At 39.9% G+C, this 72089-nt stretch overlaps 1 long non-coding RNA gene across 1 annotated transcript; it reads right to left on the bottom strand.

Moving 5' to 3' along the window:
- Nucleotides 1–18306: 18306 nt before the first annotated feature.
- Nucleotides 18307–51743, bottom strand: LOC139158449 (uncharacterized). Its single transcript, XR_011557694.1, has 4 exons — nt 51651–51743; nt 41643–41735; nt 40834–41142; nt 18307–20108 (listed from the first exon to the last, which is right to left on the bottom strand). It is a non-coding gene; the product is annotated as an uncharacterized lncRNA (long non-coding RNA).
- Nucleotides 51744–72089: the final 20346 nt, after the last annotated feature.

Below are 72089 nucleotides of genomic sequence, written 5' to 3'. Positions count from 1 at the left end.
TTAGTAGAAATTTAGATTTGTTGTAAATTGTTTTTCACTTTGTTGTGAGCCGCCCCGAGTCTGCGGAGAGGGGCGGCATACAAATCTAAATAAATAAATAATAAACACCATGGTCTTTTGTCATAGTCTTAGGCGACCCCTGTGAAGTGGTTGTTCAATCCCCCAAAGGGGTCCTGATCCCTAGGTTGAGAACTACTGCCTTAGATGATAATTACTTCGGTTCAGGAAATAAATGGGCAGATCCTCAGAGATGGTGCTAACATTGGCTATTTTGTGGTAAATTGATACAATGAGAGGATAGGCCTGGCCACAATGTCTAGCAAATGCATGCCTCGTATACAAAGGCAATGGAAAACTTTCAAAAGCATACTGGGCTACGATATACATTTGTTTCTCTTGTTGGTTAGCCACCCCGAGTCCTCGGAGAGGGGCGGCATACAAATCTAATAAATTATTATTATTATTATTCCTACAGTTGCAGAATGAGGACGAAGGATCCTGTTAGTTTTTCCTGCTCATATTACTGGTAGGGGTGTAAGGGGTGTTCAGGTAGGAGTAGCACCTCTGGTGTAGGAGCCTGTCATGTCCTTTTACAGCAGTTCATTTTAAGACAGCTTTTAGGGTACCTCACTCACCTTTGGTCCCCACCTGTCACTCAGCTCTCACTTGTGGCTCCCAGTGACTGTAGCATGTACAGTGGCCACACCCTGGGCAACAGCTCCAACAGGCTGGCCAAACCAGGTTGAGAGTAGCCATTGGATCATCGACCTTTGGTGAGATAGGGACCTATCCTGAACATGTGAGCAGATCCCAATGGACTAAGTGGATGAAATCTGCTAGATTAGGACAACGGTCATGAAGGAGTGATGTGGTACGCTAAGAGCACGGCAAGACATGAAAGACGCCCTGGTCAACCACCTGCGCCCAGCCCATCTGCAACCGTCTAGACTCTTGTCCTGCTATTGGAGCAAGATGGAATCTGGGAAGAGAGGGTGAGGCTGATTATGCGCACCTCTTCCTCACTTTAATCCAATCCACGCACAAGTCTTGATATCCCCCTCAAGATGTCAAAGTCCTCTTCGAAAACGCTGGACAAACATCATTATGGATATACATACTTTTAGAACAGGCATCTATTTCTTCCTGAAAAATGGGCCATCATGCCCATTTGTTTTGAGTTAGAGACTTTGGCCTGCCACAAGTAGAATAGTACTGTGGGAATTGGGGACGGTTGGTTGCATGAGAGGAAAAAATTTATTTATTTATTTATTTATTATTTGGATTTGTATGCCGCCCCTCTCCGAAGACTCGGATACTAGCCGCAACAAATTATTTCCAGAGATTCAAGGTCATCCTTTGTTCAGCACCAGCCAGATACAGGGGAGGATCGTGGACATTGAGAGAACCGGAGTGGTCCACGTGATGAACTTATGAGTGTGGGGACAATGGATGAACCTTAACATGGGTGGAGAACTGTAGAAAAAGTTAGTATCAAATTAACTACAGTTTGTAATCAACATGGCTCTGTTAATAAATTTGAACTTGGAAGGAAGTCAAGGTTTGGATTCTCATTTATTTCTCGGATGCTAGTTGGAGCGCTTACATGGGCTATAACACATTGTATTCAATTTCATTTTACCTTATTCATCATCCGAGTCTACGGAGAGGGGCGGCATACAAATAGATAGATAGATAGATAGATAGATAGATAGATAGATAGATAGATAGATAGATAGATAGATAGATAGATATGTGAATTATTATTTTTTTGACAGTGGATTCTAACTTTTTTAAATTGTGTAATTGTCTCTCCTGACCACTATTTGCCATATCCAAACAGATCTTTCAGGTATATCCTAATAACTTTTAAGACTTGGCTCCAGTCTTAACAGTGTTAAGTTTTGACTCATTTGTGATTGACTAGTATATCAGTGCATTATTTCTAAGATCAAGATGGGAAAGCTGTAGATATTTCTGAATCATAACTCTGAGTGGCTCCATTAGTAAAACCAATAAAGAACAATGGTGGAAGTTGTAAATTAGCAACAACTAGCAGTTTCCAGTCCTATATCAGAAATCAGCACAGTTGGAAGGATCCACATGTGGTTTTATTCCTTGTTCAAAAGTACTTTCACAGACAATTTTCACAATTCTCAAATATGTATTGCAATTTACTATAGTAATTGCTGCTGTCCAGCCATTCTGTTCTATTTATCTCCTATTCCACCTATTTTTTAAACTGTAGTCAATTAACATTCCATAGTAGTCTTTATTATTCTTGGGGGGAAGGGTATCCACATCAGAGATTCTTTATTTCTGTACTTCTCCAAATGTTGGACTTTACCTAAATCAACTGGAACATATCTGTCAAGTATGGGGGTGGCTTCTTAAACAATGTCATTAAGAGATTGAAAATTAGTTTGATGTGGCATGTTCGATTCTATTGAAAACGGTGATCATATGCGCATGACATGAACATCTTGTTTTGTCAATACTGTTCTGTACTGTCTTTTATATTTGTACATATTCAATAAATATTATTTTTTTTAAAAAGAGAGATTGAAAATTAGAATAGAACTAATGTTGACCAGTGTTAGATGAGTAAGATTTTTTTTTACACATTTTCCTCATACAACTAAGCATTAAAGGTGAAAATAATGCAACGTGGAATTTTTTTTTGTTCAGTTCATCATTGTTTATACTGTATTTCTAAATTTTCAATCAGAAGCAAGTTTGAAGATAGGAGATATTTAAGGATAGAAATAATCTTTCTGGATCTCCCATTCAGCCTCCTAATGTGACAGAATGTGACTTTGATAGGAATCAAGGTAGTGCTCTACTGAAAATGCTAATGAAGCTTGACTAAGCACACAACCAGTGGAAAACACTTGCAACACGCTCTGCCTGTACTACCAGTATCATCACCTAAGTTTTGTAATAGCTGGTCCATATAGGTACCTTCACTAGGAAGAGAAATATAGTGGTCTGCACTAACATTACTTCTAGTTTTTTCTCATCATTCCTATCACCCATTTCCTCCCACTTATGACTGTATGAGTGTAACTTGTTGCTTGTATCCTTAAGATTTTTATTAATATTGATTGTTTCCTCATTGCATATTTGACAAATGTGTATTTTCTTTTATGTAAACTGAAAGCATATGCACCAAGACAAATTCCTTGTGTGCCCAATCACACTTGGCTAATAAATAATTCTATTCCATTCCATTCTATTCTGAAGTAAAGCTGTGCTGGTTGAAGATTGAGCCCCATAAAGCAGTTGGCACTAAAAGTAAATGATCAGTTGTTTTGCTTTACCTTGATTTTAATTTTTAAAAAGCATTGAATGAATCACAGGCCACTCTATTGAAGACAGCAAAGTTCATATTCTGGACAGAAAAGACCACTGGTTTGAAAGAGGGTTTAACCATATGTGTTAAAACTCATGAGCCCTCTTTCAACACACACACACACAGAGAGAGAGAGAGAGATACAACACCACTTATCTCCAGTCTACAACAGAAGTCCCAAGAAAGTTCCACACCTATTTGCACTTTGATTCAGTTGATTCTGAGAATACAAATAACCCCTCAAGAGGTCCCAATAACTCTCAGAGAGCTAAGAATCATTTTGTAAAGTATTCATGACCAGATAACTGAAAAGAATATGAATCCTCCCATTCTCCACCATTCAGTCTTCAGTCATCACTGAAGAAGCTTCTTGGGTGAAGATAGAAATGCTTTCAAGGAAAAATCAAGATACTCCAGTTGCTTTTTGGAAAAGTACCTTTGAGACATTAATATCAATTAAAGGTGGTCTCAAAGGGAGCTTGTGCATTTTTCTAAAGCTTTCGGTTCAGCTTGGCAGAGAACCTGGAGTGGCTCACCCTGATTCAAATTCCCATAGAGCACCACAGTTTACCAAGGAGCTGTGAGAAGAGAAACAACACACTTCCTTCTTGTTAATGACTACTTCACCTTCAACCTCAACAATACAGGATAGATTCAAACTAAATGTAAACCACTCTAAACTCAACTACCTGACTCTGTTGTTTCTTCCTCGAACCCCTAAAAGGTCTGTAAGGGGTGTGCTTAAGCGCATCACTGTGTCTACCGTCCCTGTCCTACTGTCCTATTGCCCTCTTTTAGCGTTAGTTTTTACTTATGGTATGTTTATACAAACTACTATCCTATACATGTTTGACAACAAACAAACAAATAAATAAATGGAAAATTTGAAGAAGCTTTGCAATTCCTTTTCTTTGTCAAACAAATAGCAGAGATTTGCAAAATGAGCAGCATAGACTTTTGTATGTGTACTTTTCAATCAGCAAACATTACACCTTTGCCAGTTTGGAGAACCAGTTTGGTGTAGTGGTTAAAGCTAAATACAGGAAGATCACAAGTTCCAGTCCTACACCTTGGGCAAAAAGCCAGGTGGATGAGCTTGGGCCAGTCATTCACCCTCCGCTCTAGGAAAATGGCAATGGGAAAGCACTTCTGAAATCTTGCCAAGATTGGTTAGCGGTTTGTTTCCAGGTTCAGTTTGAGATGCTGATAATAACCTATAAGGCCCTATGTGGCATGGCACAAGGTTATCTGAGGGCAATGATTCCCTCATTAAAGGTATTCTCTCTATGGGGAGAATGACTTTTAAGATCATTCTGTAGTTCCTTGTTTTCATTCTTTGTTCTTTTTAAACTCTGTCTTGTACTATAAGTGGAAGTGCAAGATTTACTGAAGGAGTGTTTTATGGCACAGCTTTGCATAATATGTGCACACAGGACTCCAGGGTAGATTATAAATGCTTCTGTTTGTCTTTACACATAAATTACAGAGCCATTGTAATTATTCCCAGGAAGCTAAGTAAGGGCTGAGGAAATATAGAAACAAGGGTGCTAGCAGTTAATTGTAAGTGCTGTCATGGACCTGTAGGAAATCTCCAGTGGCCTTCATGAAACTCATCAAAATGTATACTTTTAGACCAACACTTTTTGATTACTTTTAGAGCCTGTGCATCAATCACTGTTGTTAGTTTTCAAAGTATTATATAACAGAACAAATTCTATGTTGTTTTATTTTTGCTATAATAGAGGAAGTTGGGGGAGCGAGACTTGTGAGGAAGTTTACTTGTGAGGTCATTTACTTGAATCCCCCCTTTTAAGCAATGTATAAAGTGGGTCGAATAGATTAAAATAGATTTTACGATTGATACTCATTGGTTCAAATAAATGCAAAATTTAAAAATACATTTATCTATATTTTATTATATACTGTAAATTGTTTATGTACTTTCCAATTTCATTGTATGGTTATTTTTATTAATATACGAGGTTCTTTGTATGGCCATGTCATAAGATAAGAGTGCAGTTAGCATAATAAGACTAAAACAGGGCTGAATACTTTGTGGCTCAGTATCTTGTGGGAATCATTTTATCAACTTGTATGACTAACAAGGAGTCTAAATAACTTCTTCCAGTTCTATAATATGGTTTATATATTTGTTTGCGTAAAGCATGACACGCAATGATAGTATCTGGATTATCTCTGAGTGTTGACCAGTCTTCCAATAGAAGAAACTTTCTTTCCAACTCATGGAGGGTTAATGGAGAAAAAAGAAGCAGACATAGAAAGCACTCTTGTTCTCACGATTCAGCTTCTGTGGAAGATGTGACAAATTGCCCAAGGAGGGTTTAAGACCCAACCAGTTAAAATGTAAAGCAAAAACAAAACAAAACAATAGAATCAAAGCATGTGAAGGAACAGGAATTCTTAGTAGACTCTTCATTCCTTACTATTGATCGGACAAGGAAGGAGATTATCAGGTCCATCCAGGCAATTGGCATGCTGAACTGCGGGAATGACTTGCAAGTTAATGTTCAGAAAAGTTTAGTGGGGTTAATTATAAAACAGCACTGCTAGCAATGAGATTTAGCTGAAAACAATTAACTCACAAACTAATAAATTCTAGATAATTTTGCATTCTTTTGACCTATTTTGCAGAGACTCTGTCCTAGGATGGATCAGTCTCTAAGGGTTTCTGGCTAGCAGGAGAGATTTAATGGTTGGATTGAAACATCACATTAAACCATAACTTGATTTAATCCTGATTTATTAAATAACCTACAGTGACTAAGTTCATGCAGGGTATTGAATGGAAAGCAATGCAAGAGGCTACCCCAATGCAGATCCTATAATCAAGCATACAGTATTGCTTCCAACCAAGTGTCTTATTCACCTTGAATTTCTCAGGAATCAAAATTGATATGAGACGCCTATTATATCTCGGGCACAAAAATCTAGATGTTGACTTGGTGGAAGAAAACACCGTCTCTTGTGGGAACAGGGTTTCATATTGATAAGGTTACACTCTTAATGTTAAAGTGTAGAGTCAGGAAAGATGTTCCTTCCTCGAAGTTTCAAAGGTCTTTAGATAGATAGATAGATAGATAGATAGATAGATAGATAGATAGATAGATAGATAGATAGATAGATAGATAAAGAATGTGAAATATAATCCTAGATACACATTTCACATCAAGACTATTAAAATTCTCATTGGCATTCTTGTGTTATTAAAGTATTTATTATGTATTGATGTAGGGAGCACAGATTTGCATAGCCGCTGCTGATTGGCTAATCTAGCAGTGGGAGAAATAAACTACTGTCAACAGTACCGGCAGGCTGTCACAGAAGCAGTTTCCATGCAGCTTGCCAGCAGTTCGTATTGCTTTCAGCTTTGGAGAAATAAAGGTGCTGAAGTGCTTCTGGATATCATTCCTTCATTCTCACAGTATTTTTTAGTACAGTAGTCCCTCACCTATCGCTGGTGTTACATTCCAGACCTGGCCGCGATAGGTGAAATCCGCGATGGGGAATTTATCGACTGATAGTTCTTTAGGGGGGACGCTCCCTGCTCCTTTCTCCTCCTTCCCACCAGCTCCGGATGCCTGGAGGCTAGCAACGGCTGGCTAACCTTTCCCCCCACTACTACTTACTCTGCGCCTGAGGAAAAGAAGGGGAGGGAGCAAAAGAATCGCCGCCCCTGAGCATTCCCGACCCACTGCTATTCTTTGCAGCAGTTTGGCCAAACATTGTCTTTTTTGCCATGCCCCGACAGGAAAGTCCCTGGTGAGCTGCCCCGGCTGGTTCTTTTTCTCCCTCTCTCTCTTTTCTTTTCTTTTTTTCCCCTCCACCCACCCAGCACTTCCTCTCCCGCCCTCGAGCCCAGTCTGGAAATCCCCACCACGTCGCGTTCCTTTCTTTGCTCGCGCTCGCTCGTCCGCACGCTGCCGGGAGCTCTTTCTACAACCCCAAGCACGCTGCCGCCACCGCCGCCAACCACTAAGCGTGCCTCCAAAGACTGCCTTCTTGGCACTGGCGAGGTGGGTTGAATGAGGGGACGGGCCTCCGCCAGAGCTCAGTCCCTGCCCCGCTCATCATTTGCCCAGCCGCAGGCTGGTTGGCTTGTCCTGCCCTTCCAAACTTCTAAGCGCCGTATCTGTGCCAACGCTGACTTCAAAACCCGCGATGAAGTGAAGCCGTGGTGGGTGAAGCGCAATATAGCAAGGGACTACTGTATTTTATAAATAGTGAAATATTTAGTATTTTCTAAATAGTATTTTCTAAATACTATTTCTAAATATTATTTTGCAGTATTCTCTATCTATTTTTTAAAAGAAAACTTACCAATATAAGCAGAAAGAGATGTTTTGGTTGGACTGATTATTTTTAGACCCGATAACACCCTGAGAAGGCTAATATCCCTACCTATTTCTGTAGCCCAGAAATGAGAAGAAGCTCAGTTGCTTCTGAAGAACACCCATTAGTACAAAATAGGAAACTTAAACATGGCAAGAGCTCATGATAGTGAAGGCAATTAGAAAGACTTCCTGCTGACATGAAATGGTTAAGCCTGCACTGCATCTTTTCCAGTGTTCATTTTTCATAATAAATATGAATGATGTGGCTCAGATGTATCTGAAAGAGAATTCCTGCTGCCTTCCAATTTCACCAGAAGGTAAACCACCCCAGGTAAAAGGGACAAATTTGCTGAGATAGGTAAATTTACTTGAACTTTAGACCTCACCATAAATGCTATACTTATCTGTAAAACTGTAATCCATTTCTATCTAACATAGAAGACAGTAGAATTATTTCTGTGACAACATGTGTAGTATTCTGCTCCAAGGACTCTTTATGTAATCAGTTTTCATTCATATGATTCATCTAGGCTTCCAAACTAGGAATTTATAATGACACACAGCCATCGATGCAGCAAAATAAAACCTGTCTGCCTTGTAAATTTCTCACCACAGTGAGGGCTAAGTTGGTGATGCTATAAATGACTAAGAATCCTGTGGGATCTTATATAAACAAACAAGGATGAACTGGCTTTATGTACTTTGTGATCTGCAGAGAATATTATCCTACTAAGGATGAGAATGATTTCAACTCCTATAGTTGGGCATTTATTTATTTGTTTAATTGACCCAGTGCCCATCTCTGGGTAGCTCACACAATTAAAAACAAAAACTGTTTTGAATAAACAACAGTTAAAATTAAAAAAAATACAATTAGAAAAATCAGTTAAAATAGTTGAAAATGTAATTTCTAGAACAGTACAGTCAATAGAACTGACAACCTCCATACCGCCAATGGATCACCAGACCCATCGATAAAACTATGTGTTAAGAAATGCTTAAAAGGCCAACAGGGGGTTGGTCAGTCCAACCTCAGGAGAATGATGTTCCGAAGGGCAGGTGCTTTCACAGAGAAAAAGGGTTACCCTCCTGGGTCACATTAGAAGGTATTTCTTGGTAGACATGACTCATAATAGGCTACCTGGCCAGACCTGATAATGGAATGGATAGATTTATAGAAGACAGCATAGATCTTGCTTCAGAAATCTTTTTACCTGTGTGCAAATTTGTGTAAATATAGTTGATTATTAAGTCAACCAACTACAACTCATAGGATTAATTTTTAAAAAACTCATAGGATTTTTTTTTTTTAAAAAAATCACATTGCAGCCAGGCTAGGATTAGATGCTGAGGCAATGGGCCAAATATATGTCACCTACCCTGTGAAATAATGAACTAAAAGCATCCAGTCCACAGAGACTTTTACTATGCTCATCTGGGACAAAGTGCCAAATTTATGTACTCTTCTACAAAAATATGCAGGGCAACCAAATGCTGAATGTCAGAATCTGTATTCTAACTTCAACAAAACTAATACCATATCAATAGCTTCAATAAGCCAATGATCTATGTATACTACCAATACGTACTTGGCAAGATAGTTTGATTGATTGATTGATTGATTGATTGATTGAAAAAGAAAGAAAGAAGGAAGGAAAGAAAGAAAGAAAGAAAGAAAGAAAGAAAGAAACTGAGATCACTGTTTGGCTTTGAGTCAACAGTCTGGTGGCAAACCAGATTCACCACTCCATCCTTTCCCTAAATCCATGTGTGTTTAGAACAAGATTTTTTTTCAAAGTGTAAAATTCAGACAGTTATAAAAGTACATTCTGTAATTTTCAAACAAATAAACAAACCTTCTGACATAAGAAAACACAACCATTTCTTTAAAAATATTTTGATGGGATGTATATTTGGGGAAGTGCTTGCCCTTTTCAAAGCATCCAGAAACCAAACTGGGATCTTTGCTTCCTGGTGATCATTGATCCATTAAATGATGATGAAGAGAATATGTCACTCATCCTTCTAAAAGGGCTCAGAATGACATACAAAGTAAAAACAAGTGCAAAAACAAAAACAGTAAAACTAACCACTGCATGAAACAACTGCACAGCTTTCTATTTCTATTTTTAGTATTAAATTACTAAAAATTACTACCGGTATAACAGTTATTAAAAATGGAACTTTTCCAAAGAGTCTTTAGTAACATCTCCTGCATCTCTTATTGTTCTTATAATTTTTTTCTCCTACATTGGTTTGGTTATGACAGTTTGGAGTACATGTTCTTTCATTTTTAGTTATCATTATTTTTTATTGTGATACTAACAGCAAAGGGACGTGAGAGTGTGGCAGGATAAAAATCAAATAGATAACGGTCTCTGAAGTAACAAAAATTGATCTATAATAGATCAAAGCCCTGAGACTTTGGGCTAAATATGCACAGCTTGAACTGTTTTATATACTGTTTCCATGTTTGCCTTGCCTTTCTACCTGTATCTCTCATTATTATTTTGCTAGCCTCTCTGAGCTCAAAAGCTAAGCAGGGTCAAGAGTTTTGAGAACTTAGCTGAAAAACCTCCGGTAATATCCAGGCTGCAGGCTGGGCTAAGAAATTAAAGAATAGAACAAGGTATTGGTATTGTTGACAAACCAGTACAGAGACATGTCCAGGAAGTCTTGGATTGTTTTGTTCAAACTGAAAGGTTCATTTTTTTAAATGCATGGTGTATTAGAACACCATAAAAATAAAAAGTTTATTTTATTTATTACACATGTTTGCCGCCTATCTCACCAAGAGGAAATTCTGGGCAGCTTACAAGCATTAAAAGCCACTAAAAGATTGAAGCAATAAATAATCATAATAGTGATTTACAATTTACAATTAAAAGATAGGGAGTAGGGGGAGATGGGGTCTTTTCTTAATCTGTCAGCCACCTCCAGCACGAGGCTTTCCTGTTGGGGCCACAAGCCAATTGGCAGAAGCATATTTTTAAGGCCCTTATATAACGTCAGAAGGGTGGGTGCATATCTCACCACGAAGGGCACAATGTTCCATAATCCAGCAACAACAATTGCTTACTATTATTAATTTAACTGACTAGCATATTTGCTTTTCCCATATCTGACATAGGAGCCAAAGAAGAGAATTTAGAGCATCCGCCTAGGTTCAGCTCCCTAAAGCGTTCTTGTGTCCAAAAAACCAGATTTCTCACAGTTGAGGACAGAAGAGGTTCCCGTCAGAGCTGCAGGCATCTGTGACCAGCTGCTCCCTCATGGCAGCTTATCAATGAGGCAACACTCAAGTTCTAGGCTGACTCCACCCACATGGCCGACTCCACCATTATCTTGGCCAGGAGAAAATCTTATAACTTTCTCTGCATACAGTTGGTATGCAGATGGGCTCAGATTTACTCTCTGTGGGAGGTGGAGAGTGAGGAATTATGTTTAACATTCTGGACAGTTTCTGACAATCAGGGCCCACAAAAGGAGATGAAGGCAAGTCAGCAAAAGGGAATTTTCTACATAGGACAACTTATTCATGACAGCTTCCGGTACAGGGCAATTTATTGCTTATCTTAATTGCTGCCTGATGTTGGAGTCACAATGATGTAATAGAAAATTGCCCACCTGCTTTTTAAAAAGATCTAATTTTCATTTATATGGAGACTGTTGAAAGAAATGTCCATCTGGATTCAGTTCCAAGTGGGGAGAAAGACACTGAAAATATGGAGGCTTCTTGGAAGGATAGCTTAATGGTGAAGCAGAACCACAAAGCATGTGTGATTCTGGATAGCTGACCACATGGAGTGGAGAGTGAGGGATATTTATACCCTTTCTTGGGCTTTGAACCTGAGCTTCCTGTTTCTACGGCAAGGACTTGTATGGGCATGTATCCTATTGGCTGTTGTCAGACTCCAATGGGACCCTGTGGGACCATATTTGTCTGAGTCAAATTTGGTGTAAATGTGCTGGGTAATGCAATGAAGGCACTTTGGGCAATTCCTGTTGTGGTTGAGGGCTACTCCTACTTTTCTTGGATCTTGTGTGAGGGTATTTGCTAATGAAAGACCTAATCATCTCTTTATCTCTTAAGTGCTGACATCTGCTGTGGGCTATTGAGGAGGGTGGGGACCAGTCATAGGCTCCTCCCACAACTTGGAGGACGTGGTCCAGCCAGTGAAAATGGCCCGGGAATGGCACACCGATTGATTTCGGCCTGGGAATGGCACAGCGGACAGATTCCCAGGCAGAAATTCACCATTTTTTTGCTTCTGTGCATGCGTGGAAGCAAAAATATAGGCGAAAATAGCCAAAATCTCGTGAGATTTGGCTTGCTGTGTTTACGCATAAGCCAAATCTCACACCGGGTACACGGTAAATGGCTGCCCAACACTGGTGGGGACTGTTAAAAGAGAGTCTGCTTCCTGCCTCAGCCCCTCCCTCCCATGTTTCTCCATTTCTCATCCAGGAAATATAATATTCTGCCTTTTTAATATTTCCTAAAATATTTCATTCTTCTAGGACAGGGGTGGGTGCTAACTTTCTACAAGACTCTGAACCTGCAGAAGTCTCCATAGCAAAATATAGCCTCTGTAACCCAGAGAAGGAATATGGCCTTCCTTTCTTGCTTTAAAGCAGCTTCCCTGAGTACTTTGGACTACAAGTGACATCCCTCTTTCAGCTGCCTCAGGGCCAAGCTATTCCCTCTTGGAGACTGTGGCAGTGTTCTTCCAAAACATCTGGAGAGCACCAGGCTGGAGAAGGCTGCTTTACAATGTAAATGATTATTCATCTTTCATAAAGTTTATTAATATGCCACTGCTTTAGCACAACATGTGCTTGTAGGATTTATTAAGCACTTAACAGCATGAAAGAAAAATATTTGCTTGTTTTTTGCTGCCAGTCCTAATGGAGATATGTGACTCACTGGGTTCCCAAATGCACAAATATTTCCCAGGAAACAAATAACTGTTTCAAGCTGCAGTTTGCTAAGGAGATAGAAGTAGGCTAATAACATGGATGCATTTGTTTGTTTGTTTTCAAAAAGGAAAAAAAGTACACAAAATTAATGAGTACACTGTGACAAACATAATTATTGATACCCTCCATAGGTAAGTGAAGCAGGAAAATGGTGTTTTGACGTTTAGAAACTATTTTTTTTGTAGAAGATAACATTATGCTTTGGATTGCTATAACTACAAAATATTATATCGTTGTACCTCCAATCCTTATGGTCTTTATTCAGTGTAGTGTGTTGCTCTTGTCTAGTCTAGTTTCCATGGTATGAATTTACAAATTACATTCAGGTCTATTTTACTGAACATTTATTACATGCATACCTCATCCTTTCTCTATATAGCTTAAGTGATACACTTTTTTTTTTCCAGAGCAGTACATATTTAAGGAAATGTTTATATAGGTTTACCTAAAGTAACAAATGAGCTGAAATGTTTCCTACTAATCAGATATAGCCATAGACGAGTATTACATAATATAAAACTATGTTTTTAATTAAAGGATAGGCTGTGTTTTTCATAAAGAATAAACAGCCTTGGCTGTGGCTGCTCTTCTTACCCAGATAATCATAGCAACAAAATTTTGGGAACAAGTCGAATCTTTCTTTTAGATTCAACATGGCACCATGTTCCAGTTCCAAAAGCCACAACCACCAGGGCATTCTAAATTTGACACTCCTACCACAAATTGACCACCCGCAGAGGTGATCTTTTCTAAAAATGTTTCCTCATTTGGGATCTTCCAAAAACATTCTTCCTATACGCAATCATGTTTTTAAACAACATTCCAGACTGCACTGGAATTGAAATGATTTGTAAAACCATTTCCTCAAAAATCAAAGCTGACTACTCTTTGCATTCTAATTCTGTCCAAAAAAACAATTCAATCAGGCCAGATAGAGATAACAGGGTTTTTTGCAACAACAACAAAAATCTATAAGTTACATCTTTATTTTAAATACTTTTTTCTTAGACCTGAGGCATATATATTGCCCAGTTATATCCAACATGGGACAATACATACAATATGAGAAAGTATAAACTTAAGATACGCAGTTCCAAAAATGTGTCCTTAGTTCTTCATATTTTAAAAATTGCACTAAGACAAAGTAACATTGCAAGCTAGTCAAAGAATAGCATCGCTTAACTGGTAACGCCAAAAGTTTATTTTATTTATTTATTTAATTGGATTTGTATGCCACCCCTCTCCAAGGATTCGGGGCGAAACTCTTGGTAGCAAAACTCTTGGTAGAAGAATGCCTATCTTATCCCTAGGTATCCTAGACATTAAATTGGGTTTCTCAACCTTTAAGATACGTAGACTTGAACTTTCAGAATTCCAGTCAGCTAAGTCCATGACTTAAAATTGCCAAGATTAGGAATTAAATAGAATAGGATGATAGGTGATCCTGAATTATAATATTACATATGGCAGGTGGGAGATTACATTTTTGGGATGATAGATGTAGGACTGTAGGTAGCTTTGAAGAAAGGCAGGTTTAAATTATAAGAGATTCTTGCACAATGCATTTCTTATCAGTAACTTGAGATCTCACTGGTTGTGGCCATTAGACATGGTACACTGTAGATAATGACTAAGGCAAACCGTACTCAAGTTACTTTTCTAACCAGAAGTTGGTAAAAATGGAATTGATATTGTGAAAATTCAGAGGACAAAATAGATACTTATTCCTTGAATACAATGTAACATTCATGACAAAATAAAGAAATGTTTAATTATAAACTTTATAATTAGAAGTTATCTGAAAATCTTCACAAACCAACCATCCAACCAATGCCAAATGTTATATATAGAGTCATTTTGGGTAGAGAGACATAGCCTGTTGTTTCAAATACATGTGAGCAGGATATGCTTTTTGAGTCAAAGTGGAAAACTGTATGCCGAAAAGCTAATCCTTGCTTTCCATATTAGGAAGTCAAGCATGTAAGATACATCTGAATGCTCTAGAAAGACCCTTCATGGCTATAACCTTAAAGAGGATGGTGAATTTGTGCTGTCATTTTAAATGTCACCTGGCAGCTGTTGTGAAGAAAAGCAGCTGTGTTGAAAGATGAGAGGTGTTTCTAATAACATTTCATGGTCTTATTTTACTTTTACTGCTTTCCTTGCAATGTGAAAGGAATGTGCTTCCTTATACCCTTCTAAATTTATGTGTGTGTGTGTGTGTGTGTGTGTAAATATATGTAAGTGTGTGTCTGTCTCTGTGTGTGTGTGTGTGTGTGAAGAATTGTCCTAAAAATGCCAGTTCCAGTGTATTTATAAATGAATAGGCAACAGCCATTGCGATAACGGAACGTTTAAAATTTATTAAAAACTACTAAAATTAACTAAGCTTTTGTTAGTCCTCTATTAATGTCATCAGTGTTGTTGTGGTTAGCTCTGGCCCAGCTCCTGCCCCAAGGACTGTGGATGTGGGGGAGACATCCACATGCTGCAGGCCTGTTTTGCCCCCCCCCCCCGGTGGAATCTGCTGATGAAGGCTCCTCTGACCAAGAAGACATGAGTGACAGGGAGGAGGACAGTGTGGCAGACAGCTCAGAAGGAGATCAATTATCTAGCTCCTCCTTGGATTCAGAACAAGAGTTAATTATACAGCCACGCATGTGGAGAGCGATGCATAGGCAACAACAACTGAGAGATTATTATCAAAGAAAATGAGGCCACCTGTGGTTGGGTGGGGCTGTGGTAATTAGTGAGGCTGCTATAAATAGCAGCCTGTGGGTTTGGCCATTGTGGAGGATTATCTGATCGTTGTGTTTCGTGACTGCTTTACTGACTTTGACCTTTGTGTGCTGATTTTCCCCCGCTTTGAAACTAAACCAAAGCAAAGTGTGTGTCACTTTGTGAAAGAAGAAGGACTGTGAATTGCCTCACAGCTGCAAGCTAAGTATCACAAGACTGATAAGGGACTTGTATAAATTTCCAGTTTGTTTGGAGACAAGTGCTCTTTGCTATACAAAAAGAGTGCTTAGTTTAAGTGAATTTTCATTATAAAGAACATTGTTTTGAATTTTCAAACGTGTGTGTGTGTGTGTCTGAAATTTGTACCTGTGAATTTTTGGGAGGAGTATACCAGAGAGCCCGACAAAACAAGTGTTAAAATCCCCATTGAAGACAGTTGATTTTATATGATGCTGCTCGCTTTGCTCATTGCCCACGTCACAGGCCCACACCCTTCCCTCCCTTCTGTAACCAGCTTAGTTGTTGCTAGCTTAGTCATGTAAACAGGTGGAGTTGCTGTTCCTTCTTTATCTTTTGCATATTGCCTCTTTCTCTCCCCAGGGGGTAGAGTAGGGTTATGAGGCAATACTTGAGGTGTGCTAATCACCACTTTCTCCCCCTTGTTGTTATTACTCCCTTCCTTAGGTACCCACACTGTCTCCTCTAGCACCTTTTAGTCCAACCCCCTGCACAAGCAGGAGACCCTATATCAGTCTCTACCTGGGATCAAACTCACAACCTCCTGATTGTGAGGCAAGAGCTCCACCTCTAGGCAGACTTCGAGACATTATGCACAATTTTTGAAACTTCTGTATCTGGATGCTTAGCCAGGTGAGTTTTAAAAAACCATGATCTAATAGAAGCAAGAGGTGTCTTCAAAAGATACTGCCAGGTAAGATCAAGGTGGAAGCTGTAACACACATAATTGCAACAATCCTCTTACCTTTTTTATAATCATACCTTGAGGATCCCCCTATATCAGTGTTTCCCAACCTTGACAACTTGAAGATATTTGGACTTCAACTCCCAGAATTCCCCAGCCAGCGAATGCTGGCTGGGGAATTCTGGGAGTTGAAGTCCAAATACCTTCAAGTTGCCAAGGTTGGGAAACACTGCCCTATATGATGTCTAAATTAAATTTAACTAAATTAAAAGAAAATTATCTTTAAAGTACCTGTGAATTTTCAGCCTAGTTCTGTAAAATAGTGAGATGTCATTGTTAAGATAGCAGACTGAGTAATTCCATTTCAACCACAGAGTTCAGTGGGAGGTTGGGGATCAGTTCCCCTTTCCCAAACCAATCTGCTTCACAGCATGGTTATTATCCTGCCAGTGAAACATGGATAGCTTAAAAGTACACTATGTATACCACCTAGGCTGCCAAAGGAAAAACGAGTTACAAATGAAATATATCCATAACACTGATAAACAGATGAATAAAATATTCTATAACATGTCTCTTTCAATACAGAAAGCCCAAAATAACAATTCCTGGTTTTGCTTCTTACCTTTCTTTCTGGAAGGATATACTATTGCTTAATCATTCCTACAATCCAGATCTCTTCCATGTTCAACAAGCAGCTTTAGACTCCTTGTCTGGCCAAATAAGCAACTTAGACACAGAATGTTTTAGTGGCAATTGCAAAAAAAGGTGCTAAGCAGGTACAGTAATAATAATGTCTTTTAGATTCTCTTGAAAAGTCCACATTGTTTTCTAGCAACGTTTTTTGGAAGTGGTTCATTATGGTGGGTGTGGGTGTGTAAATATGTGTGTGTGTGACCAGCCTAAATTCATCTAGCCAGCTTTCATCTAAATTCATCTAGCCAGCCTAAGAACACACCATCTTCTGGTTTTTAAGCCAGCACCTTAATCACTAAACCAAAATGGCTTTTATGTGTAAAGTCAACGCAGAAAAGCAGATGGAGCTTTGATTGTGTTGTGGTGATTACCATCTTACCTATTTTAACTCACTTCCCATGGATGCCAATGGCACGATGGGTTGGAGGTTGAGTTCTGTGATGTTAAAAATATATCCCTAAACAGGATGTTTCAAGAAAGAAAGATTTCAATACATACATATTTTCCATTTCATTCCAAGTCAACTCCAGGACTGAGTCAAAAATCAACTGGATACCAGTCAACTCTCAAACCCTGCCAAAACCTGACAGTCCCTCTTCTTTTATTGGATTTCAAGGTTCAGGTGATTTCCTTCGGGCACTGAAGTCTGACTTGTAATTTAAAGGGCCAGTTGCTCCCCATGCACCAAGTCAGAAGCCCTAAGTCAAAGCAGGACAAAAAATCTTTTTACAATTGTAAAATGCAATTTATTCATGATCAAACCTTTCTCCATATATATATATGACACATATAAGTCACCTTATTCCATTGTTGAACCAGCTTAACCAATTTCCATAGAACCATTTATCTACTGTATAAATTATAGTTACTGAAGCAAATTATAGGATTTTCCTCACTTTAATATCTATATTTCCTTTCTCTCCTCTCCTCAGCGATGGGTTGCTCCTGGTTTGGCCCCAAGGGGTAGAGTAGGGTTATGAGGCAATACTTGAGGTGTGCTAATCACCACTTTCTCCCCCTAGAACTGGTAGTGCTGCCAGTGGGAGAATCTGCCCATCCACCCTGGAATGCTTCTGCGCATGCACAGAAGCATCACCTTCAAGCGCACACATGAACCAGTAGTAAATGGTTTTAGAACCCACTACTGCTTCTCCTCCTTCTATTTTAATAGAAATAAGTCCTTTTCTAAGAAGACAGAACAAGTTAATATAACTGTTACAATCTGTAGCTAATAATTAGATTCAGAAAATAAATAATCAGAAAACAAATACTGTAAACACTTAATATTTATTTATTAGATTTGTATGACCCCCCCTCTCCGGGGACGCAGAGCAGCTCATAACAGCAACAAAATACAATATGATACAAATCCAATATTAAAACTAATTTAAAAACCATAATTAGTAAAAAAAACCATTCAATTCTTCACAAACACACCATTCTCAAATGCTAGAGTCAGAAAGATGGGGGGGAGGGTTAGTCCCCCCCATGCCTGGCAACATAGATGGGTCTTTAACATCTTGTGGAAGGCAAGGAGGGTGGGGGCAATTCGAATCTCCGGGGGGAGTTGACTAATCATAACTAGTGATAGGTGAACCTAACCCGCACAATTCGGGTCCATACCGAATTTTGTGGTGTTCGGTATGCCGAACACGAACTCAATTTTTTTTCAAACTTCAGGCAAAGTTCGGGGTTGTGTTTGGCGTTTGGAGCTTTTACGTCACAGGCAGGTTGCTAAGGACACCAAGGTGATCACTTCCTGGATTCCATGGAATCCAGGAAATGATCACTTTGGCGTCCTTAGCAACCTGCCGGTGACATCAAAGCTTCGCCCCCGGAATCTCTTTGTGGGAGGGATTCCCCAGCTCCTTCAAAGGGAGGTCTTCACATAAAAATAAACATTGTTATTCTTATGAAAAAAAGACACTGCAGCGGCGCTGCAAGCAAAGGGTGGTCCTTTCACGTAAAAATAACAATGGAATCCAGGAAGTGATCACCTTGGCGTCCTTAGCAACCTGCCGGTGACATCAAAGCTCCACCCCCGGAATCTCTTCATGGGAGGGATTCCCCGTTCAGGTTCGAGTTCGGTTCGGGTTCGGTCGAATTTTACGTAAAGTTCGTCCAAACTTGCCAAACCCGAACACCGTTGGGTTCGCCCATCACTAATCATAACAATATCTGATTACTATTTTGTAATGAACTACTGGAATTAATTGGAATTAATTGCAACTTGTGCATCGTTGTGCATTATTATGGAACATATCGTATTGCCTTAATGTAGCTGAATCAAACCAAGAGAAATCTATGGCCTTATTTCCAATCATAAAACCCATGAATAGGGCATCCAAGCAATGTGAATCTTCACAGGGATGCTTTGTTTTGAATGAGATTTAAGCAAAGCACGTGTCAGGTTTCTTCCAAGCATGGCAGTAAATAATGGCCTTCAAGGCATTAATTCCTTTCTTGAACAGGCTTACCTTGCAGCAGTCTCACAAGCATGACTCAAGTTGATTTCTTTATTGCAGACAAGGTCAAGGCCATATCCATATCAAAGATTTGCATGCTGCAATACACAGAGGTACAATTCTACCTCTGCCTCTGTCCAGCTTTTAAATTCTTAAGCCTTTTCCTCCTGCCTTTTCCAATCAATGAATAGTTGAGCATTTTCATTATAGCCTTGAGATTGGGGAGCCCTTATTCCATGTTGACATAATGATTCTGTTGGTTTTGGAAATGGCTGGTTCCTGCCTTGCCAATTTTATCCCTGTGCCAAACCTCCACAAAGCAGCACCTTGCTTTTAATGGGCACAGCTGTGTTTCTGCAAGGCAACATGTGTTTGCAGTATTGCAAGGCTGAAAGACCAACTAACCTTGGACTCTCTTTGACAAAAATTCAAAGCAGATTGCAGATTTCACCACAATGTATGCTGTGTTTTACATTCTTGCAGCGAAGCATTTCATTAAAGCAAACTGCCTATCATCTGATGCTTCTAGATTTTATCCATCTCAATTCTCCTGTCACTCATCTTGCCAGTTACTTTCTCTCAGACCAATTCATCTCATGGGATAGCTGTTGTGAAAGAAGAAAAGGCAGAGAAATAACATTAAGTATCTTCACCAGGGGAATGAATGAATGAATGAATGAATGAATGAATGAATGAATGAATGAATGAATGAATGAATGAATATTTTATTTCCAGCAATTACAGAGATCCCTTGATTTTTGCGGGGGTTGCATTCCCAGACTGCCCGCGAAAGTCGAATTTCCGCGAAGTAGAGATGCGGAAGTAAAAACACCATTTTTGGCTATGGACAGCCAAAAACTACCCCCACGCACCCTTTTTGTTGAAGTGGGGGGAGAACGCAGTGGGGTAGCGAAAATGGAGCTCCACCCCAGAGCACCCAATTTGCATTGAAAGATGTTGAAAGAAAATGCATAAGCCATGCCCACAGTGTAGTAGTAAAAATTTTGGTAGCCCTTCACTGGCTAAGAGAGAGTACTGGCAAAATGAATGACAGGAGAGCTGAGTTAGGTACAATCCAGGCACACCAGATTAGAGGCAGTTTCCTTTGCTGCATTGTGACAGGCTGAAGAAAGAAAACCTATACACATAGAACTGTACACATTGTGTATTTCATTCTCCATAGGTCCATACCAAATGAATAGATGTTTGGAGAAGCCAACATCACAATAACGCTGTTGAGAGTTTTAGATATTTAAATTCACATGGTCTGGCCATATGTTTATGGTGATTGTGGAGAGAACACAAAGAACTGGGTTATGCAAGCTAATCTTACCATAAAAGGTATGGTAATTACAGATTGTGTCATGGACTTAATAGGGCAGGGCAGAAGTCTTGTGTTGTCTTGGTGCATAACTTCTATTTGCCCAACCAGGACAAGCTGAACCAATCAATACAATTTCATGATATGGTGAAAAACATGCCGCATGATTATAAAGAAGGAGTTGAGAATGGAGCAAAATGACCTTAGAATGCCGAAATATATGTTGTGTTTCACATTCAACAGATCTCCCTTAAGCACAAGGTTAAGCAAATAGCTTTGAGTATTCCTGAACTTTTGTTTGCTAGCTAGTGAAGGCTGCGATCAAACAAGGTTACAGTGACTCAGTTTTCAAAACAACCATGCCAATGGTGCCACATTGATTAAGCAGCTGCTCAGTTTCCTTTGATGGAGATATGAATCTCAGTTGGGCTACTGTTGCAGAAATGCTATGTTGAATTATATTTACAATTACTGGTATTATTTTTAATGTAGTATGTAATTTATTATTACAATCTGTTCCACAACAATGTGAACAGAAGTATGGAGTGTTGCTCACACTAGGTAAGTTATGTTAGGTAGGGATCTTGCTGGAACCGAAAACTAAATGTAAATATTCTGTTTATAAATATATATAGTGATAGTAGCCTGAAGTTGTCTTTGGAACACATTATAGTTTGCCAAACATACTATATCTAGTGGGACACATTATGGCCAATCTTATAATTTAGAGCTATAAAAATAATGTAACAATTAAATTGCAATTAATTACAGTAGTTCATTATAAAATAGTAATCAGATATTGTTATGATTAGTCAACTTTTATATGCTGTTTAAAATACATATTTTCATTTGATTTTTTAAAACTAAGATGGGAAAAGGTTGTTTTTCTAGTTTATCATTATTTTTATTTAAATATAATTGATTGGTATTGCACACAATTATTTATGAATGCATAGGAAAATCAGTTGGGATGTATACATACCATAGAATATACAAGGTGTTCATTTTCTAGAGATATTAGGGAGAAACTCAAAGATCATATTTACTTAAAGAGTTATAGGCTGTAGTCTTTGGCCTTCCAGTTTTGATCATGGCCAGCATTGGGTAGTTTAGGCTCATGACATTCTTTGCAACACCTCTCTTATTTTCTTACCTCATCCTGTAATGTGCATAGCCACATACTGCCAGTCTATTGCACAAATTTTCCCCAGATACTTTTGCAAACTTTCTTACTTGAAATCTAAGCAGGTCAGAAAGATAATAGCATGAGCTCCTGCATTAATTTCACATTGCTAGCAAATGTTTATTTATTTATTATTAGACTTGGAATTGACCTTGCAGGTCATCTAGTCCAACCCCCTGCTGGTGCATCATGCTAGTCCAATATCAGTCCAGTCTTTTCCTGAAGGTCACTAGTGTTGGCGCATTCACCACCTCTGCCGGCAAGCCGCTCCACCGGTTCATCGCTCTCACAGTCAGAAAGTTCCTTCTTATTTCCAGGTTGAATCTCTCCTTGGACAGCTTCCAACTGTTGCTCCTTGTCCAGCTCTCTGGTGCTTTGGAAAATAATGTGTTCCCTTCCTCCCTGTGGTAGCCTCTCAAGTATTTGTAGACTGCTATCATGTCCCCTCTGGACCTCCTCTTTGCTAGACTATCTATGACCAATTCCTGCAACTTTTCTTCATATGTTTTAGTCCTTTTATCATTCTGGTTGCTCTCTTCTGCACTTTTTCTAGAGTATCAATGTCTCTTTTGTAGTGTAGTGACCAAATCTGAATGCAGTACTCTAGGTGTGGTCTAACTAGGACATTATAGAGTGGTATTAGCACCTCCCTTGTCTTGGAGTGTATTCCTCTGTTTATGCAGTTTAAGATTGTGTTGGCTTTTTTAGCTGCCCCTGCACATTGTTGGCTCATGTTTAATTTGTTGCTAATTAAGACTCCAAGATCTCTCTCACATTCACTGCTCTTGAGAGTGTTTTCGCCCAGTATGTATGTGTGTTTTGGGTTTTTCTTACCTAAGTGTAGGATCCTACTTTTCTTTGCATTGAAATTCATTTTGTTTGTTTGGGTCCATTGCACTAGTCTGTTTAGATCCCTCTGTATCCTGAACCTATCCTCTGGGGTGTTGGCCACTCCCGCCAACTTGGTGTCATCTGCAAATTTGATTAGTTCCCCTTCTACTCCCTCATCTAAGTCATTAAGGAATATGTTGAAAAGTACTGGGCCTAGGACTGTTCCTTGTGGTACCCCACTACTGATTTCTTTCCATGTGGACATGGACCCATTTAGGACTACTCACTGGGTGTGGTTGGTCAGCCAGTTGCCAATCCACCTGGTAGTGTTGCTGTCTATCCCACCTTTCTCTAGTTTGCAGAGTAATAGATTGTGGTCAACCTTGTTGAAAGCTTTGCTGAAATCCAGATATACTATACACTGTTTTGCTCAGGTCAATTGATTTGGTCACAGTATTGAAGAATGAGATGAGGTTGGTTTGGCATGATTTGTTCCTGACAAACCCTTGTTGGCTGTTGGTTATTATGTTATTTGTTTCTAGGTGGTGGCAGATCTATTTCTTGATTATTTTGTCTAGTATTTTCCTGGGTATTGACGTAAGGCTGTTAATGAAACACCAGTCAGAAAATTGTATAAATAATTAAATATTCCCAAGGAATTGGTTTTTAAGACAGAGGAATCTATTTCTGGGTGGAATTTTCACAGGAATTTAAGTTTAAAAATAAGTTTGGGCAAATGTACATACAATATATCGTCTAAAATTAGGGAACTACCTATTTTTGCTATCTTAGTTCTATTGATTCTATTCCTACCTTGCTTCCATCTCTTTTTTGTAAATTATTGTTTGTTGAAGGCTACACAGAAGCATAAACTTTCATAGTACCCTTTCCCCCTCCTTCTATATACCAAAAGCTCAGTGAAGCAAACACCTCCCAAAGCATATAGTTTACGGCTGCCATGGATTGTCTGTGGAGGGAGAGAGAACTACAGATTTAACCACACTGCTGGAAAGATTCTCTTCTTTCTCACTATTAATTTCACCTCTGACAGTAATGAAGACCAAAGTAGAATCCCTCCTATCTAGCAGTTCAGAAACATGCACATGTGAGTAGATAAATAGGTACCAGTTTGGTTGGAAGTTAACAGCATTCTGTGTGCCTCTGCATATAGTCACGCTGGCCACATGACTAAGAAAATGCCTTCAGACCATGCTGGCTCCCTTGGCTAAGAAACAGAGCTGAGCACCACCCTTATTAGACAGAGGGAACTTTTACTTAACCTTGAAATCCCTGCAATAGGAGGAAATTTTACGGGTCAGAAAGCAGTCCCTTGATATGTCATTTTCCCGAGTTTTGGTCACCCTGTGTGTATTCCCACAGAGTGGGCCTTCTCCGGGTCCCGTCAACTAAACAATGTCGGTTGGCGGGCCCCAGGGGAAGAGCCTTCTCTGTGGCGGCCCCGACCCTCTGGAACCAACTTCCCCCGGAGATTAGAACTGCCCCTACTCTCCTTGCCTTTCGTAAGCTCCTTAAGACCCACCTGTGTCGTCAGGCATGGGGGAACTGAGACATCTCCCCCGGGCATATACAATTTATGAATGGTATGTGTGTATGTGTGTTTAGAAAATGGGGTTTTAAAAATGTTTTTAGTAGAAATTTAGATTTGTTATAAATTGTTTTTCACTTTGTTGTGAGCCGCCCCGAGTCTGCAGAGAGGGGCGGCATACAAATCTAAATAAATAAAATAAATAAATAAATTCCCCACAGATCAATGCATAAATACAAGAATTTGCAATAAAGCTTCTCTTTGCGAATGGTCCTGGTTACTTTTGCTTGACACTGTATGTTAAACCGCACCATTACTAGTCCAAAGCAACATAGAAAGGCAATAATGTGAAAGGTTAAATAGTTTTAATTGTATGCTTTAGAATGTGAATACTGTACATTTAAGGATGTGGGGAGATAGGTTAGCTCGAATTTGTTTATAAGGAAAGATGGTGCAGAAATGAATAAAACAATCAATCAGGCCCTTGTTAATTTTATAACGGGTCAAGATTCTACTTTCCTGGCTATTCCAGGGAGAAAATTCTCCCAGTTTTGCACAGAGATAATGAATAGCTCATTTTAGCAGACTCTGAAATTTCCTAGTGGTAACTGGTGACAGAAAATTATTGATCGCACAGCTTTTATGCCTTTTCTAACATTAAAAATAAAATAAAATGAAACCAAAAAACCTATTTCTGTACCAGAAAAGGCATTTCAAAGACCCATATAGCTCATTTTGTGTTTTTAGAGCCACTATGTCTCGCTGGGGAGAAAATGTGGCAAGGCGGCAACCTCAAAACAGTAGAACAGAGCTGTGCTTTGTATTCTGACTGATACAAGAGCACCTTGGCTTCCATGCTGGAAGTCCTTAAGGCAACAAATCTTGGTTTAGTCTACAACCTGGTGATAGAGGGTATCTGTTATTTGCAGGCCCATTTGCAGGCAAAGGAAGAAAAACTTTTGGCCTGGGGTGAAAAGCCAAAGAGCTTCTAATAAAGCTGATTCTCCTCACACGTAGGATTAATTTTTATTTTATTTATTTATTTATTTATTTCTGGTGTTACTCTGAAACTGTCCAGGCAGAATTTTTGCAAGCATTAGATGAAATTATATACCACATGAGCTGTCTGACTGTTGGAAGCGGGGCCTTTTGTTTGTTAGTACAGGGTACATGATTGTTAGGGATTGCCATTGTAAACTGCATATTGTAAACTGTACCAAACTTGTACTTAAAGAGTTAATGTGCACTTAAAGGGTTAACTTGTACTTGAAGAGTTAATATTCAAGGCTGTTTCGTCACTTCCTCATTGAAGCTATAAAAGCTCATTATTTTGCTCTGTCACTTCCTTTACTTTACTTTTGCCTGAGACGGGGGAGTTGTGCTTGTATTAGCTTCGTGCTTGTATTAGCTTTGTGCTTTTATCTATATTGTATTTTAGCTTCGTGCTTGTTATCTATATTGTGTTTTGCTTTGTGCTAATCTTGTAATTGCTCAGTGCGTATTATTCTGTATTTGCTACGTGCTTATTCTGGATTGTTTATATTTTGTTTATATGTAAATAATACTTATTTAACTAAGTCTGTGTCTTGGATTTATCACACATCCATGCTCTATTAAAATTCTCTGCTTGGTGTTATCGAAGGTGTCATAGCCTAGCTAACTGAGACAAGCCAACAGTTGCAGCTGTAAAAGTCTTATTTATCACAACTCTGTAAAACATCAGCTTCACCAACATTTTACAAAAATAAAGGAGGCCTATCAGGATACAAAAGTGGCTGTAGTTGAAGGAGTTACAAGCTGCCTCACTGGGTTTCAACCTTGTAGAATTAATAATTTGGACTGGCAAAGTAATGGTTACCATCTCCCAGTATGAAAGATATAATTTGAGGTGTAAGGAGAACTGGGAAGGCAGGTCCCATACTTTTCACTGGAGCAGGATAATTTCTGGACCAAAAATGTGTGGAGGAGGGACTCAAAAGGAAGTCCTGTAGTGCAGTGGTTAAAGTATAGTATTGTAGACAAGCTCTGCCCATAGCCTGAAGTTCAATCCTTCCAAGACCAGTAAAACTAAGACCCAGATTATTTGAGGCAATATGCAAATAATGCTGCATAATGTAAACCGTCCTGAGAGTGCTGTAAAACACTATGCCAGGGGTGGGCTACTGCCTGGATGTGGGGGGGATGCAGTGGGGTAGTGAAAATGGAGCTCCACCCCAGAGCACCCAATTTGCACTGAAAGATGTTGAAAAAAAATGCAGGGTGTCTTGCATAAGCCAAAAATTTTGGTAGCCCGTCACTGACAATTGCTATTGTTCCAAAGGTGCTTTTTCAAGAGGCAACTGGACTTTCTGGATTTTATTTGAAGTTATTTCATTTTTCATTGTTCAGCCTCTTGGATGAGAAGCAAAACGTCTTCAAAGAAAAACCAAAAAGTCCAGTTACCTCTTCAAAAAACACCTTTGGGACAACCATGATCTGGATGATAGAGAATCTCCATAGACATCAAGTTATTGCTATTGCTATCTAAGGAGCAGAATGTCTTCCAATCTAATAGTCCATTTGTTCTTCTCCCATGGATAGGATATTCCAAGTCTGCAACATTTAGAATATGGAGTATATGCTCAGATTTTCCATCCAAAATTGAAACAGTCCATAGATATGTTCTTCTTTTTAATGACCATCACTTTTCCTCTAACAATGATCAATATGTATTAACCCTAAACATGTGCTAGGCATGATTAAATGTAACTGGGATAACCTAGCTATATCTGATTTAATTTATTTTGAATTATTGCTCCTTTGTGGAGGTTTGCACAGCATTGAGTCTCAGGAGAAGGGCGGCATAGAAATCAAATAAATAAATAATAAACAAATTTTGCTGTTAGTTTTATTAGTACTAACACTGACATTCCAAATCTGAGAAAAATTCCATGTGAGCGATGGTTTAATTTTTCGTTACCGTCTTTGTCTCTATTTCACAAACCTGTACTCTGCTATAATTAATCAGTTAATGTTTACAGAGAATGCAAATAGGATTAGGAAATCTGATTCAATTGCTTCCTTATATCGTGATGAGGCTTCAGGGATAGAAATGCCACTGAGCCCTTCATACAGTATGTCTCTCCTGAAACTTCACTCATTAGAGTGCTTTTCTTTATGTGGGAAGATGCAAGAGGCATTACTTTCCAGATGCGTCTCTTTGCACACAGAAAAGCAGTCCTTCTTCCCTACAAACAGCCCTAATTCAGATGATATGGTAAATAAATCATGGACAGAGGCATCCAGTTTTTTTAGCTTTATCCACTGGAAAATTAGCAGGCACTATCAGAGCACAATTACGATTGCAAAATCACGGTCACTGTACCAAAAGGTAGCTACAGTTCAAGGTATTTCTTACTGAATTAGCAGCTTCAGCTATATTTCCACATATTCTCCATAACCTCCAAACAAAGTAACCTCAGATGATATTAAAAAACATGACCTAGCAAAAAGGCAAACAAAGGGTTGCTGTAGAGTTGGTTTGCCTTGAATTTCCTTCTTTCTCCACAACAAGGAGTTACCTGTGTTGTGGTCAAGCTGAAGCAACGAAAACTCTCTTTTCAAGGCTTGGATTTTGTTCTGCCGGGCTCTCTGATAGGAGCCTCTCGAAAATTCAAGGATACAAATTTCAGACACATACACATTTGAAAATTCAAAACAATGTTCTTTAGTGTCACAAAAGTCAAAATAAACTAAGCACTCTTTTTGTATTGCAAAGAGCACTCTTCCCAAAACAACCAGGTAGTCTGTACAATTTCCCTTAAGCAGTCAGTAAGTACTTAGCCAGCAGCTGTGGAGAAACTTCACACCCCTTCTTCTTCCAACGAAGGGAGACTCACACACATGCTGCTCTGCTTTGGTTTCAAAGGCATGAAAAAGCAACAAGGTCCAGCAGACAAGATTCCTGACGAAACTGCAACAGATATTCTTCCACAGTGGCCAAACCCACATGCTGCTATTTATAGCAGCAGCCCTAATTACTGGAGCCCCACCCAAACACAGGTGGCCTCCCTTATTTCCTGTAATATGTTCTTACTTGGTCTCTTCTACGCATAATTCTGCACTTGCGTGGGTCCAAAATGTCATCATCTGAAGCTATAGAAGATAAGGAAGATTGACTGCCTTGGCTGTGTGCCAAGCCCTCCTCTGCCGAGTCACCCCCACCTACTTCTTCGTCCGAGGAAACTAAACTCTGATCTGATTCTGTCGGCAATAACACAGGCCTGTAACATGTTGAATTTTCCCCTGCATACACCTCCACATTCCCTGGGCAGGAGCTGGGCCAGAGCCAACCACCACAGATTTTCAAACTAATAAGTCTTTATTTCTCTTCCACACTGGAAAAATCATCAAGGTTACAATACTGTATGCTAAATCACATTCCGATCTCACAGGCTGAGTTTGCAAAGCTATAAATTCTTTCTAGTGAGCTGAGGAAAGACTCCTTGGCATCTGCTGCTTATCTCTGAGTCATGTTAAATCTAATTTTGCACAGTTTATCATAAGATATCAAAAACTTACTTCTCGGAAACGACAACAGACGTCCATCTTTCAACATGCAGTTTGAACAAAAGCTGTTTCTCTTCCGGGCATTTCAGGATGTGACGTATTAATTGATTTACACATTCTAAAATAGCAGATTCAAGAACATAAGAACATAAGAAGAGCCATGTTGAATCAGGCGAAAGCCCATTGAGTCCAGCATTCTGTGTCACACAGTGGCTCAGCAATTGTCCATGGGGCTCTTGAGCAGAAAGAGAAGGCAAAACCCTCCCTTTCCCTTGACCCCCAACAAATGGTACCCAAAGGACTCCTACCTGCCTCGACCAACATAGAGGCGGCACATGGACTTCCGTTTCAATAACCACTGATACACTTTTTCAAAACTTTTTCCCAGACATCTCCTCCTTTCTTTTTCCTAATCTTCTAAATCTCGCATTTATCCAGGGGTTGTCAGCTACCACCACCACCACCCCCATTCTCTGAAGAACTCCTGCTTTCCATGCTAACGTCTAGTTGATTTTCACCTACGTCCTCATCTCCACTGCTCTCCCCCACTTCTCTTAAATCAAGTACATCAAAGCTTCTTTCTCCTTGTCCTCCTCTGAATCTGACCTTTCCGGAGGCTGACAGGGAACACTCACAACAACCTGCAAGCCAGTGTCAAAGGAAACAGTTGCTTCTTCATCTCATCAGAAGCCAACCAATAACGCTTAATTGAAAAGTATAGTTACTGGTTCAAATCCTCTCTCTGGAATGGGATGACTCAGTGCCACTAGCTCGGTGTGGCCAGCAGGGGGTGACCTCCTGGCCAATGCAAAGTCCCCTCTGCCAACTCGCTGCCACCATTTTGTTGCAGGACATCTCAATACCGGAAATTCACCACAGTGACAACTCGCTGCTGGTGCAAGATGGAGGGCCAGGCAGGTGGGCAAGTGAGCAGATTGTCAGAGGCTGGCGGCAATGGGTTGACGCCAGCCTGAATGCCCAAGCAGCATTTCAGCTGCAGCTGTATGCAGGTCTATATGCAGGACTTCCCATTTTGTGGCTTAAAAAAAAACTTTGCAGAGAGCATGAGCAGCAAGCTGGATGGTCTCATTTACAGTAATTAGGGTGTGTCAAATTTTTCAACTTTCAATTTTCAAACATTAAAAAGTTGTGACATGCCTTGGGGATTGTAAAGATATTTTGGATACTATAATATAATTTAGATGTGCTTGGTAAGTAACCACAGAAATATCATAACTTTTTTTAAAAAAAAATTGATTGTTTCATTTTATGAGTGACTGTTGGAAAACATGAAAGATCGGGTCAAGGACAGATTGTCATACATAAAATTTCTGTGGTTGCTAAAATTTAACAGTTTGGCTCATACTCAGTTAAATCTATCACCGTAATGATTACCTAATAATCTCTGGATGGATTACGATATTACTTTAAACTTTAAAAGTGCAATGATCACCACACCGCTGATAAGGATACTGAAATAATGTTCTAATGAACAAAAAATATCATCATTCAGTTGTGAATTGGGAGGACAAGAAAACCCCTTTTCTCTTTATATGATTTGTTGATTTATAATGGAAGGTTTTAATTCAAAATGAGTGGAAAATAGATAATTTGTTTTCTCCATTTCATTTTCTCTTCTATTGAAATTTCAACTAGATCGTATTTATTTTATAAACTAAAGTTATTGTTGTTGTTGTTCTTATTATTATTATTATTATTATTATTATTATTATTATTATTATTATTTCTTAGATTTGTATGCTGCCCCTCTCCGAAGACTCAGAGCGGCTTCTTTCACCAGCTGTGCAAAAATAATCTTAAAGCACTTTCTTTCTTTGAGAGATTATGATGCACTTTGCTCACCCGTTTCAAATGAATGATCTCTCTGAAATAATACATTTCCCCCACACACAGAGAGATCCAGTTCTCTGATCTCTTTTTAAACACAAAAATATGCTTACGCAGAAACTACTCATTTTGAACCAGTCTTACAATGCAGCTACATTTATATATCCAGGTAAGTAAAACTAAAATCAGAAACAGATGCTGAAATGATGATAAATACCTGTATTATTTTTGCCTCCTATTCTGCTTTACTGATAAATGCACCTGATCTGGAATCTGATAATTTGAATATTCACAAACATTTCTCTATACCATAGTTCTTATAAACATGAAATAGCATACAGATACTGGAAAACTTTACATTATTCTACAGCAGATATTACTGAATAACATGAACCAGAATCTCCAGTTCCAATTTTTCAAAGTAACCAATTCTGACTAAAGATGCTGAATTCAGATAAGAGGCACCAATGCAGCAATGGGCAACTTACCCCTTCTCCCTCTCACTGGTAATTTGCTTTTCTGAATGTCACTGAATGGTTGTGTGGACATCTTGCAATCCCTAAAAATATTTCACCTGAGCTAGAAATTCAGACAGATCAGAAGCTGATAGGGTTTGGGCTTTTCATACCAGTTTAGGTATTTGTAGTGTGTGTGACTGGTGAGCTGTATAATTAGATGTGGTGGTGAAGAATCTACAAAGTTCATATCACTCTTCAGCAAAATACTTGACTCTTTCTAAACCTTATATTGGTTGGCAAGCTACTCAAGATTTCAAAGGAAGGAGCACATTTGTAAATTTCTGTATGTCTCCTTCTATTGCAGGAGAGGTGGAGTAACGACACGGACAGAAGAGCTGGATTTAAAACTGGGTCATTTTAATTAATTAAATTTGCATAATTTATTTAAATAAATTAGCATAATTAACTATAACCATAACATGGACCCGCAGGGTCAACAATTGCTTCCGGGGCAGAAAATGATGTCAGGAAAACTTCCGGGGCAAATTATGGGCGTAGCTCCATGCTAATCCAGGTGAGGGACCACTCCCTCACCTGAGACATTGCCATGCACTTGCATGTGGGAGGTCCCGCCGGCTAACCCCTACAAGGGGAATTAAATGGGCGGGACCCAAAGACAGGTTCCCCCCAATTGCTCAGGTCGCTCGCACCACAAGCCTTTGGAGAGAACCTGTCAATCATCCCCAAAGATGCCCAACGGAGAACACGCAGTTGCTAAACCACCACCCAGTTTTCCGCCCCTAACCTGCCTACCCAAATGACCAAAGGTAAGCCAATTAACCTAAACAGGGGCAAAGCACCCCCTAACCGCTTATCCATCTCCACAGTGTGGGATAGGCGAAAAAACGATTGTGGCAAATGCCAAGACCGCCAAAAATTCCTATTCGGACCCCTAGGGTGACCCAGAGTGGCACACTGCAAGATAGGGAGGGCGGGTGGGTGTTTGCTCTTGATGAGTCCGGGTCGAAAGGAAGATTTTGAGCCAGCCAGCCCTTTTATAGGGTTGGCTGGCTCCTCCCTGGACTTGTCATCGGGTGGCCAAGCCACCCGAGATTTCGGCCGAGATCTCGCGAAGCCTCGCGAGATCTCGGCCTTCATCAAAATGGCGGCTACGCCGGTAGCCGTGTCCCCCGGGCCTCCTGCAAAAGTGCCGGGGGATGAAGACCACCAGCGATATTATTGCATTCTTAACAGATCTATTATTGACTGTACAGTTACACAAGATAACACTAAGGAGAGTGTTTGCATTTCTTCCTCTTTAGACATTAAGCAGGACAGACAAGAGAGGGAATCCTCAAGAATGTCAAAAGGCGGTTGAGCAAGTTCTTGCCAAAAAGAACTTAGGCAGCTATAATTCCAGTTTGGGAAAAGAGCCTGTCAAGGTCAGAATAATCTACCCTTGGTTTCAGTTGAGAACGTTGTCAAGGAAAGGGATAATTATGGTGTTGCCAGATCCCGGCTCTGGAGCAAGTAAAATAAACGAGTGAAAGACTTGGTTGCTTTCCCAAGGTGCCTGTGGAAAATAATAGCAAGAATTATGCAGAACTCTGTACTTCTGCCTTCTTGCTTGCCTATGAGTTTAGGACAGGTAAAAGATAAACATGTTGGCATTAAAGGAAGATGTGTATGAGGTAAGGAACAATCACATCTTTAGGCCCTTGCTTGCTTCTATATATTCTATGTTTCGTATATTCTATATAGATATTATGGCTTGGGCACATGGCAAATTTCAACTGAATTGCTCAAGAGTCCTTTACATTTGTTAAGGCATTTAAGGACCTGACTGCCTTTGCTACTCATCTCCTGTTTAATTGGAATAGTGACAGATTACATTGCTAAATTTAACAATGCCAGTGTGTAACTAAATCAACATTTTCACAAAAACCAAATTTGTGCAATAGTTAAATACATGAATCATCACTGACTTTCATAAATGGAATGGAATGTCCACACATTGCCAATATGACAATATTCCATTTCAAAATGGAATGGCTAGTTTATTTCCTAGGCAATTAGAACGGTGCAGCCTTGCAATTGTCCTTTAATGTTGCTAGGCCTCTATGTAGTTTGAGGCCAAGTTTTCAGACATGGAACCAGTTAAAGACAAGGTTGTTGGGTTTTTTTAAATCGTGCTGCTGGTTTTTTTGCTGAGGAAAATAGGACATGAATTATGCTAAGCAATGTATCAAGCCCCCGCTCTCTTGAAGAATCCAGAGTGCCTTGAGTTTTTGCCATGCTGATTTCAAGCATATTTTGATAATTTATGTGGCTGGCAAAGTAATTTGTTTCTGAAAGAGAAAGGCGACATTTTATAGCACTGTCAAGCTCTGCATTTCCTTAGCGTAGCCAGTTTTCAGGCAAAGCAATTACAGCCGCAGAATTCTCAGTATGACAATTTTCTTGGAGCACTGCTAAGAGTCAATTTCCAACGAGCATAAGTTTGAGTATAAAGTAAATCAAATGGATTTTTTGTAGCATCCATTCCTCAGAAAGGTCCTCAATGAGGACTTGAAGAACTGTAGTGGTTCAGTTGTTAGAACCAGTGAAGGGCTACCAAATTTTTTACTACCACACTGTGGCCATGGCTTATGCCAGATGCCCTGCATTTTCTTTCAACATCTTTCAGTGCAAATTGGATACTCTAGAGTGGAGCTCCATTTTTGCTACCTCACTGCAACCCCGCCCCATCCAGGCAGTAGCCTACCCATTATCAGAACAGAATACTGCAGGTTACTACAGGTGGTTCAACAGTTAGAACATAATTCTGCTGCCTGCCCGCTGCCTGCAATTTCGCAGTTCAGATCTCACCAGGCTCAAGGTTGACTCAGCCTTCCTTCCTTCTGAGGTCAGTAAAGTGAGGACCCAGATTGTTGGGGGCAATATGCTGACTCTGTAAACCACTTAGAGAGAGAGAGCTGTAAAGCACTGTGAAGCAGTATATAAGTCTACGTGCTATTACTATTGCTGCATTGAGATTTTGTTCCATGATTTTTTGAACAATTAACCAGATCGCTTTGGGAAGTGGACCTTCCTTCAATGGAATTGTTCAAACAGAGGCTTACTGGACTTTGTCATGGAGACTGTGGAAGAGGATTTCTGCAAGAGTTTATATTAGATGACTTTCAAAATCTCCTTCTATATTTCTATACTTCTAAAAATCCAAACTGGAAAAGAGTAAGATCATTATTATGCTGACTAAATATTAAGGAAAAGTAGATTGGAAAAAAGGGAGCATGGATTTAAAATTGGTGGAAGAAACACCAACCACCTTGCTACACAGATAAAGTATGCTTTCATGCAACTCTGCGGTGAAACCACATTTTGGAGTACATATTATGGTTCCTGTTTATTAAAAAAAATATCACAGAGCTAGAAAACATGCTAAAAAGGCAAATGTAACAATCTGTGGATTCCAGCAATTTGGAAATTCCAGCAATTGGGACCCTTTATTTTGGAGTAAGCGAAGTGAAACAAAGCAAAGCAAAGCAATTTACTTACTCTATGTTCTGTTGGGCTCTCTGGTAGAATCGTCCCAAAAATTCACAGGTACAAATTTCAGACACACACACGTTTGAAAATTCAAAACAATGTTCTTTACAATGAAAATTCACTTAAACTAAGCCCTCTTTTTGTATAGCAAAGAGCACTCGTCTCCAAACAAACTGGTAATTGGTACAAGTCCCTTATCAGTTCTGAAATACTTAGCTTGCAGCTGTGAGGCAATTCACAGTCCTTCTTCTTTCACAAAGTGAAACACCCTTTGCTCTGCTTTAGTTTCAAAGCAGGGAAAAAGCAACACACCAAGATCGAAGTCAGCAAGGCAGGCACAAAACACAATGATCAGATAATCCTCCACAATGGTCAAACCCACACGCTGCTCTTTATAGCAGCCTCACTAATTACCACAGCCCCACCCAACCACAGGTGGCCTCATTTTCTTTGATAATAATCTCTCAGTTGTTGCTGCCTATGCATCGCTCTCCGCATGCGTGGCTGTATCATTAACTCTTGTTCCGAATCCAAGGAGGAGAGAGATAATTGATCTCCTTCTGAGCTGTCTGCCACACTCTCCTCCTCCCTGTCACTCATGTCTTCTTGGTCAGAGGAGCCTTCATCAGCAGATTCCACCGGGAGCAAAACAGGCCTGCGGCATGTGGATGTCTCCCCCACATCCACAGTCCTTGGGGCAGGAGCTGGACCAGAACTAACCACAACACTCTATGTATGGTATATAAGCAGCCATCAACTTATGACCATAATTGAGCCCAATATTGAGGACATAAGTCATGCTTGTCATTAAATGCACCTGATGGTGCTGTTTGAAGATTGATGGATCAGGTGCAGTCATATGATCAGCACCATCAGGTGCATTTAATGACCAGCATGACTTGTAATTGAGGACTACCAGTATATAACATGAATTGAAATTTCTCTCTCATGCAGAGTGTTAGAACTTGAACCATTCCCTGCAACTAAGTGCAGGAACATTCAAAACTGACAGAGGGGAAATACATTTTTACCCAGTACATAATTAAACTGCAGGATTCCCTGACGTAAGTTGCACAATAGCAGCCAATTTGGATGGATTTAAAAAGGGATTTGATTGGTTCAAGGAAGAGCAGGCTATCTACGGCCACTAATACCGGCAGTGATTTCTTACCTCATGAATCATAGGCAGCATTCCTGAAAGACGGCTGCTAGAAAGTATTGCATGCCAAATATATCCCATAGATCACTGTGCCACACAGAATGTTGGACAAAACAGGTTGAGGGTCTGATGCAGCAAGCCTCTTCTTACATCCTTATGTAACACCGCTAGTATTTGCTTTCCAACCATCTTCCCTGAGGCAGGCAGAGTAATTTGAGAAAGCACAGTACTTGCTTGCTCTCAGTTTACGCGTTTTCACCTAACTTGTGACTGGGTTTAAAAATGAGCCTATCACATTCTGGCCAAAGCAGTTCACCTAGTTCAGTAAGTGGATAGCAAAACATTTCACTTTGATGATGCAGGACAGAAGGTTCCACTGGGGGAATTTGAGCAGGGCTAGAAGCCCAGAAGCATTTGCGAATAAAAGGCCACTGAAGCTGTCAAAGGCATCTGGTAGAAGTCGTCACAACGATCAAAATGGCATGGGCACGATGACATCATCATGCATACCATATCACTGTTTCCTTGTGCCCCTTTCAGACACTTAAAGCTGCTGCCCAGTTGAGCCTTTGCTTAGGCCAGGTGACTTACAGCTGATTTTAATGGGAAATCCCAATCATTGCAAAGAAAGCCAGTTTGGTTTAGGGCAGGGGTAGGAAAACTTGGCTCTTCTATGACTTATGGACTTCAACTCCCAGAATTCCTGAGCCAGCATGACTGGCTGCCCAGTTGAGCCTTTGCTTAGGTCATGTGACTTACAGCTGATTTTAATGGGAAATCCCAATCATTGCAAACAAAGGCAGTTTGGTTTAGGGCAGGGGCAGGCAAACTTGGCTCTTCTATGACTTATGGACTTCAACTCCCAGAATTCCTGAGCTAGCATGATTGGCTGCCCAATTTAACCTTTGCTTAGGTCATGTGACTTACAGCTGATTTTAATGGGAAATCCCAATCATTGCAAAGAAAGCCAGTTTGGTTTAGAGCAGGGGTAGGCAAACCTGGCTCTTCTATGACTTATGGACTTCAACTCCCAGAGTTCCTGAGCTAGCATGATTGGCTCAGGAATTCTGAGAGTTGAAGTCCATAAGTCACAGAAGAGCCAAGTTTGCTTACCTCTGATTTAGTGGTTAAGGCCACAGACTACAAAGCAGAATATTTTGAATTCAAATCCCATCTTAGCCATGAAAGCCATCTGGGTGACTTTTGGCCAATCACACTCTCCAAGCTCGAGCCACCTTACAGGGTTGTGGGCAAAGTAGTAGTAGGAAGGTATGTGGGATATACCACCCATATCACTAATACAACAACTCTGGGTGGCATAGAATATAAATGTTGTTCAGTCATTGTCACCTTTTTAAAATTTCCATTTATGTGCACATGCATTTATACACATTTAATTCTTTAATTTCCTTTTATCCCAAATTTTGGCAACACCTCACTATGCATGGATAAATATAGGTATGATGAAAACTTCTGGGAAAGGAGGGAAGAACATGAATTTTCTCAGAGAGCTTTGAATTTGACAAGTTCAATAAATTAAGATCAATCCAGAAATATGCTGGCCAGGAAGAGCCAAAGTATGTTCATTGTTCCAGACATTCACTGGGGCTTTGTTAGAACCTTTTCCCCACCATGCTTCTTTGTGACCCTCAAAAACATAACTCACGGAGATCAGAGGAGTATTTAGAGTGTCACTGGATGAAAAACAAACAAGTATTATCTAGCTAAAGCTTTTCAGATCACTGAGATCCTGACCATCATTTCCAAATAATATAGCTAATACTCAACTTTGCTCAAACAGATCCAATTGTCCTCTCTTCACATTCAAATAGCCTTGGTATAATGGCCTCAAATGACATCAAAGCAAACTGAAATATTTTGCAAGTAGCACTTGCTTGTTTTATGACTTTGGATTCTTTCACTTTGCATATTTTTATATATACCTTTGTTTTACAAATTTAATTTATTTCATGAAGCATATAAAGAAATGTATCTTTCATATTGTGTACATTTATTTTGGAAATTTAATGTTACGTATTCACAAGATCCAGGCCAACATCATCAAATGAGTCCTACACCTCTAATGCACTTTTATGCTCTTTTCTTAGTTCAGATGCCCTATCACAGTGATGGTGAACCTATGGCACAGCTGCCACAGCTGGCATGCAGAGCCATATCTGCTGGCACATGAGCCATTGCCATAGCTCAGCACCTACGTGCATGTGTGTGCCATCCAGCTGATTTTTGGCTCTCACAGAGGCTCTGGGAAGGCGTTATTGGCTTCCAGAGAGCTCCTGGGTGGATGGGGGAGGGCATGTTTACCCTCCCTCAGCTCCAGGGAAGCCTTTGGAGCCTGGGGAGGGCAAAACATGAGCCTCCTGAGCCTACCAGAAATTGGGAAAGTTTCCGGCCTCCAATGAGCCTCTGCGGGTTGGTGAGAAAAACTGTTTTCACCCTCCCCAGGCATCGGATTATGGGTATGAGCACTCACACATGCGTAATAGCACACACAAACACTCTTTCGGCACCTGAGGAAAAAAAGGTTTGCCATCACTGCCCTATCATCTCTATCCAATGAGAAGAAAGTTAGAAAACTTAGTTTTCCTTACAGTTAGAACCATTAATCAGTGGAATAGCTTGCCTCCAGAAGTTGTAAATGTTCCAACACTGGAAGTCTTTAAGAAGATATTGGACAACCACTTTTATGAAATGGTATAGGGCTTCCTGCTTAAGCAGGAGGGCTGCACTAGAAGACCTCTAAGGTACCTTCCAACTCTGTTATTCTAGTCTATAAATAACAGCCCCATTTTCTTTTCCCCTGACCTGTGGGCAATGCTGTAGACTGAGCCCAAAGGGTACGACAAACAAATGGCAGCAGCCTATGAGAAGGGGAAATGGATTCACCCAAAATGGACTTGCCTAATGAAAGAATCACTCTTCTGCCCCTAATTCCACTTGAGTGATGCAGAGTGAAATGGACCAGTAACGAGAGAGACTTCCTTATCTTCCATGAGAGACTAGCCACAGCTGAAAGGATAGATCTTTCCACTTCACACAGGTGGGTGACCATGGGGAAGACAAGTCCAGGGTCAAAGCACCATTTTTCATAGAAGGGGGGAAATGAGCAATTGCCAATGCAATCACATGTCTAACCTATAAATTAAAAGAATTCATATCATTTGCATGACCACTGACCAACCAGTTAAAAATATTAGCCAGTTGCTCCAGTCAAGTTTGACCCAGGATTAATTTTGTTGCAGAGATTAAAACCTATGCAGTCCTACTATTCTTTTTTTCAAACAGGAGCTTTATTTCTAATCACAAGAACCTCACTAGATGGACTACATTCGCTTGGAAATAATAAGATAAGGGTTTTGGAAGAGGTCAGGACTGTGTTTCTTTTTGCAGCACTGATACTCTAACCTCACCCACTTCTTAACAGCTTCCTCCAGTCTAGCTGGAGATTCCAAGAACATTTACTAGAAAGGACCAAAACCTTCAAGATGATAGGCTCTGCATTACAATCAAAGATCTACCCATTTTCTATGGGTGTGTATTGTAATGCCATTGCCTCTATATTGCAGATTTTTACCACCTCCCTTAAGCCACCCCTATACACATGGCTAAAATTTAGGGTGTGTCAAATTTTTCAACTTTCAATTTCCAAATGTTAGGAGTGCTCAAAATTTGTGATATGCCATAGGGATTGTAAAGATATTTTGGTTACTTTAATATAATTTAAATATGTTTGGTAAGTAGATACATAAATATCATAATTTTTAACATTTTGTTTGTTTCAGGGTGGAGTTGATCATTGTTTTCTTTTTTCAATGTTTAACAACAACAACAACGACAACAACAACAAAACAACAACACCAATAAGAGTTGGAAGGGGTTTGGAGGTCTTCTAGTCCAACCCACTGCTTAGGCAGGAAACCATTTCAGACAAATGGTTATCCAACATCTTCTTTAAAACTTTCAGTATTGGAGCATTCACAACTTCTGGAGGCAAGCTGTTCCACTGATTAACTGTTCTGTCAGGAAATTTCCCCTTAGTTCTAAGTTGTTTCTCTCCTTGATTATTTATTGTATGTATGTATGTATGTATGTATGTATGTATGTATGTATGTATTTACTTATTTACTTATTTACTTATTTACTTATTTACTTATTTACTTATTTACTTATTTAGTCAAACAAGTATCGGATTGTAGTTTGTATAAGCATAACATAAGTAGTAAATAATGATAAAAGAAGACAATAGGACAGTGGGACAGAGACGGTAGGCACAGTGGTGCGCTTATGTACACCCTTTACAGGCCTCTTATAAAAGGGGAGAGGTCAACAGTAGACAATCTAAAGTTTAAGAGTTTGGGGTTGGGGGATTAACTTTCATCCATTGCTTCTTGTCCTACCCTCAGGTGCTTTGGAGAATAGCCTGACTCCCTCTTCTTTGTGGCAACCCCTGAGATATTGGAACACTGCTATCATGTCTCCTCTGGTCCTTCTTTTCATTAAAGTAGACATACCCATCCTGCAACTGTTCTTCAGGTTTTAGCCTCCAGTCCCCTAATCAATTTTGTTGCTCTTCTATAATTAGCAGCCCTGTTCTGATTAATCCACTGATTCCTTTTCTTAAACCACTGTGTGTTTCTTTCCATTCTAACTTTTTATCATGACTGAACCACAAAAGGGAGATGATGATAATAATAATAATAATAATAATAATAATAATAATAATAATTTATTAGATTTGTATGCCGCCCCTCTCCGAAGACTGGGGGCAGCTCACAACAATGATAAAAACAATATTATAGTGGTACAAATCTAATATTAAAAGAAATAACTAAAACCCTATCATATTAAAACCAAACAACACATACATACCAAACATAAATTATAAGGAGCCTGGGGGAAAGATGTCTCAAATCCCCCATGCCTGGCGGTATAGGTGAGTCTTGAGTAGTTTACGAAAGACAAGGAGGGTGGGAGCAGTTCTAATCTCCGGGGGGAGTTGATTCCAGAGGGCCGGGGCTGCCACAGAGAAGGCTCTTCCCCTGGGGCCCGCCAGACGATATTGTTTAGTCGACAGGTCCCGGAGAAGGCCAACTCTGTGGGACCTTATTGGTCGCTGGGATTCGTGCGGTAGCTGGCGGTTCCGGAGATAGTCCCACTTGCCAGTTCTGTTCTCCCAACCTGGCATAATAGAAAATATCTGATTACCTGGAATGCTAAAAAAAAAAGACAGAGGAGAGGATGGGACTAATAGCTCCCCCTTAATTCAATGGGTCTTCAGATTAGACATATGTGGGAATGAATTGTGAAATTGCAGTTATTGTTTCTCTAACAATAGCTGCTGTATTTCTAGTTATTCTGGGCACACACAAAAATAAAAATAAAATTCTTTAAATAGACATTCTGATTCTTTTATGTCAATGTTGTTGACTTTATTTTTTTGTGCCTTTGAGTCAGTCTTGACCCTTGGCAACTACTGTACTTCGAAAAGTCAATTCTGTTTTCATGGCAAGATTTTCGGAAGTGGTTCACCATTGCTCATGAGCTAAATAGAGTGGTCCCAGGCACTCAACTAATTTCATGCCCAAGGCACAGAGAAGAATATACTGCCTCCCAGTTTCTAGCTTTGTGTGTTAAACCACTGAACAAAATTGCCTCCGATTAAAATTATTCAATTTTACCTTGCCTCTTTATCCAAAAAGGTCTGAATTTGCCCTCAGATAGGTTGAAGAAGTGGCCTTTCATATGTGTGAAATATCTCTTGAAAACTGAATCTGGGAAGAAAGTAAAAAAGAAAGAAAGAAAAAGAACATTTAGTGTGGTCTGGATATTGTTTTTATCTTTTCATAAACAACCAAGAGCCTTACTGAGTCGAGTAGCATAAAATATTTGTAAATAAAAACTAACCAACAAGCCAAGAAGCAAACATTATATATTAGATTAAGATAATGTCTGTCGGATCTGGACAATCATTAGGAAATTTCAATATTTTTTTGTTACTATGGTGTAATGATATAGATTTTTTTCAGCCCAGATCTGCAAAACTGTTCCCTAATAAACTGTTCCCTAAGAAGACAAATTAAAGCCAAGTGCTTTTAACTTCAGAAAGTTTGTTGCCCAACAAACTTTCTGAAGTTAAGAAGCACTTGGCCTTGATTTGTATCTCAGATTATAAGTCATTTTCCTTCCCAGAACAAGCTGTGGTACAAATGTAATAGATAAAACAGAAAGTATTTTAAGAGAAAGGGGGAAATGCACACAATGTGTCAAACAGATTGATTCTTTATGATGATAATGCCACATCATCCTTACAAAAAAACAATTGTGATTAATTGTGACTTTGACATTTAGATGTAAAAATTAAAATGTAGCTATTATAGTCTTGTCTTTAAGGCTTACTGAAATGCCCGACCGGCGGTTTAAACCGCCGGCTGAAATTGCCCCCAGAACAGGGGGACGCTGCTGGCAGCTCTACAGAGCCCCAAACATCCGGTTTCCAGCACGCTGCATTCTGGGGGCAAGGGGAGGTCCGGCTCGCCCTATTTAAGGGCGATCCGAGCTGGACCTCCTCCTTGCCGGCTGTCCCTTGCGAAGTGAACACCCGCCCGCCCTCTGCTGTCAACAGTGTGTCCTTAGGAGGTCGCTTTGGGGCCGAATAGAATTTTTTTGCTGCCTCCCCTTTAGAGGCGGCTGTTTTTTCGCCTATTCCACACTGATGGTACGGATGGATTGGTTAGGGGGTGCAGCGCACATAGATTTCAGAATAGGCCTCCCTTTGGTCACTGGGGTTTGGCAGGTTAGGGGCGGAAATGGGCAATTAGAAGCAACTGCGCATGCTCCTTTGGGCATCCTTTTAAAGGGTGATGGACCGCATCTCTCCAGGAACTAGAGGTTGGAACAACGTCGGGGATTGGAGAGAGGATGTGCATGGGAATCACCGGATCCAATTTCCCTTGGGGATTGGAAGATGAGCTCCTCCCACACGACTAAAGGGCGTGGTTTGGATCCAGGTGAAGGTGGCTACCTTCACCTGGTTTAGCAAGGAGTTATGCCCAATGTTGCCAAGGAAGTTTCTGGCAGGAATTACCGGCCCGTTAGTTTTGGCCTCTGCAGGTCCTTAGCTATGTTGAATTTAAATATTTAAAGTTACGTATTTAAAGTTACGTTATTTAAATTTATGTTAATTTAATAAAATGACCCTTTATTTAATCCACAATATGTCTCAGCGTCTTTATTCCACTTCTGGGGCAAATATGTAATAAGTATAAGCAAACCATTTAGAAACTTGGCCTATGAGACATCATATTAATATCTTCTGCACATGACCCCATATATCAAAAAGGATAGTATTAAAATAGTGGTTTCTTTAAAAAAATATTAATTTGATTTTGCCCTGGAGAATGATATTCCCGTGGTAACAGTTCAGCATCAAAAATAAGAGGAACAAAACAAATTCATGACACATCTGAAAATGCAAAACAATTATAACATTGGCAAATAATACATATTTTGAAGTTTACTGTTCTGATCATAAATAAACTACTCAGTCTATTTTTTGAAATTATATTGCCTTTTTTCTCTGAGATGTTGGGCAGTTAAATGGGGGTGTCTATGTAAATTATTTACCCTAGGTGGGTCATTAAGTGTGGCCTTCCTAGTGAATCTGTGAAATGGTCTTCATTTTCCTGGGGAATGATGAAAAAGCAGTATACAAATGTAGAACAGGTTGTGCCTATATTAAGCAGGGGTGGGCAATTAATTTTCCCATGGGGCCACATGAGAAATTGGGATGGTCTTAGAGGGCCGGACTAAAATGCTGACCACTCTAAAGACCCAGACCCTGGCCTGACCTAAACACCCAGACCCACTCTACAGACCCCTAATTGTTTGCTTTATGGCAACACGGTGCACCACAGTCACTGGAGTATTTGCGTGGTTTCTGTGCTCGGCCACTCTTGGTAGGAGGTTGGGGTCCACTCCAGTGCGAGGATGAAAGAGCTCAACGCATCTGCTGGGACTCCTCCGGTTCCTGCTTTCCTCATGATTCCTCAGGAAAGCAGGAACCGGATGAGTCCCGGCAGATGTGATGAGCTCTTTCATCCTCACACTGGAGCGGACCCCGACCTCCATGGACTGGTCACAGATAGTGGGTGGGCCTGTCACAGACAGCGGGCGGGCCGGATACAGCCCACAGGCCGCCCCTTGCCCAGGTCTGATATTAAGGGAAGGATTTTCCATTTTGCCATAAATGGATCCCTTCATCCCTTTCTCAAACCATCTATCTTCCCAATCCAAAATGTGAATATTATTGTTTATTTATTTATTAGATTTCTATGCCGCCCTATTTCTCAGACACACGTCTAAATTGTCCTCAGAAGAGTGTGCTTTTTCTTTTAAGTGAAGATTGGCTATTAATTTACTTGCTTCTAGATGTTGGCAGATCTGTTTTTTAAATTATCTTTTCCAGTATTTTCCCAGGTATTGATGTTAGGCTGATTGGTCTAGAGCAGTGATGGTGAACCTTTTTCCCCTCGGATGCCAAAAGAGTATGTGTGCACGCTATTGAGCATGTGTGAGTGCCCACACCCATAATTCAATGCCTGGGGAGGGAGGAAACAGCTCCCCAACCCTCAGAGGCACTCTGGAGGCTGGAAACAGCCTATTTCTTAACTTCTGGTGGGCTCAGTAGGCTTGTGTTTTGCCCTCCCCCATCCCCCTGGAGACTCTCTGGAAGCCAAAAAGCTCTCCCAGAGCCTCTGTGTGAGCCAAAAATCAGCTAGTTGGCACACACATGCACATTGGAGCTGAGCTAGGGCAATGGTTTGCATGCCAGAAGATAGGGCTCCGCATGCCACCTGTGGCACCGGTGCCATAGGTTTGCCATTACTGATCTATAGTTTCCTGAATCTGGGTTTTCCCATGTTTGAAGATCAGCTCTTTTTCAGTCCTTTGATAGTTCCCCTGTGTTCCAGGATTTTTGAAAGAGTGGTGCAGTGGTTCTGTGATGACATCTTCCTAGTCTTCTAGAACTCTGGTATGTAATCCATCAGGTCCTGGTGAGTTGTATTCATCAAGTTCAGACAGGTGTCCCCTTGCTGGTTTTTTTTTCTTTCTTATTTTAGCTTTTTTTTCAGTTTTTTTCAGTTATATTTCTGTTAGGTTGGGCTATAGTTTCTTTTTGTGTGAAGACTGATGCAAAAAATTAGTTTCTGCTTTCTGTTGCCTGTTATTTCCTTGTCGTCTTCTCTCTTTAGTGGACCAATTGTTTCCTTGATATTTTTTCTTCTTGTTTATATGTTGAAAGAAACCTTTTTTTGTTGTCTTTGACTTATGTTGCAGGTATTTGTTCATTCTGGGCCTTTGCTTTCCTGATTTCACCGTTGCCAATTCTGGATATCTGCTGGTATCCTGCCTTAGTTGTGTGCCCCCTTTTCCATTTTTTTATACTTGTCCTTTTGTCTTTCAATTTGTCAGAGGTATCTTTGTGTAACCATGTTGGTTTCTTCTTGGATTTCTTGTTTTTTTTTTCTCAGTGATATTGTGCAGGTCTGGGTTTTTATGATCATATTTTTCAGAATTTCCCAGATTCTTGAGTTATTTTTCCTTTTAGGATTTTCATCCAAGGAATGTTTCAAAAGTTTTTTCTGTTCTTTTGAAATGTAAGACTTTGTATCATTGTGTTGTATTGTTTGTGTTTGCATTATGTTGAATTCTAATATGACATGATCACTTTCACCCAGGGTTCCTGTAGTTTTGACTCCCTCTATCATTTCTTCACTGTTTGTAAGTATTAAGTCCAGTATGGTTGTCCCTCTAGTTCCCTTTTCTATCTTTTGAACAGTAAAGTTGTTGGGTAGGTTGGTTAGGAACCTATTTGATTGATATATAGGATGCCCCTAACCAACTTGCTCAGACTGAAAAAAACCTACTTGGCTAAGCAACAAAACATTTTGGGCCAATGAGAAAAGACATTTAGCTGCCATGAATCAATTTCCAGACAACTTGGTGGCCAAGAATTTTCTTCAACCTAGAGAATTACTGCGCTGCCGCATTATTTTTACCTTTCTTTTGAATTACAAAATCTAGGCTAAAATCCAGCTTGGAAGATCAATGGAATATATGACGCAGCAGATATGTGTTTTTTCAGTTGCTTTGATAAGATACCCACTGTTGTTTTAATGTTTATTGAAAGGATGATTGCAACATTTCCAAAGCCATAATCAAAAGGTCATTTTGCAGTTGCCAGTGAAACTGGTTGCAGAACAGTAATTTTCTAATTTCATTAAAATCTAAGTGCCCTGATTTATTTGAATTGGGGGTCTGTGAAAAGTTGCTCCGATAACAGATCAGCCAGCGCTCTGGTCCAAAAACCTAAGGAAACAAAGGACTTGTGTGAGGTTCCAAAATACCAAATTATAGTTCATTGTTGTTAAAAATGAAAATAGGTAATAGACATTTAGACTGAATTTTGCCTTGGAATAATAAGGAATTTGACTTAATGTGACTGGGCAGTGAGGATTCACAGAGTGATACTAGAGTCCATACAAGATGGAAAACATTCAGGTAGATCCAGTTTGTTTAAGTATCAAAACAGAACTCTTCAAAGAAGGTTTTTCAACATTTTGCAAACCTTTGATAGCTTTGGGTTATGGATTTAAGACATCCTGAGCTATTTTCATTTATCGCGTTCAGCATGATTAACCCTTTTGAGTACACTTTTCCCAATGTGGAATTCAAACATTAAAATATCTTCCATAAAGAATTGAGGTATACAATTGAGGTAATTTGCCACATTGTTTTTTGAGCACAGAGTGGGTCTTCTCAGGGTCCCATCAGCAAGACAATGCCGGCTGGCGGGACCTAGGGGAAGAGCCTTCTCTGTGGGGGCTCCGGGCCTCTGGAACCAGCTCCTCCCAGAGATTCGCACTGCCCCCACCCTCCTTGTTTTCTGAAAAAGCTTGAAAACTCATCTTTGCTGCCAGACCTGGGGCCACTAGATCTCTCCCACTGACCAATGAGTGTTTAGAGTGACTTATTGAGTGAATGATAAATTGAATGTTTTTAAGTTTTTAGGATCTTTTTAAATCTTTTAATCATAATTAATTGGATCAAATTGTTTTACTATGTATTCTATGTTTGTTGTGAGCCGCCCTCAGTCCACAGAGAGGGGCGGCATACAAATCAAACAAACAAATAAATAAACAAATAAATAAACAAATAAATAAATAAATAAATAAATAAATAAATAAATAAATAAACAAACAAACAAACAAACAAACAAACAAACAAACAAATAAATAAATAAATAAATAAATAAATAAATAAATAAATAAATAAATAAATAAATCCTGGATTAGTACCCATCATATAATTCATATGAATCTTTAGGACAGGTGTAAGATGACATGAGTTTGCAATTTTAGATATTTTCCTCAAGGAAGCAGTTCTCAGCATTCTTTTTTATTATATAAAGGACCATTGTGAAATAAAAGTCCATCGTTCTAAGGTAAAGCACGTGCACACACACACACTGCAGATTTTCTCTCCTAGATGCTGATTGTGTCAGGGTTCCAAATAACATTGAGTCTGGGGCAAAGTATTCTTCAAAGTTCCAATTAATGAGCAGAGCCATGTTGGCACATCTGGGAGAAACCCGAATCTGAAGTCCCAGGGTTTTTCTACCCAGTTGAAAGTTCAAGCCTTTGATCTCATGCCTCCAAGTCCATCATGTTAACCAATCTTCAGCTGCCAACTTGGCAGATTCCACCCATCTCCTTTTGTGCAGGTGCAGGGGTGGGAAGACAATGGATGACCTTGACTATCTAGAAAGAATTTGTTATGGCTACACAACAGCCCTCATGCGATTCCCCTCCAAAATTCCCACAATGAGGAATATATATTAAACTAGCATAAAGTGTAGCAGGCCAAAGATCCCAAGTAAAATGGCTTTGGCCTGACAAATTGCTTTATATGGCCTCTCCAGTATAACACATCTAGACTGTAAGGTGTTTTTTTTTAATGCTTTAGAGTTTATAACTTCCTTATATTGATGTAGAATTAATCACATATTAGAAAACAGAATTGGTACAAAATGTCTCTAATGATTAGAAAAAGAGTAAATACTTTCCCTTAGGACATTTCAGGAATCTGGACTTTCTCCATAATCAAGAAATCACTTACTGTCAAAGTGTGCAGCGAAGCATTCAGTACTAAAAGTTCCCACTTTACAACAATAAAACAACAGTGTGCTCACTGCATATTTTTTGCTGATACTTTTTTTTTTGTCCTGCAATTCTATCAATGACCCTTAAAGTACTGACAAAGCGATCTTCCCCAAACCAGGTGGTCATCTCTGTTTATATATAACCTATGCTTACAATAATTGTGCGTGGCTGAAATGCTTTATCGGTGGGCTTTCTGACTCTGTTCCTATGTGAGCACACCTTTCAAAAGTCCTGAGTTATCCATACATTGCTGCTTTAACATCATTTAAATCATACTTGTCTAGTGTGTCTGTTGCTAGAACAAAACCTTATTACATTCATTATGATGTTATAAATCGTAACTACAGTGGTATCTCGGTTCTCGAATGCTTTGGTTGTCGTACATTTCGGATACCGAACAAAAATTTCAGCAAAAATTTCCTTTGGTATCCGAACAAAAATTCAGATACCGAACAGCCACAGAAAATTTTGTTCATTATCCGAAATGTTACCGCCGGGGGCGGCTGCAATCCCGGCAGCTTCGGGGATGCTCCTTTCCTCAGTGCTTCATCTTGTTACAGTACCTGTAGGCAGCTGCACTATTTATTATTTATTATTTATTAATCAGATTTGTATGCCACCCCTCTCTGCAGACTCGGGGCAGCTCACAGCAATAATAATACAATGTAAACAAATCTAATATTTAAGTTAATTTAAAAAAAACCAATTTAGAAACCAATCATACATACTAGCATACCATGCATAAATTTTATAAGCCTAGGGGGAGGGAAAGTGTCAATTCCCCCATGCCTGACGACAGAGGTGGGTTTTAAGGAGCTTACAAATGGCTAGGAGGGTGGGGGCAACTCTGATATCTGGGGGGAGTTGTTTCCAAAGGGTCGGGGCCGCCACAGAGAAGGCTCTTCCCCTGGGTCCTGCCAAACGACATTGTTTAGTTGACGGGACCCGGAGAAGGCCAACTCTGTGGGACCTAACTGGTCGCTGGGATTCGTGCGGCAGAAGGCGGTCCCGGAGATATTCTGGTCCGGTGCCATGAAGGGCTTTATAGGTCGCTAACTTTCTCCTTCCTGGCGGCGGCAACGGCAGCGGCTTCCCTTCCAGGAGCAACAGCACCAGGAACGTCACGTGATGAAGGGAAGCCGCCGGAGCCATCTCAGCAGTTGCCGCCACTCCAGCAGCTTCCCTTCATTAAGTGACGTTAAGCATTGAGGAAAGGAGCCCCCCAAAGCTGCCGGGATTGCAGCCGCCCCCACCCTTCCTGCAGCTTGGAGCACTTATAGAGCTCCTCAGATTTTTTTATCCCATAGGAAATAAAGAAAATAGATTTAATTGGTTCCCAGCAAGTCCAGAGAGGCTGGGATCCAATTAAATCCATTTCCATTATTTCCTATGGGATAAATTAATTTGGTACTCGACCAAATCGGTTCTCGGCCACACTTCTGGAACGAATTGTGGTCGAGAACCGAGGTACCACTGTATTTTGAAACATCCAGGTTCACCATTCTAAAAGATACAGTAAAAGAGTATGGCAGACATGCATTGGGGTGGTTATTACGATGGTGTATTACTTTTTAAAGTGCGAGTAGCAACAACACAAAACAAGTTAAATTAAAAGAAGGCTTTAGTCATTGTCACCAAAGGCCTGAATAAAGAACTATTAGCAAGGTGGAGACATTCAGATCTTGGTGGATGAAACTTCATGTCATACACCAAGGTGCTCCCAGGACACTGGAAGAGGCTGCATTGAAGTAATATAATATAAGGCCTCATCGACCTTCCCATTTCAGGCAGTAAGTGGGATCTCAGCCAAACTGTCCACCAGATCCCAGGGCCTCAGGCTCTCTGGAAGTCAACTGGGTCCATCAACTGAGATTAACTTCCAGACTTGTGCAATTCTTTTACTGTAACCTTACAACAAAGCTAGTGTTAGTATTCATGCTTTGGTCTAAACTTCCTTCAAGGGCTGACATCAATCTTGCAATTCTGAAAGTACATCTCCCACTGCCTTGCCTGTATAAAACCAATGAACTAGAGAGGATCCCTTCTGAGAGATTTATCTCACCCCTCCTTTCTACTGCTCATCTGCTTCTTATCTGATGGTTGCCTAGTCTGCAGCTCTTTCTCCTCATTTCTCTTAAAGATATTCTCAGAGATCCCTACATAATCTAATTATTAAATGTCTATTGTAACTTGGTCTTGGGAAAGAGATACACTGACAAATTTGCTGAACATGCTGAATATAAATGGAATGAATACTAAAACCGACAATAATGCTGCCCTACAAAGTGACCTTAAATATGTGTCAGAATAATTGAACAATTGGCAACTTCAAATCTCACCCAACAAATGATCTGTCTTACACATTGGCAACAAAAATCAGAATAGAAAATACAAGCTGGGCAGATACAACCCCACAGACCTAAGGCCTAAGCCCCGGAGCTCACTGTAACAGCATTGCCAAAAAGGCATTAAGAGTTGTTAATCTAATTTTGCAAAGCTTCTTCTCTGGTAACATACTACAAATCAGGGCATACAAAACCTTTGCCACACCAATTATCAAATGCAGCTTATCTTCCTGGAATCTACATTGTATAGCGGACATTAAAACAATTGAGCAAGTCCAGAAGTATTTCATGAGAAGAGTACTCCACTTTCAATAAAATACCTTATGCCACCAGGCTTCAAATTTTGGACCTGGACAACCTAGAACGACACTTCCCACAGTCTAACCTAATCTTAGTACATACAATTGTCTGCTACAATATCCTACCTTTTAATGACTACTTCAGCTTCAACTGCAATAATACAAAGGCAAACAATAGATTACAAACTCAAAGTAAAACATTCCAAATTTGATTGCAAAAAATACAACTTCAGCAACAGAGTGATCAATGCAATACCTGATTCTGCTGTTATATCCTCAAACCTCCAAAACTTTAACCTAAAATTGTCTACTGTGGACCTCACTTCATTCCTAAGAAGTCTGTAAGGGGTTGGTGGAAACTAAACAAGGTGTGAAGTAGCTTAGAATTAAGGAGAAATTTCCTGACAGAACAATTAATCAGTGGAACAGCTTGCCTTCAGAAGTTGTGAATTCTCCAACACTGGAAGTTTTAAAGAAGAAGATGTTGGATAACCATTTGTCTAAAGTAGTGTAGAGTTTCCTGCCTAAGGGTTGGACTCTTCCAACTCTGTTGTTGTTGTTGTTGTTGTTGTTGTTGTTGTTGTTGTTGTTGTTGTTATGCCTACTGTTCCCATTATTCATATTCATTTCTTATGCACTTACTTTACCTGTTATTGTTCAGACCTAGGCTTCCTGATCAAATAATACAGCACAAACCAAGTCTCCAAAACCTCTTTTTTTTACGACTGTGAATTATTATCATTCCCAGGTGTAATAAGTCCCAAACAATGATAACAAGTCCGACAACAGTCTTTTGGAAGAAAGCAGATAAGCACACAAACCTTTATCTTTCTTGAAAAGCTGCCAAACACCAATTAGCAAGAAATTTGGCAAGGCCAAACAGAAACTGAAAGTTGAACAAAGTTGCTTCCTGCGATGAGCACTTCCGTGTGTTCCACTTATATAGCCTATGGGAGGGACCAATTATCTCCAAGCCTTATTCCCAAGTGTCCTTCTCCTCTGTAACTGTTCTTGCCTTCTGGCAGCTCTGCGCATGCAACATTAGTCAATCAGATTCAGTTGCTTAGGGCCGAGTAAGACATTTCTTCAACTATTTAACGCTTTCTAGTTGTCTGGCCAGCATCAAGAATATGTTAACTTTTTTTCTGAAAGAGAAGATACTAATCTCGATGCAGAGATTTCTTTCCTCAAAGGTACGTTTTTGGCATTCAATTAAAAGACGAACTATCCAGGCAGGTATTGTTCCTAAGAGAGGGATGATATTTTTTGCTGTGCAGAACTTGATTTTTTTTTAATGATATTTTATTTCATGTTTTTTGGATTTGTGGAATGCCCAGAGATCTATCAACTAAAAAACAAACAAACCCAAATGTCTTTCAATAGTGAAATGCAAATCTCTAAAAGTCTTGTTTATTATGGTACAGCAATATTAAGTTTCTACTTTTTTATCTGCATTAAAAAAGAAGAGTGGAAATATTCAGTATAATTTCTGTTCGCAGTGCCTCATGTGAAGCTTTATTTCATAATTAATGAAACTATTTTCCTTTTTGAATATGTTAATATAGATTTCCTGGAAGATTGCAATTTTTTTTCATATACATTTACACATACAAAAAAATAATAATTTAATTTAATTCATTAGGTTTGTCATGGCCACCTATTCCATAATAGCCTGGGCAGATTACAGAAAAGAACAACAAAAATAAGCAATTAAAAGCCACATTAATAGGCAGACAAGGCTAAGACAGCTAGAACAATAAACAGTATAAAAATAAGACAGGGGCCCCACTAATACATAACAATCACATTAACCCCAGCCTGGGAAGAGAGCCAAGTCTCATGGCCCTTCTAAAAGTCTAACAGTACAGGAATCAACTGTATCTCTTGGAGTGATCCTCCTCCAGAAGGCAGGGGCTATGACAAAGCACACTTCCACAGCTGCAGAATATGGCAACATTTAATTGAAGGGACCTGGAGCACACCCACTCCATCAAAACATAGGAGGTGGGAAGAAACAATTAGAGAAATGAAATACAGTGATCCCCCGAGTTTCACGATCTCGATCTTTGCGAAACGCTATATCGCGATTTTTCCACCCGATGACATCACTCCCTTCCTTTCTCATCTTTCTTTCTCTCTCTCTTTCTCTATCTTGCTTCTTCCTCTCTCACACTCTCTTCCTCTCTCTCTCATCTCTTTCTTTCCTTCTCTCTCTTTCTCTATCTCTCCCCCTCTTGCTCTTGAGCGGCAAGCGAGCAGCCGGGCGGGCGGGCGAATGGGCAAGCGGCAAGCGATCTTGGGGTTTCCCCTTTGCCTGGGCGGTGGGAAGACCCAGGGAAGGTTCCTTCAGCCGCCCAACAGCTGATCTGCTCCGCAGCGCGGCAGCAGCGAGGAGCCGAAGATGGGGTTTCCCCGTTGCCTGGGCAACGGGGAAACCCCATCTTCGGCTCCTCGCTGCTGCCGCGCTGCGGAGCAGATCAGCTGTTGGGCGGCCAAAGGAACCTTCCCTGGGTCTTCCCCGGGTCTTCCCCGCCGCCCACACGCAAACTCCACCATCTGCGCATGTGCGGCCATGGAAAAAGGGGCGCGCATGCGCAGATGGTGTTTTTACTTCCGCACCACTACATCGCGAGAAATCGATTATCGCGAGGGGTCTTGGAACGGAACCCTCGCGATAATCGGGGGATCACTGTACTTCTGACAAAGGACAGAAGGAAGCATGATAGTTCAGTGTATTGTTAAGGGGTTCTGAGTAGAATTCTTTTAGGTGTTTTCTGCTAAGACAACTGTATTTTGGGTTTTTCAGTTTAGGTGTGGTCATAATAAATGACCTGTTAATGTATGCGGGGTGGGGCGGCATACAAATCCAATAAATAATAATAATAATAATAATAATAATAATAATAATAATAATAATAATAATAATAATAATAAACTAGGAACAAATCTTTAAAACATTGATAAGTAGATAAAAATGATAAAATTCGTAAATCAAATGTATACAATTTTTTGATACTTAAATGAATTAGAATCTCAACATGATCACCAACAAAAAAAACCAACCCAGAAGGGAAATAGCACTCCAACTACATCTTCAAATCTGAGGTCGTAGTGAACCAAGTAGCTGGTCCCTCTTCTACCTTTCCTTTCCTTTCTTTTCCTCTTTCCATTCTGTATCTTCCTTCGCACTACCACTTCTCTTCCACCCTTTCCTAATACCCCTTTTTCCTATCTCTTATCCCCTCCTTTTTATTCCTTCTTGACTATCTCTACGATTATGCTACACTATGTTATATGATTTGATTGTGCTAATTTTTGTGTTATGTACTGTTGATTTACTTTGTGTTCTTTTCTTTTCTCTTATTATTTTAAAACTTAATAAATATTATTTTTTTAAAAAAAATTAAAAATACCTGGTAACATAAAATTTGATGCATCAATATTTGGTACAGAAGAAATTGTCCTTATTTTGTAAACTATGTGTGGAATTTCTGCGCAGGGATCAGTTGAATCTTGTGGTTTCTTTCTTTGGTTATGATAGCATTACTAACTGCTTTGGCCATTTTGACTTTGGTATGATAATACAGTGGAACCTCGACATACGAGCAGCTCTACTTACGAGCTACTCGAGATAAGAGCTGGGAGGGGAGCGACATTTTTGTTCGCCTCCCGAGCTCACATTCGGGATACGAGCGCCAAGGAGCTGTCTCCTGAAGCCGAACGCTAACTTCCGCGTTCGGCTTCAGGAGACAGCTCCTTGGCGCTCATATCCCGCGTGTTTTAAAAGGTTGCAGCCGGCCTGGGGGCTCGGGGGGGTGCTGGCAAGCCCCCCAGGCTGGCTGCCACGTTTTAAAACACCCGCGCCGCTTCGCAGCTGTCTCCTGAAGCCGAACGCTAACTTCCGCGTTCGGCGGCAGCGGGTTTTTTTTGTTGTTGCACGGATTAATTGACTTTACATTGTTTCCTATGGGAAACAATGTTTCATCATACGAGCGTTCCGACTTACGAGCCTCCTTCCGGAACCAATTAGTCTCGTAAGTCGGGGTTCTACTGTATAAGTATTGCTTTTTGACTTATTTAATCCCTTGAATTTGTGGCACAACGGTGTTCTGTTGTGGTAGAAGAAGGACTTCTCAAAGTTTAAAAACTGCATTTCACTATTTGCTTTTCTGCTTTAAGGAACTCTAAAATTGCATGTTTTTTTTTAATGACTGACCCACTCCTTCCCCTTTTTAGAATAAGAGGAAGAAGAAGATGAAGCCCTGCTTTCCCTTTCAGGAGCCTCTTCCTCTTTTCCTAGAAATAAGCCTTTAAACACATGTCCTTGTTTTGCTGCTCTTCAAGAATTCCAGTTCCTACTTAGGATAGATTGTAAACAAGTAACTTGATCCCACAAGGACATAAATACAGAGAGAACAAGATGTCCATAGAAAGATGCTGGAGTGAATTCAAATGTCACACTGCTTTGTATTTGTATATAACCATCACATTGAACATAGCAATGCTAAATGCTTTGGAAAGAGAAAGGGGGAGAGAAAGGGAGAAAAAAGTGGAGGGTTGGGAAAAGCAGTTTTAAAACAGCAGACAAAGGTTATTGTTAAAGGCACTTAAAATAAACTATGTGTCTCTCCGCTCACATCTGTAATACTGTTAAGATAAACAGATAAACATGCTCTTTTATTTGAAAGGATAACATTTTCTCTTATCCATGTGCAAACACTTGTAAGTCGGGATACATAAGAAACTTGTGGAAGTGTTTTACAATCCATCTGCAGGGAGGGGGACCTAATTCTTGTAATCAAAAGTATTCTGGAGCTAGAAAACATGTTTTTTTGGTATTAGGTAATAGAGTTTAATTGAGCTCCCTAAATCAGACATTTAGCCGCCCCAAGTCCTCGGAGAGGGGCGGCATATAAATCTAATAAATAATAATAATAATAATAATAATAATAATAATAATAATAATAATAATAATAATAATAGAAACATAGAAACATAGAAACATAGAAACATAGAAACATAGAAACATAGAAACATAGAAACATAGAAACATAGAAACATAGAAACATAGAAACATAGAAACATAGAAACATAGAAACATAGAAACATAGAAACATAGAAACATAGAAACATAGAAACATAGAAACATAGAAACATAGAAACATAGAAACATAGAAACATAGAAACATAGAAACATAGAAACATAGAAACATAGAAACACAGAAACATAGAAACATAGAAGACTGACGGCAGAAAAAGACCTCATGGTCCATCTAGTCTGCCCTTATACTATTTCCTGTATTTTATCTTACAATGGATATATGTTTATCCCAGGCATGTTTAAATTCAGCTACTGTGGATTTACCAACCATGTCTGCTGGAAGTTTGTTCCAAGGATCTACTACTCTTTCAGTGAAATAATATTTTCTCACGTTGCTTTTGATCCTTCCCCCAACTAACTTCAGATTGTGTCCCCAATTATGTTGCAGTGCATAATTATTATTATTATTATTATTATTATTATTATTATTATTATTACTATTACTACTACTATTACTACTATTACTACTACTACTACTACTACTACTACTACTTTGGATGCACTGCAACATAATTATAGCCTGCTTCTCAAGGTATAAAGGAAGTTATTACTTAAAATTTTTAAATGTATAATCAAAATGTTAAAAACTAATTATGTGACATATAATCAATAAAAGCTAGAATCAAAAATATGGTACATGAAATGGCAGCAGAATAAACTCTTGGTTAGATGCTAGTTCTTCTACTTCTTATTCCTGGGCAGCTTTAAAAAATTGTGTTTTGTTCCGATACCAAAGAGACAGGAGAGTGGTGGAGTGACTTCATCTCTTTATTAGGTAACAGGGAGTAACTTCGAGCAGCAGTATACAAAGGCAGGAGGTTTAAATAGGGAGCCAATCCTGCAGGGAACCAATCAGAATTTCCCTACCTTCCTCCCCTGTTGTTCTGGAGTGAAAACTTCCCAGCTTCTTCAGGATATAACATCCCTTAGTTCAGTGCATATTTTTGTACACATAATCATTGAGATACGAAGGACGTATTACAGCTCTAGTTGACCTTTGCAGTTCAACTGGGGCATTGGCTGGAGCCGGAGAGGACATGTTTTCTCCTCCCTCTCTGGAATCTTCTAGAATGGCTCAGACAAGATGTTGGAATCTGCTGGACTGGACTCATCGCTGTCGCTGTGTGGCGCCCTTGGATTGACAGCTAAATGAACCGGCTCCCAAGATTTAGTCATAGCTGTAGTTGAAAATGTGTTTAGGGGTTGGGCCTACCTCCAAGTCAGTGTTTAATGGCTGGTGGTCATGTAACTGTTCTAATTTGCCGATCTGTTTCCGGTCACAATTCAAAGTGTTGGTTATGAGTTATAAAGCCCTTCATGGCACCAGACCAGATTATCTCCGGGACCCCCTTCTGCTGCACGAATCCCAGCAACCAGTTAGGTCCCACAGAGTGGGCCTTCTCCAGGTCCCGTCAACTAAGCAATGTCGTTTGGCGGGACCCCAGGGAAGAGCCTTCTCTTGGCGGCCCTGGCCCTCTAGAACCAACTCCCCCCAGAGATTAGAATAGCCCCCACCCTCCTTGCCTTTCGTAAGCTCCTTAAAACCCACCTCTGCTGTCAGGCATGGGGGAACTGAGATATTCTTTCCCCCTAGGCCTCTACAATTTATGCATGGTATGTTTGTATGTATGATTAGTTTTATAACAAGGGTTTTTAGCTGTTTTAGTATTGGATTGTCACATGCTGTTTTCACCACTGTTTTTAGCCGCCCCAAGTCCACGGAGAGGGGCGGCATACAAATCCAATAAATAAATAAAATAAATAAATAATTTCCTTAAAACCTTGATAACTGCTTCTGTTGTGCTAGGCCACTTCCAACCATTTGGAGTATGCATCAACTTCTATTACAAATGTTTGCACATGAAATGGACCTGCGAAATGTTTGCACATGAAATGGACCTGCGAAATCCAAATGTATGTGTGACCAAGGGGCCCTGGGTTGTTCCCATTCATACACTGGTGACCTTGGGGGTGAGGGTGCTTGAGATTCTTGGCATGGAACCCTGCAAACCCATGCTGGGCCACCACACATAGCTCCCTACCAGTGTCTTCATCCTGACCGGCCCAGGTGCCCCTCATGTATATCCTTTCATAGCAACAGAGGAGCGAGGACACAATCACCTCATAGAAGACCCCCCCCCCATTGTACCGTTATTTTGTGTTGTCCTTTTGCAAAAGATTGGAGATTGGGCTTTACCGCCCTTGTGGCCACCCCCTCCTCACCCACCTCAAAATAGTACAGAATTTAGTGTTAGAACCTACCCCTGTTCTAGCTGATAGTAGAATCCTGACACTAGAAGAGACAGTGCATTTTTTCTTCCATAAGAAAGGTGAAGCTATCACTGAACTGGCTGAGGAAGGACAAATAGAGCCGGCCTGGTGCAGCAGGTAGAGTGCTGTACTGCAGGCCACTGAAGCTGACTGTATATCTGCAGGTTAGCGGTTCAAATCTCACCACTGGCTCAAGGTTGACTCAGCCTTCCATCCTTCCAAGGTGGGTAAAATGAGGACCCAGATTGTGGAGAAAATATGCTGGCTCTGTTAAAAAGCGCTATTGCTAACATGTTGTAAGCCACCCTGAGTCTAAGGAGAAGGGTGGCATAAAAATTGAATGAATGAATGAATGAATGAATGAATGAATGAATGAGTGAAGGAAGGAAGGAAGGAAGGAAGGAAGGAAGGAAGGAAGGAAGGAAGGAAGGAATGGCCTTAAAACTGAAGAATCCTGGGGGAGGATAAATAAAGGAATAGGGGCAAATCAAGAGGGATCTAGATGCTGGTAATTGGTTCAAGAAGAGATCATGGCAGGATCCTCAGAGTGGAGCCATTGCGCTCTCATAAAAGTGCACAGTAGAACAGGAGAGGCCTTCCTGAGTCCACTTTAGGTGGGTCTTTGTGGAGGGGACTGAAGAGAGGAGAGTCCAAGTCCTGTCAGGAGTAAAAGAGTGACCACCCGACCCAAAGAGAGCAAGAATGACAACTAGAGCATTTTTCTCTTAAGTTGGAGATGCGGTAGAGTGTTGCGGTAACAATGTTCAAATTCAGACTACAGAAATAACGTCAGGAAGCTTCAATTTTCTAGGAGGGAAAGAATTCACTTAAAAATGCCTGGGCAATTGCATCTAACTGAAGCAGCTGCTGATTGTTTTATTGCTGCTCTAGTCTATGCCAGGAAGAAAGAGGCTAACTGAGGGAAAACTCAAGGAATGTTGCATAGAATTGAAACCAAAGACTGGTCTTGCTTTGTTGGCTTTGTTGGCTGAGTTTTTAAAAATGGGGGAGGTGGGTGGAGCATTCAGAAACATAGTCTGGTATGCTGAGTCTTGGATCAAGATACTGAAGACCCACAAAGATTATTGGTGAACAGGGTGACAGAGATAACTCAAGACATCCTCAGGATTTTGCCCATCGAGGAGAAGGAGGTCCCAGACTGGAACATATACAAGGACAGTGATTGAAATACTGGTCTTCTCCTGCCTAAAGGGAGGGCAAGAAATGTGGGACTTGTTCTACCTGAAGGGAAAGACTCTTTTAAGCAGAGAAGCTATGGGAGATGGCTTCCCTCCTTTAGCAGGAGGCCCAAAGCTAATCCTGAGATTTTTCTTTTTACCTGATGGGGGAGTTTCAACAAATACCTAGATGCAAAACTGACCTAGAGCCAGGGTGGCGCAGAGTGCAGCACTACAGGCTACTTCAGCTAACTGCTAACTGTAGTTCAGCAGTTCAAATCTCACCACCGGCCCAAGGTTGACTCATCCTCTATGTCTCTGTCTATCTCTTTCTCTCACTCTCACTCTCACTCTCTTTCTCTTTTTTCTTTATCTCTTTCTGTCTGTCTGTCTGTCTGTCTGTCTCTCTCTCTCTCTCTCTCTCTCTCTCTCTCTGCATGCATGAGTACACATTACTATTTGAATCTTACCATAGCATATGTACAGAGTTTGTAAAGTAAAGGATTCAGCAAGAGGGTCAATAAATTAAAAGTAACAAGCCTTTCAACATTTAATTGAACAGGAAAATAAAATTAACATTTTTTTTCTCCTAAAACATATTACATTATGACCATGAATGATGAAAATAAGGGCAATAAAGTTAAATTAAGGTGGAAAATAAATGATGGAAGACATAAGAATTACAAGGAAGATGTGAAGACCTAAGTTGAGTAATGATGCAAACATTCTTGCTTTGTAAATGTGAAAGAAAAAAATTCTTAGAATATTATTTGTTAAATTATTTTATTGCTGATATTTAAATGGATGAATATATGTATGAAATTCATATATACATAGGACTATCTGTGTATCATACATACAAACATACACATAGGCAACACATGAAATACATTAAAACTGTATTTAAAGATATAAATCCAAAAACAATTATTTGTAGAAAAAACTGTGCTGTGTATAAATCCAATGACTGCATAGATCTAACCTTTGAACTGTTGATTTATATTACTGTTGCAAAACACTGTAGTTAGATGATAGGATCTTAGCGGTAAAAAATAATCTTGTAAAATGAGTGACAGCAAAAATCTGTTTAGTTAGCATACCAATAAAAGCAATGGCAAGATAAAATCTGGTACAATGTCTTAGAGGGGAGAAGAAACGATATTGCTGCAAGAAGTATATTTCCTGGTCTCAGTTAGTGAATGCACCAATCATGCATGATATTATCATACCATTGTAGTAATAAAAGCTTTGTTATGCATAGTATGCTTGAAAGGTTTTTTAAAACCATTCTTTATCTCAATGGAATGTCAGATACAGGTTTACAAATACAGTATGTATTTATAGATGTACGTATTTATGTATGTATAGATCTGTGCTTGGTAATCAACCTACAGCCTAAATTTTGGGTAGTGGGGAGGGGAAGGAAGAAAGAAAAGTTGAACATAGGCGGAAGATAAAATTTTAATAGGGAAAATATGGGGCTCTTCTAGGCATTCAACTGAAATTTCGGAAAAAGATAAGGTTGAATATATAGTAGACTAGAGAAAGGGACCATATTTGTGTCTGCCTAATGTAACACTACTGATCACATGACAATGGAAGTGCTTTCGGACAATGCTGGCTCCCTTGGCTAAAAAATGGAGAAGGAAGAAATTTTACAGAAAATTTAAAAGATATCTTTGATCATAAGATCTACATGCCGTTGGGGGTATGATGGTTCAGCGGGTAAAGATGCTGAGCTTGTCAGCTGGAAAGATCTCAATGCTGCAATATTGGGTGAGTTCCAATGACTTGCCCCAGCTTTGGTTCACCAAGTAATTTGAAAGCATGCAAATGCAAGTAGATAAACAGGTACCGCTCTGTAACAGTGCTCCATGCTCCTTGGCGTATAATTCATAACCAAAGAGATATCTTTGGGCAATGCTGGCTCCCTTGGCTAGGAAACAGAGATGAGCACTGACCCCTAGAGTAGGGTATGACTGGACAGAAGAAACCTTTACTTTAACTTTTACCTGCTATATATAGCATGCAGGGCATGGAACAAAAATAATTCTAGACCAGTCATGGTGAACCATTTTTTCCTCAGGTACCAAAAGAGCATGCTTGTGTGCTATCACACATACACAAGTGCCCATGCCCATAGTTCGGTGCCTGGGGAGGGCAAAAAGAGCTTTCCCCGCCTGGCCCCCGGAGGCCATCTGGAGGTTGGAAACAGACTGTTTCCCAACTTCTAGTGGGCCTAGTAGGCTCATATTTCACCCTCCCCAGGCTCCAAAGGCTTCCCTTTGGGAGGGAAAGGCTCCAAAGGCTTCCCTATGGGAGGGTAAAAATGCCCTCCCCCATTCCCCCTGGAGACTCTCTGGAAGCCAAAAATGCCCTCCCAGAGCATCTGTGCAAGCCAAAAATCAGCTGGCTGGCACACACATGCACGTTGGAGCTGAGCTAGAGCAATGGCTCATGTGCCAGCAGATATGACTCCATGTGCCACCAGTGGCACCCGTGTCATAGGTTCGCCATCTCTGTTCTAGACCATCCTTCTGGTTTTCTGCAATCTATCAAAATTATGCATTTCGTTTTTATTTTTGGAATCCAACCATTTTTGCTAAAGCATAAGCTTTTTTCCCAAGGCTTTTCTCTAGAAGAATTATATCTGATAGATGTTATGCATTCACACTTGTTATCCTAGAGCAAAAGATTGGATAAGTCTCCCTGACCCCAGAAACCTTGTTTTTTTTAAAAAAATACTGAAATAGAAGGAACACTGAAAACAGATAAACATAGATGTACTGCTTGAGCGCCCTGGTTAAAATGAAAAGACTTTCTAACCACTTCTGGGGTCCAAACAAGACAACGATGAAGAGTCCGTGTTCCAATTCAATGAACCGTGTCAACTGTTCCAGGACAGTGCACTGTTCAGCAGTGTTAAGGAGCAGATTTGCTGTACATTGCTCAGATGTTTCCGAGGCTAACGAAGTTAATTGCCCAATTCCTATTAATTTTAACTCAATTCAAATGTCCAAATCCCTTCCAGAAAAACATCTGCCTTAAATCTTGCTGTTCCTGTTGTTTTATAAGTGGATTAAACTTCCACAGGAATAATTTGATGATACAGTCAAACATGATATTTCCTCCCCCGAAAAATGAATGAAAGTGTGTCAGGTGGCACCTCGGCATTCAGAACCGACTGCAGGATTTCAGTGAAGTCTGTTGTATCAACATTTTGAATGGGTTTACATTAGGACTGAAGGCACTGTTGGAGACACAGCAGAAAGTTAATGGACTGCAGTGATTAAAGTATTGGATGGAGACTAGGAAGGCCCAAGTCCACACTCAACCAAGGGGAACACTGATTTGGGACAACTTTAGTCTTGAACCTTCTCTCAGGCCACACTGTCTCTCAGGAAGTTTTCATATAAGGAGGAAGGGAAGGGAAAGTTTGGAACTGAAGCAAAAAGGAATAGAAATAGAAAAAAGATGTTAGAAGAAAATGCAGACCTTCCATTACCTGGCATCTTGAGGAAGAGAGGTTTCTCTTTGGAATATTACATTTGAGTAGCCCAAACAGTTACTGAAGTATCACTACATACATGGAATGTATCTATTTTCTAATTTAGGGTATTCCAATTCTTAATGGTTGTTGCCAACAAATGACAAATAGAACCTCATTTTTTGTCCTGCTCATATTGCCTTGCATTTTTAGAATTTATCTCTTTTAATAAGAGTTTATCAGCCATTGCGGGAAGATTCACTGCCATCTTGTACTCAGCTGAGAACAGAATATGCTTCTAAACACCCTTGACTCACTGTGAACAGTCCCTAACTAGGTGAACTCTTGAAACCCTCCAACTCAGGGATATATTCGAGCGATAGCTTTGCCAGAAACTTTTACTGTATATCTTTCAAGCTGAACATTAAATAAACAGACCGATTCACTGACATCTTGCGATCAGAACTAATAAGGAATTTGGTTTCATATTTTCAAGGGCACTCCTCTGTATGTCCTTGTAAATAATAATAATAATAATAATAATAATAATAATAATAATAATAATGACAATAATAATAATAATAATCCCTGGACCCAGAGTGCAAAAAACAGCCCAATGGGCAAAATGGAAGTTTGGAAAAGCAGACTTCCAGTTTGCCCATTGGGTTTTTTGTTTTGTTTTTTGCACTTTAGAGGCTTCAGGGAAGCTTCCTTGAATCTGCCAGAGGGTTGCAAAAGACAGAGCAATGGGCAAACCGGAAGTTCATTTTTCCAAATTTCCGCTTTGCTGTTTTTTCACCATTCCCGGCTTTAGTGATGCCTATGTGCATGCAAGGGGGGCAGGGGGTTGTTTACATGCCCAGGGGAAAGCACAGGGTATGCATGCATGGGGGGGAAGGAATGGACTAGTGCATGCACATGACACGTGAAACAAAAAAAGGTTTTCCTTCGTTGCTCTAAGGCAGTGTTTCCCAACCTTGGCCACTTGAAGATATTTGGACTTCAACTCCCAGAATTCCCCAGCCAGCGAATGCTGGCTGGGGAATTCTGGGAGTTGAAGTCCAAATATCTTCAAGTGGCCAAGGTTGGGAAACACTGCTCTAAGGGATATGGACAGCGGCACCAGTCCCTCCATACTTTCTAAGCCTAGGTTAAGAAATGAAACAGAGACAACTATGTTAGCAACTATCCTGTAATTACTACTAGCTCAACAATCAGAGGGGTTAGGCTTTTACTATTAAAAGACTTTAATTTATTCTGAGATGCATGGATCTTGCTTCAGAACCAGGTCTTTTTTGAAAAAAATCTGCAGAACTTTTTTTTTTGCTACCACTTTCTGACTGGAGTGTTACAAAACTCCTTTCCTTCTGTCCCTCATTGCATATTCCGTTGCATAATCAAATCACAGAGTTCAAAGGAGAAACATTTAGATCACAGGGAGTCCAACTGCTGGCTCAGAATAGAAAATCTGAATTGAAGCATCTCCAACTGTTCACTTCTACTTGGATACATCCACCACTCTTCCTAGTGACTGTTCCATTCTCAAATTATTCAAAGTTTTTCTAACCACCAATTGGAATTTTCCTTCTTTGTAACTTCAAATAAAAATTACAGGCAATAGGAACCTAGCTTTGACCACCTTCCACATAAGTAAGTCCTTTCAGGTATTTGAAGATTTGTCAAATCTAAACATAGCTGGGTTATATTCAAGAAAAAAAAGTTTAATCTCCCAAATCATCTTCACCTTTTTCAGCACCTGTTCTAGTTTCTCCAATTATTTTCCAAAATATAATGGCTTGAACTAAATTCAGGGCTTGAACGGGATCTGATCAGTCTGGAATGCAATGTTACTTTACTGGTATGGAAACTAAAACCTATTATTATTATTATTATTATTATTATTATTATTATTATTATTATTATTTATTGGATTTGTATGCCGCCCCTCTCCGCAGAGTCGGGACGGCTAACAACAGTGATAAAAAACAGCATGTAACAATCCAATACTAAACAACTAAAAAAACCCTTATTATAAAACCAAACATACATACAAACATACCATGCGTAAATTGTAAGGCCTAGGGGGAAAGAATATTTCAGTGCCCCCATGCCTGACGGCAGAGGTGGGTTTTAAGAAGCTTACGAAAGGCAAGGAGGGTGGGGGCAATTCTAATCTCTGGGGGGAGTTGGTTCCAAAGGGCCGGGGCCACCACAGAGAAGGCTCTTCCCCTGGGTCCCGCCAAACGACATTGTTTAGTTGACGGGACCCAGAGAAGGCACACTCTGTGGGACCTAACTGGTTGCTGGGATTCATGCAGCAGAAGGCGGTCCCTGAGATAATCTGGTCTGGTGCCATGAAGGGCTTTATAGGTCATAACCAACACTTTGAATTGTGACTGGAAACTGAATGGCAACCAATGCAGACTGCAGAGTGTTGGTGTGACATGGGCATATTTGGGAAAGCCCATAACTGCTCTCGCAGCTGCATTCTTCACGATAGTAGTTAAGGTTCTGGCATAAAAATCAGGAAGTTGAGAGTTCCAGACCTCCTTTAAGCATGGAAGCCAGCCTAAGGCCCTCTCCCAGCTCATCCATCTCACCAGGTTATTATTATTAGAAGAATCGGAGCAAGGGGTGTTATGCAGGTCACATTGACATGGACAAAATAAAGGCAGGATATAAATAAAAAAATAAAATTTTTAAATTTTAAACTACTATAAGTGATGCTTATACAACTGCATTTGGTTGCTCAACATCCATCTTTGACTCATATTTGGCTGCATTTGACTTTTCAACAACCCATCTCAGCATCCTCGAATGATGCAGCTTGCTAGGATACCCAAAGCCATTGAGAATAACAGAATACTGAAGTTGGAAGGGTCCTTGAAGATCTTCTAGTCCAACCCCCTGCTCAGGCAGGAACCCCATACCATTTCATGCAGCATAGCTTTTCAGTTACTCGTTTCAAACTTGGAAATGAGAAGTTTGAATCTGGGGGTACTTTGATGATGGTATAATAATAAGAAATTATTAAGAGTTAATAATGTCAGAATTACTTAAACTTTTTTTTAACCAAAAGAATCCTAAGAAAAGCAATTTCAGCTTTATATTTTGGTATGTTGTAAGCAAGTATGCAATGATTACACTATTTGAAGACGAAGAAAAGTGACATTAGAAATGAACCCATATACTGAGATTTAGAAGAACAAGACTCCAATCAAGTCATTTAAGAAAGAACAATAAAAAAGCAATAGAAAGATATTATTATTGTAGTAATGGGTGCGACAAACCACAAAACCATCCAGAAGCACTGGATTATATGCCTTTCTGGAACAGATTATAGATTTCAAGTAGCAGACATATTGTAACAACGGAGGACTTAATTTAATTTAATTTATTAAATTAAATTACAGTTATCTTCAGTTATCTTGGCATCTGTTATAAAACCAACTTAGCCAAGACTGAAAATTGCCTCAAATTATTCTGTGGTCTTGCTGACAGCTTCATTTTCCAGAATTTGGAGAAGAGACTATAGCTTTCATCTTTGTGAATTGGGAAGAGCTGATTGAAGAATCAAAATCAGTGGGAACTTTGGGAGGAAGTTACCATGTCTTCCTGGACTTCAAAATGCTACTTAAAAAGAACTTAAAAGATAATCTTACATGTTGACCAGGAGAGCCAATTTCAAGAAATTGAACGTACATTCTTAGATCAAAGGGAGCAGAGGAACACAGGGCCTCTCTCACCAGAAGTATTATTCTATGTCACTCTAGAGAGGGGAAAATTTGGAGGCACTTTAAAATTCCGTTCTAAGTGCATAGGGAAGTTATGGCTGAGATGTGAATGAAAAGAGACTTATATACAAAACTATAAGTGTATGAATCAGCAAGTAGTTAATATCTGCAGAAAGAAAAGCTAAACATATAAAGAATTGAAATTTGCAACCAGAGTTAAAACAACAAAAAAGGCTTTCTTTGACTGTATCAGGAGTAAAAGAAGAAAGGAGAAAGTGTGGGCTTACTGTGAAAAAATATTAAGATAAGCGATAGGGAGAGGGCAGAATTCTTCAGTACTTGGCTTCAATCTTCTCCCCAAGTGGGAATTATGTTCATATGGATTTAAAACAGAGCAATTCACAAAAGGAGTAGTGGCAATTCAAGGCAAGTAAACTAATAATGAATTAAAGCTGAAACATTTTGAACACATAATGCAAAGGTAACTTTAACTGGAGAAGACCTTAATCCTTGGAAATATTAAAGGCAGCTGAAAAAGAGACCATCTGAAGACAAAATTATGGGTACCTTCATAGATGACACCCACATGAGCTTAACTGTGTCATAACTCAAAGAAAGATACCAACAGATATCAACATTTTAAAAAATTGCCCACTGGGTAAAGAAAGTCAGAAACAATTAAATGATTGAATCTCATGAATGAGCCAACAATTCTAAGCTATTAACCAAGAACTAAGAGGAAGAAGTAGTCATAATAAAATGCTATTTAGATCTGTTGCTTCCCGCAGCCTTCCAACACATTTCGTAAAATCAGTACATAAATTTAAAAACTGGTACCCTCCAGATAAATTGGGACTCTAATACCTAGAATTCCACTGACTCTAAATGTTGTGATTCATGCATTTTGGGTATGAGGATAAGAGTAGATTCCTTACAGTCTAACCCTAGTGAGGTTTGCTGATCAATCGAGGCCTAGGGAAGCACAGAGAGGAGTGTAGTCTTATTCTTCATCATATATAAGGCCCTGGCACTTTATATACCTGAAGGAACTCCCATTCCTATTGTTTCCTATTATTAGTACAATTATTTGAGGATCATAACCTTTGTTATACATCCAAACCAGCAAAACAGCTTAGTCTGCAGTGATAATGCATCAAGGGAATTTTCACTGAAAGTCAATTTGTCAACTGGGCTAAGAGTTTCATCAGCAGCAGTGAGCAAGAGTTCAAATGCTGGGATTAGTTTAACCTGGGTGTTGTTCAAGGACACAAAGAAATGATGGCCAGTGGGGAAAAAATTACAAAGATGTCCTGTTTTTGAAAACACAATTTTGTGTAGCCAAAGTATGTGAACCTGTCTTGGGGTTGGCTTTCAGGTTAGTCTAGAAAGAGTAACTTTGAGCCTCTAGAAAGAGTGCAGAGAAGAGCATAGATGATTAGGGGGCTGGAGGCTAAACATATGAAGAACAGTTGCAGGGACTGGGCATGGCTAGCCTAGCGAAGAGAAGAACCAGGGGAGACATGATAGTAATGTTCCAATATTTGATGGGCTGCCACAGAGAAGAAGAGGCCAAGCTATTTTCCAAGGAACTTGAAGACCAGACAAGGGATAATGGATGGAAACTGATCAAGAAGAGATTCAACCTGGAAATAAGGAGGAACTTTCTCACAGTGAGAAAAATCAACCAATAGAACAGCTCGCCTTTGGAAGCTGTGGGAGATTCATCACTTGAGACTGTTATTTAGAATGAAATACTGCATTCAGATTCTGAGTCAAAATGACAGATTTGGGGAGTTCAAAGGGAGGAAATACATTAAACTACTGCAAGTCTTAAGATATCCATTTTGCATTTCTATCTCCCTAAGTTCCCCCCCAAACCCCCCAACCCCCCCCCCCCAGAATTGAAGTACTCCAATGATCTTGGGGAGTGTACAGGGGATGAAATAAGCCTTGCACTTATCTTAGCTCAACATTCTCTTCTAGTTTGCTCTTAGATCTTCATCTGTTCTTCTGTCTGGATTTGATCTTGATTCCTGCTCTGCCCTAGAACTTTACATACTCACCCATTGGATCGTTTCAGAATGTTCTCCACAATCCAGTCACAATTAAGTCACACTATATGCAGATAGCTGCAGTGAGTATGGGAGGACCCAGCACACATAAATAGCTAACATTTGGTCATTGCTCCATATATATTAGAAAGAACTAAGAGGGGACTTTAAGCACAATCAGCCAAATATACTAGCATGCCCAGCTGTGCTCTCCTGATTTAATAAAGTATAAAGTTTAGATTTTAAGATTATAAACAAAGTGGTGATTCTCAATACATACAACATCAATGGTTAACAGTCTGACTTTTGTCAAACGTTCAACATTTGGATGTAAGAGGTGCTTTTACCAAAAGGATGGAATTCTACTGGAGCTAGAAGGATCCAAATTTCTGACACTTTATATCAAAAAAGGTTTCAGAGCAGCTTACAAACCAACTCTAGGGGAAAGTTGGCCGGAGCAAAGAACACTACTTAGAGATAAATCACCCCAAAGGGATTGTGAGGGGAGGCATTTTTTTTATTGCTCAAATGTGAGCAGGAAAGAAATCAGAACACTGAAATTCATTTGACACAATAATGTTGTTGTCTCTGTTGTCAGATTAAAACTTATTTGGCCTTTCAGATGTTTTACAGTCTTCGTTGTTTAATTCCTACTAGAGTGTTAAACAAACGTATTTGACTGCAGATATATGTTATTGCAACTGGATTTTCTGGCACCTGCATTTGTCCCAAAGAGTTGGGTTGGTGCAGTGGTTAGAGTGCAGTACTGCAGGCTACTTCAGCTAACTGCTATTTGTAGTTCAGCAGTTCAAATCTCACCACTGGCCCAAAGTTGACTCAGCCTTCTGTCCTTCCAAGGTAGGTAAAATGAGGACCCAAATTGTTGGGGGCAATATGCTAATTCTCTAAATCACTTAGAGAGGGCTGTAAAAGCACTATGAAGCGGTGTATAAGTCTAAATGCTATTGCTATGGCTTTTTAAAGAGGCAACTGGACCTTCTGGTTTTTCTTTCAAGATATTTCATTTCTTATCCATTTCTCATCATTCAGCTCTCTCTATGTATTTTGAACTTGTTGTGATGGAGATTTTTTTTTTACCAGTGGTACCTCTACCTACAAGCGCCTCTACTTATGAACTTTTCTAGATAAGAAACAGGTGTTCAAGATTTTTTTGCCTCTTCTCAAGAACCATTTTCCACTTACAAACCCAACTTCCAAAACTGTAACCAGAAAAGGCAGGGAGAAGCCTCCATGGGGCCTCTCTAGGAATTTCCTGAGAGGAAACAGGGCCTGTGCTTTTCCCGATCACAGGCATTATTTGCTTTTACATTGATTCCAATGGGAAAAATTGTTTCTTCTTATAAACTTTTCTACTTAAGAACCTGGTCATGGAACAAATTAAGTTCATAAGTAGAGGTACCGCTATACTTTTATTTATTGTATACTTTAAAATAGTACTATTTTAATATAGGCAGCTCTGTAGTGCTACAGAATCAACTTCAGTTTATCCTATAATATAACTGATGATTACTGATAAAAAAAAATAAAACAAGATGCTATAAAGAGAGTCTGAAAGACCCTAGGACAGGGGTGTCAAACTCACGTCATCATGGCAGCATCGTGTGATGTATCAGGATTTCCCCACTCTTCATTAAACTGGGTGTGGCTGTGGCCAGTATGTGATGCATATGGCCCGTGGGCCAGGAGTTTACAGCCCTGCCCTAGGACAACATATATATCAAAAATATTTTCAGAGGGAGACAGCAAATAGATGTTGTTGTTGCTAGTTGCAAAGTTGTATCTAATCCATGGACAACGTTCCTCCAGGCCTTTCTGTCCTCTACCATCCCACATTTAAGCTTACACTATCTACTTCAGTGACTCCATCCAACCACCTAATTCTCTGCCGTCCCCTTCTTCTTTTGCCCTCAATCTTTCCCAGCATTAGGCTCTTCTCCACTGAATCCTTCCTTCTCATTAGGTGGCCAAAGTATTTGAGTTTCATCTTCAGAATCTGGTCTTCTAAAGAGCAGTCAGGGTTGATCTCCTCTAGCACTGACTTGTTTGTCCAAGGGACTAGCAGGAGTCTTTTTGTTCTAATCTCAGAGCCAAGATTGTAGTGTTAGAGTGCCTGATTGCCAAGGAGCCAAAGTTGCAGTCCTGAAACATCAGGAGAGCTTCTTCTAAATAATCCAAATTCTGCAATTAGGAAAACAAAAGGGTGTCTGGAAGAGTGTCACTCTGCTACATCAAATAGAGCATTGTGTCCAATGCCTTTCTACAACTGCAAAATTAGCTTTTAGGCCACGAATTCTAAAAACACAAGAAGAATTGTACGGTAGCTCTTGTTCTGTATCGCCAGCTATATAATTCACCACCAGAAAGTTTGGATTTTGTTCTTCGGCTAGAGATCATTGTTCTGCTTGATTCAGGAACTTGGCAGTTCATGTCTTTCCTTCTTCCCAAGAGAACTGGGTCACTTGAGACATTGAGTAACTGCCTAGGAAAATGTCGCTAAATGGTAGAGGACAGATCACATAAGAGAGCTAGTTTGGTTTGTTCCTTGGCATTTATTTCACTTTATTTTTACAGTCCTTGTCTATTTCTATTCTTGGTAGCAGCTTTGTAACTTATTGCTGCATTCTTTCCACCCCTATGAGCTCAGCCAAGAATCTCAGGTTTGTATAGACTATTAATTAATGAATGTATTTATGAGTAAAATTAGCATGTATAAATAAAGAAGCCTCCACACTACACAAAGTGACGTTCAACCCAGCCTAGTAAGAACTGCCTTCTATGTCCTTGTCTTGTGCAATTTCGCCTCCCTATTGAAACGGAGGTGAAATAGATGCTGTAACAAGGGGAAATAGATGCTGTAACAAGTAGAATCATCCTGGAGGTTCCTGCCCAGCAATAAAAGATGGGTCCATCTGTCATTCATTTTGTTCATTCTTTGTACTTTAGAATCATGATCAGGAAAGATCCTATATTACAGTGATGATGAACCTTTTTCAGCTCGGATGCCAAAGGGTGCGTGCATGCGTGATAGTGTGCGCACATGTGCCCATACCCATAATACAATGCCCTCCCCTCTGTGCATGTGTACATGTTTATTCATTCATTCATTCATTCATTCATTCATTCATTCATTCATTGGATTTCTATGCCGCCCCTCTCTGAAGTCTCCAAAAACTTACCCCATGCTCCCCTCTTACACATGCACACAGGCCTCCCTGAAGCCTACAGATTTCCAGTAGGTCTGTTGGGCTGTTCTTCATTCTCCAAGAGGTTCAGGAAAGCCTCCTGAAGTCTGGGGATTGTGAAAAATGGCCCAACAGGTCTACTGGAAGTTCAAACTTCCAGTTGGTCCATTGGGCCATTTTTGCTATCCCCAAGTTTCAGGAGACTTCCCTGAACACTGGGGAGAGTGAAAATGTA

Source organism: Erythrolamprus reginae, chromosome 2, assembly GCF_031021105.1.
Source record: "Erythrolamprus reginae isolate rEryReg1 chromosome 2, rEryReg1.hap1, whole genome shotgun sequence".
Lineage (NCBI taxonomy): Eukaryota > Metazoa > Chordata > Lepidosauria > Squamata > Dipsadidae > Erythrolamprus > Erythrolamprus reginae.
The sequence above is the reverse complement of the archived record's forward strand: the minus strand, read 5'-3'. Positions and strand labels throughout refer to the sequence as shown.